At 39.7% G+C, this 72,089-nt stretch overlaps 1 protein-coding gene across 1 annotated transcript; it reads right to left on the reverse strand.

The window, feature by feature from the left end:
• Window positions 1-18,189: 18,189 nt before the first annotated feature.
• On the reverse strand, window positions 18,190-38,257 carry MLYCD (malonyl-CoA decarboxylase). Its single transcript, XM_015874164.2, has 5 exons — window positions 37,380-38,257; window positions 31,596-31,708; window positions 29,745-29,901; window positions 29,091-29,240; window positions 18,190-19,063 (listed from the first exon to the last, which is right to left on the reverse strand). The coding sequence occupies exons 1-5, from the start codon at window positions 37,911-37,913 to the stop codon at window positions 18,530-18,532; spliced, it is 1,488 nt and encodes a 495-aa protein (XP_015729650.1). The 5' UTR covers window positions 37,914-38,257; the 3' UTR covers window positions 18,190-18,529.
• Between the last annotated feature and the right edge of the window lie 33,832 nt (window positions 38,258-72,089).

Raw genomic sequence — 72,089 nt, forward strand, 5'->3', positions numbered from 1 at the left:
TTCAGCCCCAAGGATCTGGTTAAGCAATCTTATCTTGTAAATATATGGCAGGAGATGCTAGCTTAGCACCTGCAAGTAAATCTTGTTTACTGGACGGAACAAGGACTGATACAGGATACAAAGATAGTTCTAGTTGGGCAAAACAACAAACTCTGAATCCAGATTACAAAGTATGTATAAACAAAGGAAACAAGGGGTGAGCTGTGGTAGGTGAACTGAGAAGAATATGAACCTATGTCAGCCTATGGGGGAAGGGGAAAGGGCTCACTAGCATTGGGGTACAGGGATAAAAGAGGGGCTGTGTCCCCCAGTACTTTGAGAGGCCCCACAGGGTTATCCCTCAATGGACTCTTCCTTTGCTTCCCTCTGTTTCTTTTTGGTATAAAGATGATTGAGCAAGCTTATGGTAGCCAACATTTTCCTAACAGTGAGATGATCTCCATCCATGTCCTGACTCTGACCTGCTACTGAAATAGGACTTTTGTGCCATTTCCAGCCATCACTCTTTGCTGGGCTGTCTGTATGAAGAGCCCAGAGGAACTAGTGCTGATTCCTGGCTTAGAGCTGCCTTCCACGTGCCGTCAGTGAGACACTTTGGGAGCCGTTTAATATGTGCAACACCGATTTTGTATAGCGATAATTGTTTTTAATCAGAATGTTGTGCACTACGAAGTCAAACACATTACAGAAGTCTAAATATATTATGTCAACACAACTACTTTAAATTAAGCAGAGCTAGGCCCAACTCAAGAGCTGTTCATTAGGAAGTAGTGTTGATTTAGGAGGTAACTATCTTGCCCCAGAAGAACGGTTATCCTAATAATTTTTCCTAGGATGGAGCTGCTGGGAGGGAAAGAGGTGCACTACAGTACTGTGGTCCCTCTACTCACTGCATGATGTGAGCTATGTGCAGCAAAGGATGTGGCAGCATTTGTTGCATATTATAGTGACATTCAGTCCTGCTGATGCTATCATTGCTGTTATCTTTTCCATAGCGTAAGTGCTGCAGACCTCCCTGTTGTCTGCAGTAATTAAATATCAAGATGCCTATCCTACGTGTGACCGTGTTATTGTGAGAGGGTAAAAACCTTGAAAGCTGTCCAGGGGTTAATTTGGAGATGTATTGCTTTTTAAAAATGGTTCATAGAACCATTTTGTATAGACAGTAATGGACTCATTTTTCAAAGGTGCTGATCAATGAAGGTAGAATATGAGCAGCAGGCTACGCAAGCTTAAAAGAAAGGATGACCAAGATGCTCTCTGTGCTCTTCTCCTGGCATGAAACAGAATCCCCTGTTTATGCATTCCTCTGACACTTATTTGAAACCAATTTAAATTGGGCATTGAAAGTTGTAGATAGCGTTCAGCATGCAGAAAACAGACAAGGGATAATGAAAAAGGGGCATGGCCTGAGTAAACAGGCTGCTGGCTCCTGCCCTTCCTTCTTGGCAATGCCTTTTGTGAAAAGGAAGGAAAGGAAAGGGAAAAGGAAAGGGAAATGAGAAATGGGAAGGAGCAAGGGGAAAGGGGAAAGCGGGAGAGGGGAAGAAGGGGAAAGGGGAACGGGAGAGGGAATAGGGAAAGGAAAGGGAAAGGGAAAGGGGAAAAGGGAAAGGGAAGGGAAGGGAAAGGGAATAAGGGAAAAGGGAAGGAAAGGCGGAACAAGGGGAAACCTTTTGCTTCAGCTGGCAGAGTGACATCAGATACAAAATTGTCTTTAAACTGTGCTCTAAGTGAGTTAAAGTAACTAACCAACCTCAATGATTGTTCTGGTGGAAGGGCAATCTTGCAGTATTTTTTCTTTTATTCTAAAGAGAAGAACATCTGCTTGTCTTCACTTTTGGCCTCTTAGCTCTTTAGACCCCAACTCTAACAAGGCTGTATTTTAGCTTCTATCCCCATGTTGATGTGTGTAGCACGTATACACCATCACAGTCTGTTCATATTAAAGGCATTATTTTGATTCCTAAGCATTTTGTGGGCTTCATATTTTCCAGTGGCTGTATTTTTCTCAGGAAAAGAAAATTAGAGGTGCAAAGCAGTATAGAAGAAGCTCTCATTCTCAGTCACGTTTACTGTAGGCAGAGAAGATTTATATGAATGGGAGACAAGAGACTGTGTACCCACCAGAACTGATGTCTCAAACCACTCCTACACAGTGATGATTTCTGCTTTAGCCTCTTCCACAGGTCCTGTCACAGTGAGGGCTATGGTTCAGCAGATAGAAAGTGCTCTGTGAGCCCAGCATTTTCTGTATCCTCATACAGAGCTGTTCACAAACCATGTTTTCCTTTAGCCAGACCTTCCAGAAGCAGAAAGGGACACAACGTTCACCTGTTAATGTGATCACTGTTTGTTGACCATGCGAAGTGCAGGCTTTTATCTGCACCCATTAAAGCCAGCTCATGGGTACATCATTTGGGAACGTATACAGTCTCTCTCTCAGAGGCTGATGTTCTTGGCCACATCCCAAGTTGCACCATGTGTGTATTTTGAACAGTGGAGGAGAACCACCCACCACCCTGGCTAAAATTCAGGTTAAATAGGACCCCCTCCTGTCTCTGTTTCCTGATGATTAAAGGCTAGAGATCACCTGTAGAGATGACACCTGTCAGCACGAGTTAGCAAAACACATTAATCTATCCCTTAGTGTTGCGTTGGTTTGTATTTTAACTAAAGGAAGCCTTCTGTTTAATTCAAGTAGTTTTAACTACCATCAGATATTCCACATAAGGAGTGATTGCAAAGCTATAACCCAATCTGAGAAAGGAAGACAGCAAGGCCAAATTAAACCAGCAGGTTTGGAAATCTAAATTCAGTGTCAGTTCAAGTTATACACTACTCTTAGGTTAAAAAAAAAACCCTCCCTAATTCTATTTTAAAGACTCATTTTCCACAAATGGCTGAGCTGTTTAAGTTAAAGTGAATAAATAGCTAATGAGCCATTAAAGTCTATAAGACTGTATGGCCTCCGGGCAGTGGTACCTGGATTCAGCCAATTATAGTTCCCTACGATAAGATGAAGACATCAGGTTGTTATTGGAATATATAAAGGTTGAAGACACTGTTAATAAGTCACTACAGGATGTGATAAAATTGTTTAAACTGTTTAAAAACTCTCAATGTGTTTTGCTAGACACATTTTTACTGCTAGGTTTTTCCCCCATAAAGTCTAATCCTTTCTTTGCACAGCCTTGAGAACCACGCTCTGCAATATTGCATTAATACCAAAATGTGATTTGTTTCTATATTTCCACGTTTTTAGCACGTACTCTGGAGGTTATGAAATATTAATAGCGGCAATTCTTCAAGCGTGGCATAGAGAGAACAACAAGGAAAAGAAAGAAATTAAGGAAATACCAAAAAAGTGTTTTTAAAAACCAAAGCAACTGTCCAAGAAAGGAGCCATAAATCGTGAGAGCTCTATTTGCCTTTAAGCAACCCCAACCTCATGGAAATCATTCACACCTAGCTGCTGTATATCTATCCCTACGTCTTTTCTAGCTGGAGAACTCTACCTATTCATAATGAGAATTTTCCGCGTTGAATCTGTTTATTAATCTTTAATTATTTTACCCCATGGAGCCAAGCATATAAGATTTGACTATACAACCCAAATACATAATGAGAAACATGAGAAATCACCCTGAGCACATAGACACTAGACTTACAAAGGTTTGTATATGTGCATAATTTTCATCCCTTGGGTTTATGTTTTCTAAGGGGAGCACTGATTTGTCCTCTCTGTGACTCGCATCTTCCTGAAAACTCCTGCACAACTTCTCTGTTTTCTTTTAAACCCTTCAGTGTCATTAAGCCCACCTAAAGTCAGGCCTGGCTAACCCAGACACACCGCAACTCAAGATTTTGCTGCTTTCTTTTCTCTGAGCTTGCTTCTCTTCTATTTGTTTTCTGCTGACTTTACATGACAGGCTTTTCGAGCAGTCTTTTTTATTGTGTCTGCACAGCATTTAGTGCAGTAGCATCTTGATCTCTCTCCAGGGCTACTTGCTGTGGCTCTAGGCAGCTTAACTAACTAATGTAAAGGCAGTGCATCAGGGGGCGGCTAATGGGACAATTCACAGGGCCTAAGGTTAAGCATATGAATAAATACGCACCCAGTGAAAGGCTGCCTGATAAGAGGCTGAAACATTCCATTTGTTAAAGTCACCAAGCCTTTTAGCAGGAGAAAATTCTCAGTGCCATTTTCTTTATGACTTGCTCTCCTATGACTTAAGTAGCAGTTATTTAAAGAATTGTGATTCTGTCTTAAGAACTGCCGTATAAAAGCCATAGACCACACTATATTTTTACAAGCATATTACAAACCTCCCTGACTGATCAAGGTTTTTGACAGGCACATTTACACATTTTCATTCCCTCTGCTTTCTCACATAAATGTACCGAAGGTTAAAAGCACACAGAGTCACTGGCATAGCTTTATTTCCCAGCAGCATAACTTGCAGAAAGACTTATGTTTGAGCCTTGAACTGAGAGCATCTCGCCTTATCCCCTCCTGTGCCTGGAGCAGATCTTTGGGCCACAGTGCTGCTGAATTATCACCGATGACTAATTCAGTTTTTCCCACTGTCACAGTTCTATTCTGTTTTGGCTCAAAGTCACCAAAGGGGAATCATCTTTCTACTAACTTACGGGACCAGAACCTCAGCTTGAGTAAGACATCGTAATTCAAATGACATCAACAGAAATAAGATGGTATTGTGTCAGTTTATTTCCTATGTACAATTGTTGCTCCAAAACGTCTATCCTTGCCTCAGTGTTGCAGTATGAAATACTATGCTCCGTGTACATGCAATCCTTCTCAGTTGTGCAAAGATGACCAATTCCAAACTTAGTCAAGATGGGAAGATCTGGAATATCATAGTACCATAGAATCGCTGGGTCCTTATGAGAATGCCTTACTGCTCAGAGCTGCACCTTCCCAATGAATATAAGCAGTGATGCTACAGGAGGGAATTTACTGAGCATGTGGCTCTCTGTGGCTGTGCAAATGAAGGGCTTGAAAACACTTTCTTGGAAAATACAGTGCCAATCTTCATCCTACGAAATGGCTTCATTGATTTGAATCCCCTGATTTCACACCTACCTCCCTCATTAATGGCTTGTGATTGGGTCCCTGACTTTGCAGCGGTTTATTTATGACGCTGCAGGCTCAGTGGCAACACACCGAGCTTAATTTCTTATAGACCCAAGGAAAGGAAGGAGGATGAGAGATGATATAGTTAAAGTCACATAGCAAAGCAAATAAGGAATGTGACTACGTGATAAATACATTCCAAAGGAGAGCAATATAATCTCAGACAATAAGGAGAGGCTGAAAGTTGGGGCATTTGACTACTTGCAAATTACATTTACATCAGCCCTGCCTTTTTGTGTGTTAAAGATTGCTCACAGCTACAAATCAAATTCTCCAGGTATAATAGATAATGAAGGGCTAACTTCCTAGCAGCACTTCCAGTCATGACTATGTACTGCAATCTCCTCTTTATTAAGGGATATTATTTTCTTGATTACATTCTTCAGGGCTTTTTTTGTGGTTTTGTTTTGTTGGGTTGGAGGTTGTTGGTTTTTTTTTGCATTTCTTTCCTATCACTATTATGAACATCTGTGCTTGTTGGTCTCAAACTGTTTCAGAAGTCCCAAGGTACAATGAACACGTATAGGTGACAGGAAAAGAACGCAGCTTGGCTTCAGAAGTGAGTACTTCCGAGATGCGTAAGTTTTTCAAACATTATTACAAACACATTTTGTAATTTAAAGGACGGATTACCTTTGGGTTGGATGCAAGAGTGAGCACGTTTTTATTGTTATTATTTTTTAATGGGCCCATTCTTTGCTTTGAGGAAGTAGAAGAAAGTAAGTGGCATACAAAACAGTAACACGTGTTTAATTTTCTCCAAGAAAAAGAAAGCCAGCCTTTATTTTTGTTTGCAGCCCCGAGAATAAATGTAGAAATGAAAAGATTATGAAGTATAATAGTAATTTCATACAATGTAAACTGTAATTGCACTACAATCTGCAGCCATCAAAAGAATGTAATGTGAGAACTACCTGAAAAGACAAAATAAGCCGGCTAGGTAAACTTCCCATCTGATTTATTCTTAGTAAACACTGTGCTGCAGCTGAACACCTCAGGTTCCCCTGCTTGTACTGCTGCCCTGCTTGTTGGGCATCCCCTTAGAGGAAGCACTGGAGTACTGTCAGTTTAGGAGCAATATATTAAGAGCCTGACATGTCACCTAGATTTTGAATACCAGAGAAAAAATTCTTCATATTTTTAAAGTCTCCAGCTTTGTATCTGGGTCTGTGCTTCATTAGGCTGCTCCACTTCTTGTTCAACCATGTTTTGAAGTTAGAGAGCAGCTTTCGCTCAGTGTTCCTTCTAACAGCATCTATGCAAGCAAGAATAAAATGCTAAAGAAGCCAAGAGAGATTAAATTATTTCTGAAAAATCATTCAGCAAACATTAACCAGAAAGAACTGAGGGAACAGGCACCCCCATGCCAAACCTGCTCTGTAAGCCAGAAATCCAGCAGTTCTCATTATCACATTGCTTTCCTGTCCATGGAATGGAAGCTCTGCTATGCTGGATGAAGTGCTCATGCAGTGGTTTGGTGTTTATAGTGATTCCATAGAACCAAACTTGCAAGGAAGAGAGGAAGGTCTTCAGTTGTTTGCAGCATCATCAAGATCTTCTGCTCCAATTATAGTTTCCTTCCTGAACTTGTTTTTTGCTTATTTCTGTTTTTAAACATACATAATTTTTTTTTTCTCTGTGTTTTTGTGTTTGCCAGACTGAGAAACAGGTGAGCTCAGCTCTCTGTCACACAACAGAATGCTTGGATAACTACAGGGTAGAAAGGCCAGAGAAGTGCTTCCTCTGCTATTGACACAGAAAGCACAGAAGTATCAGCCACACAACTGAGTGCCACTTGAATGAGGATGAATGGTGTTCTGAGACTGCATTGCTCAGCTGGAATGACCACATAAGCACTGGGCAGCACCGGCTGCTCTGCCTGGTCCCTCCATCCCAGAGCACAGAAACCATCTGCACAGAGCAGTTCCCAGCTAGTCTGGACCAGATGGTGCCAACCAAGCTTCTCCAGTCTCCATTTTCCCACCCTTGCTTGTCAAAACGATGAAGCTACGGACTGAAAATGAACACTGTTGTTAGCGATTCCATTTATAATGCAAACATCTCTATTTCTAACTGTGAATTAATGAAGAAAATAGGGTCACAAAGATATTAATGAGGAAGTCTTTCTGTCTTTGGATTTACTGAGTTTGCTCAGATATAAAAAGAGAATCTGCCCACCCAGCCGCTTTTTCCTAATCTGTTCTGAGCAGAGCAATAGCACAATGACAGGAAATAATATTGTCATTTAACTTAACACAAATCAAATGCAATCCAGTCGGAGCCGTGCAATGTTTCACAAGCCTTAAATAGACTGAGCGCTCCTTCTTTGGGAATTAGATATTGCAACCATTGTACAAAAAGGTAAATTGAGATGTACAGGGATTAAGAGCAGCAAGACTGATTTCTGTGGCTCAGCTGGTCTTCTTTTCAGAGACACCAAGAAAACATCTCTCTTCTTCTGTCAGTTTAAGCTGTAGGCTCTGACTGATATTGGTTTGCAGTTGGATTATTAAGCTGGACACCTATAAGTTGTCATTGGTGATTGCTTGAGAAAAAGGGGAACTGTTGAAGTGAATCCAGAAAGGAAGCAGGTGAGATTTGAGACCCAAATCTTAATTTCCACATATAACTACGAAGCCAATCTGGTTCCTACAGTGATATTAGCAACAGGTTTGGAAAGCCCTCTGCACTTAGAAAGAAAACAGATAAGCCAAGGAGGAAAATTAATACGCTTAAATTAAATACGGCAACAATAAATAAAACACCAGACTGTTTGTTATATACCAGAGACTCTGCAGGAAAGCACTGCACCCATTATTTCTTATTATTGCTCCAGGAGAGAAATTCACAGGAAAGGCAAAAAAAAATGAAGTTAGCAATGATTTTTTCACTATGAACATTTCTCCAGGGATGACTTATAAAGGAAAAAAAAATGTAGCCTGGGAGAAGAGAGCTAGAAAGAAAGGATTATCTACATTTATGTATTTAGTGAGACACTTGCACCCACACTAATGCTGTTATAGGGAAACCATTAAACAGCACTTTTACACCCCTTTTTATTTTGTCTTAATGCATGGAAGAAGCGTTTAGTCAAGAAGTAGTAAATTGAATGATGCATTATGGCTAAAGCTGCAGTAGGAAGGAAGAGAGAATCCAGTGTGATGCAGACTCCTTCCAGTTAGGATGAATCTCTGTTGTATGGGCTAATGACTGGAGTAGCTGCATGCACTGACTGAGGGACTCTCTTCACACAACTGCCATACCCAGTTTTAAGTAAGATAACCATGCAACCTGATCTCATGTTGCTGGCATCTTATCTGAGGAAAGCTGAATGCCAAGGCGCCCTAAGCATCCACTGCATCACTGAGGACAATGACACTAACAGATACTCTGCAAATAAAAATGTATACACAACAGACTGATGTCTGAAGGAAAAGTGGGCAGATGGGATGGCAGACAGCAATGAGGAGGTGCAGCGTAACAAGAAAATGAGAAGTTTTCAAACACGGGGTGGTGGCAGGGGGAAATCAGTTAGAAAGGGCTGCAAATTGTTGATCTTAAAAGTGATCCAGAAACATCACAGAGTGAGAAGTCAAGAAGGATGACAGCATTTGGGTCAATAGCAGGCTTTAGATGAAAGGTAATACTACATGAAGCAATGCATCTAACATCATACAGAGCAGTAGGTACTGAAATGCAGATAAGTAAATAGAACAAAGGCTAGTGGAAGTATAGAAGAAAGAAAGTATATTGAGTAAACATGCCATACAGAGGGTGGAATAGCTAAAAATCCAACAAAAGTTAGTACAGAATGAGGTTGCCTTTTAATAAGTTAGCACCAGCTGTTCAGTGGAGGATGGAGGGATTATGTTCATTATTTTAGAAGTTCAGTTGCCAAATCAAACCTTAGAATCATTGGCCAGAATTGTCAACTGCAAACAAGGATTAGGGTGAATCTTTTGCAGAGGCACTGAGATGAAGCAGAAATGCATTTCCTGCCTCTCAAAATACCCTAAAAAGTGATGGATCAGAAACCCCAGTGCCTACCGATCTAGAGCCTTCCCACTTCAACATCAGTCTAAAGCTGTATTATAATGACTACTGTCAGTGTATCTCCAGCGTCTGCAAGGGATATGCCACAAACTCCAGTTCTTGGCCTGGTGGTGCTGGCAGAGGAGATCTGGCAGATCCCTGGCTCTCCTTCCTACACACCAACCCTGGCTTCATTGCTTGTCCCCTCTGATCATCTCCCCTTGGAAGTGGTGAGGGGATGGCAAACATGGATTGCTTGTGTTGTAGCTGGTAGGATGTCAGCCTGCTCAAACACATGGGTCCAGACTCATGCCCAAGTTAGCTTATCAACAAAGCTTATGAGCTCCAAACAATCCCTTCATTAATATACATGTACAGTTTCCAATATGGAGCTAGCCCACATCTGCCTAGCTTAGAGTACAGACAGTGGAGGCTGGATTTGTATGATATAATTGGATACAATGCTGATAGAACCTGCAGCCCTAAGTCATCAGGGTACATCAGTAAGTCAAAGAAAGGCTTAAGACTTGGCACATGCTTGCTGCACCAGAGCTGGAAAAAAGTAAAGACCGAAAGATCCCTCGACTCTGTGTTCATTGACCTCATAGGCATCCTTAAGGGGTTTGTTGGGGAAATATTACATACTAAATTATTGATCATCTGTCTAAGCAGAGATGGAAGAAACTGATCTGCTGCTGAAATGAAAATGAAGAATAGGGGAAGAAAAGGAAGTGGTAAAGTATAGAAAAGTTGATGTGTAGACCACAAACACTACCTATATTAAAGGATATTCATGTTATTCTATGATAGAATAACAACATTATCCCTTCTGGCTCATGTTAATACTTTGACTAAATCCCTTAAGTAGATTAGAAAGAATTACGGGACCTTACTAGAGGAAAAAACCTATAAACAGGTAGTGTGCATGCTTTCGGATAAATGGCTTCCAACAAAGTGCTGCCCTGGAACAAAAAGAAGGGGACAGCCAGACGTTGGATTCTTGAGGGGGTAATTAGTGAGAAAAAGTAAGGTTTGAAATTCTCTTTTGGTTTACATTTTGTGCTTCTCATAATTTCCCTGCTCAGCTGTTCCCTGTCACTCTGGACAAATTTCAAGACAAATTCCTTCACTTGTAAAAAAAAAAACAACCCCAAGCACTTAAGGAAGGATTGCAAAAACAAGCTTCATGCTGCTTAACTTCATCTCTTTATGTGGCTTAATGTGTTTTTTTACACTTATTGGGTTATATTCTAGCCAGGCTAAGCTGCTGAAGTCCCACTGAATCAATGAGGTGGTGCTAAATCCTCTGAAGGTTCCTCTGATTTTCACCCTCTAGCTGGTATTCTGACAAGCTAAACATATTACATTCCTCCACGCTTCTCTATTCATAAGAAAAGCTCCAAAATATAACTCAGATCACTCCTATAATAACCTGAAATAAGCCTACAGCATCTGAATGTATACACACATCCTCAAGTTATTATTACTTCTGATGGGCTTTGTTTTGGCCCCTGATTTTCTTTTGTTTTCCTCTTCAAGCCTTACTTCTCAGGCCACATGCTTTTCTAATTGGAGTGACTGCCCGCCCTGAATGCACAGCAAAACTCTCCTCACAGAACAACACACCCAGACAAAACACCACAGTGTTTAAAAATACATAAGTGCATTCCTTGTTTGAGCACACACATGCACAGAACAACATCTGTGATTTCAAATTCATCAAGAAGAACTTCAAGGACATCCAGAGCAGACCGACACTGACCCAGCAGAAGTGAGGCCTGCGATAACTTTCCCTTTAATTTGGTTTTCTCCTGCAGTCACCTTTTGCTTCCTCTTCTTTATTGATACTGTTGTTGTTATTCTGAAGCGTTCCCTGGACCTCTCTGCTACGTCCTGAAGCTTCTGTACTCGTCAAGAAGCAGAAAAGCACCTCCACCCCAAGGCACGAAAAACAGCTGAAAGAGCACAGACCATCAGCACATCACACGGAGGTGTGCATATATCCATAAAGCTGATTGAACACAATAACTTTACAGAACTGTTCATTACCACTGTGCAGAGAAGGTTCACTCTCTGCTGTACTGCTTATTTGATTATTCTTAGTTATTTTCCATCTCCCGCATTCTTGTGTGAGTATTTGCTTTATTTTTCATACCATTTCCCAACACCTTTTTCTCCAGTTATTATAAAAGCTGGGTTAGGGCCTTAATCCCTTTACTGATTGGGACTGTTTTCAGATTTACTTGGATTAGTCATTCTGCAGATTTTCCTGCAAAAACATGCCAAGCCTCTTATTGCTACAAGCACGTGTGACCACACTACAGCAGCCTGCCTCTCATAGGACAAGCTTACAAAAGGCACTTGCTGTGTACCTGCAGACCCAGGTGAGAGAAGCCAAATATCAATATTCATTTTTCTTTTTTTCTCCTGAAAAAGGGCAGTTCCCTGGAAATTTGCAGCAGTGTGCCACAGTTTCACATGAAGAGCTGAGACTGTGATATAAGTGTCAGTCACTTGATTGACAGCATGTGAGGAAGTGTTATTTTTCTGTTCCTCACCTTAATGAAATTCTGATGACAAAATGGTGCTTATGAAGCCAGGCACTCTGGTATAAGTGCTCAGTAACAAAATATATTGAGGTCATATGCTGACACCTCACTTAAAGAAAACTAACTGAAGGTAAATTGGAGATACACCTCTGTAATGCCCAGTAAACATACAGGCCTTTACTTTTTTCACCCAGTGGTTAGCATGGAGCTGCCATTAAGTTCATTAGTTGGTAATTCCCCCAGGCCTAAGGAACTGGATGGATGTATATTTTAGAAATCCCACCTGTAAATCAACTGTAGGTAGCAAAGACCTGGGACCAAACAGCAATAGAGCCACACTGGGAGGAATCCATCAGGCAAGGCAAACTTGGAATTCAGTCGCACATACTTGAAGCTCAACTTCATTAAGTTCCCTATAGATATAAACCCTCTTTCAGCCCTGTGTGAAGGCAGGGCTTGATCCACATGGTCAGCACGTTTAATGGATGAGAAGGACTTGTTCACTCAGTTTGTTCCCATGGTATTGTCTTGCTGGAGCCCACATCCCATCTGACATGGTTCCTTTTCTGCTCTGGGAGATGCTTCTCTCACAGTGAGCAGGTTTGGCTCGAATTATTCAAATGCCAAGGAGTTCTTTGGAGCACTGCCATATATTAGGGGATATATTAGTTATTTTACTCCTTACAGCCATTGAGCTGGAAGAACTAAGGGGGGGTAATGGCCTGAAAGGTTGAGGAGCAGTGTGGGTGGGTAGCAGGTGAAGGGAAGAGAGTGGGCAAGCAAGTTTTCAGGGCATATGGCATCCCACACCCATAAACTTAAGTAAAGGTTTAAGGCAACATCTTTACACCCAGCTGAAAATGCCCTTCTAACACGATACTCCAGTGTTGCCATTTCAGTTTTACAGCTCACCTGTACGATCCTAAGAGCGCGTGGGAAGCAACATACAGATGGGAATAGAAATTAATTACTCCGTTAACGTAAGTGGATGAAATGCAGGCCCTATTGAAATTAATATCAAAGCACTTTCACCAAGGGCAGGACTTCACTTACGGGATGTACTCTGGCACAAAGCCAGTGTCGGGGGCAGCTCCAAGCGGCTGTGCTGGCAGTGATGGAGTATGGGCACGGTCTGTTTTTTTCAGCTTCCTTATTCCTATTAACACATGCAAATGATGTGCATTTCTTTGTTCTTTTCGCTCTGGCAGCCTCAGTTAACTTGTTGTTAACACAGATTTTATTTCATCTTTTGAATTGGAGAGAGAAAAATAAAAGAAAAATAAGCAGTGATGGAGGGATATGAAGAATAGCAAAGTAACAAAGCACAAATACTGAACCTACCTTATTCTTACAGTAAGAACCTAAGTAAGAAGTATTGGACTAAAATGTACAGCATGAAAGCATCCAAATAGCAGAGGGGTTTGTAAACTCATGAATAAGTTTGTCAGATAACTCTCTGCTGTGTTGCATTTTTAGCTGTATCCTTGTAAGTGTTCCAGAACAGTGGCCTTTGCCATATTCCACAGCTACGTTGTGAACATGTTTATCAGACATATGCCATTCAGTGGTGGTTGTTAAATGCTCTATCCGTAAACCATTATGCTCTCCTATATTGAAGTTTCACTGCAACAGGCAGCTGTTTGACAGAGAATAAACTCCTGGGGACAGCAGCAAATCAAATTAAATATATCTCTACAGAGCTATCATAGGGGGTTGCATGGCTTGATAGGCTGCATCAAGAGCAATAAGTACACAAAGGAAGAGCAAACCTGAGATAAATCAAGATAGACCAAATGAGCAAGCAGACAGACAAATCATTATGGGCTCCCTGAAAGTCATTAGGAGTTCTAGCATTCATTTCAATAGGAGCTGTATTTCAGCTGTCTGTCTGCACAGGAAGTTTTTAATCCTATAAGAGTCAGAGAGATTATCTAATTGCTGCCCTCTTCCCTCTCACTTTTATAAGCTTAGCTGAGGGAAATGATACTGCTAATAATTAAGTGTGCTGAGAAAAATACTTGTGCAACAACACAATAATGAAGATTTGGTTCACTTCCTTTTGTAACATTTGTTTTCCTCGTGTAAACCTTTAAAACACCTTAGAGTTTAGTGGGGGCACTTCAAGAAGCACCAAATCCTTACATCCTTCAATACATTGAAGCTTTCTTCAACGTATTTTCTACCCCAAACCTGTTCTCTCAATACTCCCTTTCTCAGCCACTCCTTTCAACTTGGCCATACTCAAATCCTCAGCATCATTTCCTTCTGAAAAAGTAATGATAGAAGTTAGAACAACCTTGTTCTGCTTTTAAAGCACACAAGCCTACATTATTCATGCTGTTGTTAATATTCCTTCTCACCTTACAGTTCACAGGTTCCTGATTAAACTGTGTAACCATGGCCTGACACAACAGCTTGTTTTGTTTTTACTGTTTTTCTGAGTAACCTTATTTTAATCGGGTTCGTAACGAAATCCACGGAGAAATACAGTTATGCTGCTCTGACTCACAAAGTAATTTCTTATATTCAAATATTACCTTTGTTTTTCACAGTCGCTTTGCCAAGCATCTCTCCAAAGGCTGCCTGGGAAAAGGTAGGAGAGAAACAGTGGCCAGCTGTTCACTGGTAACAACTTCTGTGCAAGAAAGGGCTCTGTAGCAGTTGTCCTACTTCCCCCACAGCAAGCCTAACACCCAGTGATACACAGTCCACAGTCTGCCACTGTCAAATTAAAAACAGGCTTTATGTTATGCCATAAACGAAGCACAGAGCTTCAGATTTTCAAAATGGGATTAAAGACCTCCAGTATAATACACATTTGGGACACAGAGCTGTTTGAACTTTGGTCAGAACTCAAAAGGTGTTTGTTCCAATTAAAAGTTTATCCTTTCTCTTAAGCTGATCTGTTAACATAATTTTCATGAACATGATTCCTCGTTCCTTTCCTTCTAGAGAAAATAATATAAAATCAAGTAACTGTTCCAGGGAAGTTTCCTCATCAAGAGGCTGAAGAATCAAACTACCGTTCCCTTAGTCCATTTATTCTACTAAACCTTTGTGCTTATTTCCACAGAAGCAACAGGAGGTGTATTTTGTAGGTTGTGAAAGTTTAAAGTAAAAGCCTGCAGTGAAATACAGAGAAAGTTTGTCTGATGCAAGAAGCACTTATTGCTTTCCTCTAACAGGGCTATGTGATAGCTCAGCATGAGCAAATGATCTGAATATCCTCAGCTGGGGCATTATTTGGTCTCTCATTACCTCTCCAGGATGCAGTAGAACACAGTTCCTGTGGAACTCCATACAAGTTGTACCAATAGACACCTCCGTCTGGTGAGAAGAAAAATTGTCTAAGTTGATCATAAAACAAGCATAAGTGACAAAGTAACAGCATTTCTATTGATTTGCTTTCAAAAGGGGGATGCAGCTGTGAAACTGTCGTGCTTTTATATGCTGCACCTAGCACCATATCAGTTGTCACGGCTTATTGAGGATGTGAGCCACCCAACACAGGCACTGCATTCCTCCTCCTTGTGCTTTGAAGGGCTTAAAGAACCTCTGATTGAAAGTCAAGTCCTACAGGCAGCACCATGTAACAGTCCAGATAACACAGGTGTTGTGCTGCTGGTTACAGCACACTGTGACCCACAGTGACATCCATTTCAACAGTACTGGTTAAAAACCTGCACTCAAAATCACTGCCTCCTCCTGCCCTGTGCTGAAACACACAGGTTGCCCTGTTCCACAGGGAGAATACGATTAACAGTGGGAGGGCAGCTGAAAGGGCAGCATGTAAGCCAGTAGCAGAAAGCTGCAACATTACCAAGCTTTTTCTCTTTTTTAAATGTCTCATTTCAGAACTAAGCAATGGAAGAAGAGATGGTTTTTAAGCTCTTACCCTTTTATTCATGCCATTTCCCCCCCTCTCCTAAGACTTATCTTTGGGTGCTATGTGACAGCTATCAATACCATTGCTCACAGCTTAAGCACCTTTGATACCAATTAGAAAAACAGAGAAATCAGGAAAAGGCAAATGCATTTGTTAGCTTTTTATCCAAAAAGCGATTTACAGAAGGGAAAATTCACTAATGATTTCAGCCGTGACACTTCAAAGTGAAACATTGTGCAGCGTAACATACTCTGATTTGTCTTAAAATGTATTGAAGTATGTGGCTATAGCACCAGGAAGAATGACTTAGGGACTGTGGTGCTTCAGCTCCTAAAAGGACAGACAGTTACCTCACCATTACGAGCGTGCTTTTAAAAATTGGAGTAACACTTCTTGCATGTTGTGTGGGGAGAAGAAATTGGCCACCTCGTTTCTTCCTGAGCTGTGAAGGTTCACTTTGTACAATCAAATCCTTCCCTAATGATTTGCTTATTACCCTAAGAAGTAGTACAGATGGCATGTATCTTCTCTTCAACACTGTTCGTGCTAAGATCACTCTTTAGAAGCTGGAAAATGCAAGCACTGTTAGACTCTCAATAGCCAATGACCAATGAAAGCAAACTAACAGCAATTAACAGCTGGTGGCTTTTATGAGCAGGCACTGTCCCACCTTCACCCTCAACTGATATTTTTGCATTTGAAGTTGTACTACGAACTCAGTATAGAAGTCACGGTAGGACTTCAGCCTCCCATTGCTAGCTTATCAATGTAACAGATGAAGTGACCTAAGAAAGCAAAACGCATCCAATAACCAAATCCATACCCACAGCTGAGGAGGAAATAACTCTGCAGGTGCTACAGTTCTGATGGAGAACAGATGCCATACAATAAATGTGCCCATCTGTAATAGCTCCTGTAAGATGCCAGTCATCTTGGTCTGTAACCTGCTGCTTGGCCCCACATCTCCAACAACTTCAAACAGCTCCTGACTAAATCAAGCTGACGGCTAAAGCACAAAGTTGACCATTAAGTCAGAGAAAAGTGGCATACAGATAAGGTAAGGTAGAGAGGTAGACTTGTTCACAACACGTCAACCAAGCGGCATCGGTAAGCTGCTGAGCAGTCAGCCCTGCAACCACAGGGTAAAAAACACCAGTAGAATTTGAGAGGAACTTATGGTTGCTTTCACATAACAAAACAACAGGATCTATTTTTCTGATTTTAAAAGTGATAGGAAGGAGTTATGCAGGCTTCCCTTAAGCTGAGATACGTGCATAATGCAAGTGGTAACACAGTGCTAGCAAGCTTTGGTTTTCTTCCTGGTAAGAGGAAGTTCACTGCAAGTTACTGAATGTTTAATCCTTAGGCCTGAGTCCTCCAGCTCTGAAAACAACAGTGAAGACAATTTTGCATAGGACAGCTGATGATCAGCTGTTGTATTAAAATGCTTCATTCTTGTGGCAACAAAAGGTGTGATCAGACAGAGAGAAAACTGGGCATTAGAGAACAGCATTAATCTCTGCTGAGATGATGGTCTTACTTCTCTGGTGATACTGCTACGAAGAAAGGCTGCCAAGTGAAGCAGGGTACATACTGAAATACACCAGACATGATTTAATGAGGAAGTTTATTTTGTTGGTTTACAGATCACACCTACCTCTTCATTAAAACAGCTCTTTTATTTCAGCATTTCCTTCCTGCTCATTATACTTTAGCAGAAAAAAAGTGCAGTTATAACACGATGTACCTGCTTCCCTGCAAAACCCTGATTTCCAAGAACATTTATGTAAGGCTTTTCAATGCTCCAACAAAGCAAAAGATTCAGCATGAATTTTAGTGGCTTTACCTTAAATTGACTGGGGGAGAAAAAGACAAAGGCATTGCTGAAATAAAATTGTACACTTCAGTTTTGCTCATATAATTGACCAAAAAAAATTTACCTTCACACAGTGCTTCTTTCCAGATTCTTCAGTCCTAATCTCTCTATGGTGGCAGTGTGACAGAGAAGCGCGGCACCTTCTGAAGACACAGTTTATTGCTGTGGTTTAATCCCAAAGGCAGCTCAGCAGCACACAGTCACTCAACTCACTCTGCCCAGGTGGAATCAGGGAAGGGAATCAGAACAGTAAAGGCACAAGACCTGGTGGGTTCTCACCATGCAAACTAAAACAATGATTTAATTTGCTACATTCTGTTGGTAGAAAGGCAGTGCAGCGACTCCCAGGAAAGCAGGGCACACTCTAAGGCCAGCACTCCCAGCATCCCCCCCCCCTTCCTCCTTCTTTACCACAGCTTTTATTGCTGGGTGTACACCATACAATAAGGACTATTCCTCTGGCTGGTTTGGGTCAGCTGTTCTGCTTCTGTCCTTTCCCAGCTTCTTGCACATCTGCAGCCTGCTTGCTGGCAGGGCAGCACAAGAAGCAGAAATGCTCTTGGCTCCATGTAAGCACTGCTCAGCAGTGACTACAATCACAGTCCTATCGATACTATTGTACAAAATCCAACACACACCATTATAGAAGCTTCTATGAAGAAAATCAACTCTATCCCAGCCAAAACCATGTCATTTATACACGTTTATTACCAACAGAATAATAGTATGGAAATTACTTCAGCCATACAAGTTACCATTGGATTGTAATTGTTTGAGAGAATTTGCTCGCTCCTTAATACATACCTCCAATTCATTTGTACACAACAGATGTCTAGTACTTCAAGTGATTCAACTGCAACAAATCAGGCTTTGAATATATGGCAATGCAAGCAAGACAGTTGATAATTTAGATAATTTTGTACCCTGCCGTGCTGAGTAAATTTGTTTTATAAGGGATGATCGCACTTAAATACAGACACTGCAAAATATGACAGCTCTTTATAAGTGAAAAACACTCGTCCTTAGTTTTAAAGTTTGCTATTCTGCTGGAACTGTGACACCAAGGAAAGAACCTGCTCTGAGGCTTTAATGGCTTTTGTCCCCAAATAGGCTGCACTGTTACTGGCCGTATCCTCCAAGAAATACCGGTAGTTCACCATCATGCCACAGGCAGCAGCAATGCCCCGAGGGCTCGTGTCTGCCATCCAGTTTATCCGCCATAACATGGAGCCATTCTGAAGGTGAAAGTTTGCTACTGGGTTCAGTGCATAGCCACGGTGTTTCTCCCCGTACAAATACCAGGCACACAGTCTCATAAGCGGCAAATGGAGCGTGTTGACTAGTTTTTCTGATCGCACCCATTCGTTGTTATTTAAGAGCTTCTTTAGTGTTTCGGTTGTACGGTCTCCTGTGATCTGAGACAGTTCTTGGCGTTCTGATTCTGTAAAAAGTTCGTTCTTTTCCAGTTCTTTTGTCTGCGAGGAGAGGAGACCAACGAGCCATTTTGTGAACCCGGGGATAGGCGACAGAGTAGAAAAAGTTTTTATCTGAGGAAGTTCTTTCTGCAGACAAAAGGAAAGCAAAAAAAAAACCCTCATGAGTTCTGTCATGACTGACAATGAGAAGCTTGAGTGAAGACGAATGGTTCTGAAAATGAACCAACCAAACCCCAAGAAACACAGAATCACTGAACCACCAAAGTTGGAAAAGATCTCCAAGATCATCCAGTCCAACCATCCACCTACCACCAATATTCTCCACTCAACCACATCCTTTAGTACCACATCTAAACATTTCTTGAACACCTTCAGGGTCAGCAACAGGGAAATCCCCCCCGACAGTGACAGGTCAGCATCTGAAAGGTGCTTGGAGCACTAGGAAATCTACAACAGCAACTGAATCACAGTCCACAAACACACAACCTATTTTAAAGTACTTATATAGCACTTAACAGCCCTGTGTGCTGGCGTATCATTTTATAGACAGAAATAAATGTTATCATGTGCCGTAAAAACGATATTTAGAGAAATAAGATTTCAAAATATAAATCAATCGACGTATGTTTTCAAAGCCTTTTGGATTATTTATTTCTTATATTTAACTAATGAAAGAGAGTTAACGATTTCAGCCTACAGAAAAATTAGCAGAGCCACAACTTCCAGTTTTTCAGGGAAAAAAGTAATTCTTGAAGTTCTTAAGGAGGTGTTTTGTACTTCTCATGAGAATCAGAAACTGTAAACTACGGGGATAACACAGCAAGTTAAGAAATATATAGTGAATAATAAAAACCCCAATAATTACAAAGTTAATACTTGAACACAACAAAGCTTCTGCTCTATTCCTATCAATGAGTCAGAACTATTAATTACATAATCTTGTAAAGCAAAACATACTGAATGAAAACTATATGTTAGTTTTGGGGCACATCAACATGAAGAATAGAGAAGGTTGTTCAACTTACTCTCACTTGGAATTAACAAAACTGACACCAAAAGTTGGCCCTGCTGAGTGGGAAGAAAGACAAGGAGCAGAATGGAGCCACTGCCGTAACAAAACAATCACTGTGTTTTAATTACTGATCATAAAGGAAAGTGTGCTAAGAATAGACATTTATCAGCATTACAGAAGCATCTGAATGTCAACAGCAAATTGTCTTTAAATGACTACAAAACACATTTTCTTCTACTTTAAGCACTTCCCAGATAACCATTAAAAAGTCATCATCACCGAGATGCTATCTCACACAGGCAAATGTTAATGGAATGCGTGCTGCTGGGGTGTTCAGACTGCACCTGCACTGCTGCATCTTCAGGTACTGCTGTGCTCCACACCACGCTGCTGTCTGCATCCTGTTTCATGAGGACACAGTAGCCAGGGAAAGCAGACCTGTGGCATATCCCCATTGCAAATGGGAACACTAAGACGCAACATTATAATAGCCTCAACAACTGAACTAATACCCTGATGGTTATTTACCATATTTTATATTTTTCCTACTTACACAAGGCTTCCCAAACAGCTCGCTGCTTTTCTGCAGGTTTCTGGTGCTATGATACATCCAGACCAGTTCAGTTTGGTGAGTTATGGGTGCATAAATGAACTAACCTTGCTCCCCTTACCTGAAGTTCATTAAATAGTACACAAATATGCAAGTCACAGTTCTTTTGGGACCAGGCAGAAGAAAGACAGATAGACAGAAGACACAAAGAAACATCCCTTTTCATCTCTTTGGAAGACTGGATAGAGCAATAAGCAAATTATTTAAGAAAAACACTCATTTCAGTACCATATTGAACAAAATGGCCATTTCTGTAACCAAGCAAGCCAATGAGTTCCTGACCAGGTCATAGTCTCAATTACTTCAGCTACCATAGTCCGACAGTGCAATACTACTGATGCATTGATCTCCTGCAACATTTTCAAGTCTCCCACTCAAGGACATAATATTTTATTTTTAAGAGTCGCTCTGAAGCATAAGTGTGCAGAGAATACAGCATTTGTAAAACAGAACAGTTTATTATGGCTATGCTCTTACTGCAGATGGTGGCCACAGAGGGTATGGATATAACAAATAACTTTTAATTCAAGAAAATATTCCTTCAGTATTTTCTCCTACATCTTCAGAAAGATTCCTCTCTGCTTTTGAGAAAAGGAGCAATGGTCACACTGACCTTAAAAAAACAAATTGGGGGGCAGGAAGAGGGCAAAAGAAAACAGAACAAAGCAACTCCACAACATTAAAAAACCTTCCCTTCCCAGCCCCAAGCTAAATATTTCCCCAGGGTTATAAAGACACTTTCATCCATAAATCAGTTCATTATAACTTTAAAGAAATTCGTACATAGAATCAAATGAATCTTCTTTTAATCTCCTTTTATCCATCTCCATGCAGTGTATCTCAATTAAGGAGTATGCCTAATCACATCCAGGATCCACTGTTCTCTATAGCAGCAGGATCTTAATTAGTATGGTAAAGGAGAATTATGTTCAGGTGCTCCCTTATCAGCTGCACTTCCTTTGGTTTAACACTTGCTCCCACCCCGAGGACAACACTGCTAGCACAAAAATGCTGCTGTAGAGGATGCACAGAAAGATGTCCCAGAACCACATTTTTAAGTGCTACTGGAAAAATACATCGAGCTATTTGTCCCTGGAGAAGGGAGCCAATAGCTTTCAGTTTTGTCAAGATGCTAATGAGCAGCACTACTCGTTACCTTCATTTATTCACACACAGCTGAAAGCTGACCACTGGTAAGTGGCTTTTCTGTGCCTGGCCCACAGCATAACTGCTGATCAGGACACTGCTGGCAAGTAACCAGACCTTCTGTATGTCAGCACTTTGCAGCTGGACAGATTTCTGCCCAGAAGGGAGGGTTATGTATCCCTTCTGAAGATTCAGTGGCCCAATGCCCACCTGCCTGTCCATGCAGTAGTGATGGATGACAACTCAGCAACTGTCTGCACCTGCAAATGAATCTGAAGGCACTGAAACAAAAAAACTAAAACTCGTGAAGTGAGATACCCATCTTACATAAGCATCTTTAAGCAGCAGCAAGGTTTCCGCACAATAAGTACTGGACTTCAAAAATGGAGGTTTTTCTTTTTCAATGTTTTCATTTTCTGCTGGGATTTGAAGTTCATCTTTCCTCCACAGCACTGAGAACACCACAAGAGATGGGGATAAAGAGGTAGAAGTGTTCAAATTAATGAACTACCAAAGGGAAATCTGAGATGTGCTGCCAGAGGGAGTACAGATGTCACTCTTGTGCAGCAGGGAGTGGGAAAAGGAAAATCAAAACAGTTCTTAGAGGCTATTTTCCTCTAGATAGGAATTCAAGGAATACACAATGTCTTTCTTTTTGACCCAAAGATGGGATTATATTCCTTATAAGGTTCACCATTTTTTTTCCTGATGATGCTACCTCATCCTATCAAAGTGCCTTTGGGAACACACTGCTTAGGTCTCATTCGTGAATTCTGCACAGATGTTTAGGGTTAAAACCTGACAGGGGAAGATGGAAGGTACTGTTGAAATTCAGGAAGCAGAAACTGTTCTTTCAGGTACAAGGAAAAGCTGATTGGTCCAAGAGAAAATGGTGCTGACCAGAAAGCAAAGTCCAGAAGTCTTCTGCACTGTATCTGCTGAAAATATGCACTATTTGAAATCACAGTTTCCCTGCTGAACACAGCTAGCAGCTTCTCACACAGATGCTGAGCCATTCTCATTCTCCTATAAGGTAACAGTGCTGATCTCACCTCCCAGCACGCAGAGCTGAGGGAGGAACAACACACCATCCACAGTGACTAAAGAACAAACAATTCCTTCCCATTACTGTGTATTAATAGTAACCACTGCAAAGTTGCTAATTAAATACAGTCATTTTGCTTTCTTGTGATGTTGGCAGCTCTTTGTTTATCACTCACTTCCAGGAACGACTTCCTCACCAAGTACAACCCAAAATATTCATCGCAAATTTAGTAATTTCTATTCTATTAATAAATACCAAATGGGAAATAATGCTTGTTTTTTTCTTTTTACACTTCCTACGATAGATAAGGCATCAGAAAGTGACCCCATTTTGAAGCTGAGTACAGACTGCTACATATCTGATAATTGCTTGAGTTCAGGAGCTTATCTGAAGCAGCCACTTCTTGTAGAAAAATAAATAGATGCAATGAAATGTGCACATTTATGTTGTAGCTAAATTGATGTGCTAGTTTCTAAGGCTATTGATGGAGATCCATCAATGTTTATTTTCTTGTCAGTAGCCCACATGCTATTAAGAAGCAGCTGCTCATTTTGTTTTGGGGTAGATTTTTGGGATCTGTTGTCTTTAACTTGTGTTGTTTCCCAATTTATCTGTATCTGTGTCTTGCACTCCAAAAGCTCTAAGTCCAAGGTCACATTCTTCATCAGTGAAAGTAAAGCCTGTTTTGGAAATTATTATCTCCCCAGGTCACCTAGATCAAATTAAGGTAGCAATTATCAATGGCCCAACCAGAAAGCTAAAACCTCTCACCAATTGTTAAGTGTTCCAGCAAGTCACACAGTAGCTATCAGTTTTCTCCCCCAAATGCCACAGGCTGTAAAATTGAGAGCAGTTTTCTCAAAGGCTTCACCAGTTATCTGTGTTTGTCATCTGCAGTCTGAATTGCTACGATGTGCCTTCAGTTGAGCAACAGACCACTTAGAGAAGCAACAAACACATTCAGAATTAAATGCCTATCTAATGAGAAATCTCTGTCTCTCTCTACGTTCACCAGCACCTATCAGCTTGCTAGAAAGGCATCTGCCTGTTTTCCAGCACCCACTTTTTTTCTCAGCTAGTCTTTGGAATTGCTTCAGAACCCAGATCATTTCCAGGAACATGCTTAAATTTAAAGTCCTTCACTCCCAGCTTTATACAAGTTAAGATGACCCAGACTGCATAGGTAGCCTATTCTCACATCTGTAGAACTGGGACCATGAAAGAACTAAGGAGCTCAGCTTGCTGAGTAATCCAAAAGGGCATACTTAGGCAACAGAAGCAGGTTTACAAAACCCTTCCAAGTTATTTGTGTAGCAGACTTTTGTTGACAGTTGCCCTTTGTCCATCACCCAAGCTCCCTCTGTGAGGTCCTACTGTCCTGTTCTACCCATCCCCTTTAAACAGTTCTACTACAATTTCTGTGGCAAATACCAAATCATAACAAACAGGCAGAGATTAAAGATTCAAACTGCCATCTCTGAGCACCGTAAGAGACAAAACCAAGGACCCATTTCTGTGACTGAACTTCACACAGTTCTCCATCTGCTTAAATTAGTGCAAGACTCAGAGCAGTGGCCATTAACTTCTACAGAGAGTCTCAAACTAACTGTGCTTAACACTGAGGGCTGTAACCATCATCAGAGCCTCAACTGCAGCAGTTTTCCTAATGGTCCTAATAAAAACATACAATAAATATTCTCAGTAGGGAATCTATAGCTGATGCTCCTTGACAGTGAGAAGTGCTACCCTACACGTGTAGCATGTATGCAACCAGTTCAGAAGAATCAGCAAGATTTATTAAATTAACTTCTAAGTTGCCCATTAATGAGACTTTCTTTTCAAAAACCTGGTCATGACTGAATTTATAGGCATAACTTCATAGGGTAGATACTGTCCAGTTCCATATTTCAGTACAGTTTTTAAAAGTCTTCCCAAATAAATGCTTCAGTGGGGAGGGGGGTGGTTATTAGCATATTTCTTCCTTAGTGTGTGTCTTTAGATTGGAAAAAGACAGGGCCAATTTGGAGCTTTCCTTATGAATAAGGACAGCCGAGAATTCACTTTTGAGGTTACAACAGCAGTACAAGTCAAAGTGTCAGAGCAGGTTAAGCTAAGGCAAAGTCACATAAAAAGTTTTACTGGAGGATAAAAAAATGTTCTGTTTGTAGTGCCTTGGGAAAGCATGAATCAAACACCATCCTGCAGGCCAAGAGGATGTTAACAAAAGTTAACTCAAACAAATGGCGTGTTATAAAAGTGCATTAAGCAGTAACACTCAAATGCATATAACGAACAACAGAATCCTCAACTCCTTCAAATGCTCTCCTGTGTATTTTAGTATCAGTTTAATTTAAGATGGCCTCTGGAACACTCAGCCATTTAGCAGTGCCTTGAACAGGGAGTTTACTGCAAAATAACACAAAGGTTATATGAAAAAATGTTCTTACTGGAATCCTCAGCTCTGTTTTTGACAAAGGCAGGTGGCAGCTTAATGAAATTAAATTTCTGATACTATCAAGATCCTCTTGCTAAGACTACACTGTTTTCAGCTGCTGCCACCAAGTCAACTCAGCACCACTGTTACACCATTTATCCCCTTTCAAGTGACTACAACGCTGCTCCAAAGAATTACATCTCATCTGAATGTATGCAACCTTGCAAAGCCCTTTATTTACACCTGACCAGAGAGAAAGAGTGCACATTTGTGCAGTTTAAGGCAGTGATGAGGACTTTCAGAATGCTGGGAGAAGGGCTCAAACAGGCTGCCAAGAGCAGTACTGAGGAGAGCAAGAAGTGGGAAGAAGAGAAAAAGATTCTGGCACGAAAACACATCACGGAGCCACATTCTTCATGGAGAAACAGCCCAGGATTATCTTTCATTTCTCTGACTCATCACAGACCCACAATGGTACCCCAACAAAATCTGTTATCAGATGAAAAAAAGAATGTTTTAGAGAAAAAACATGGAGGTTGTTATAGTTTTAAAACAGCCTTAACATGGCTGTTTGATAAAATGACTATTTCTAAGAGATTGGGGCATTAAGCCCATTTTACCTCACAAGTTACAGCACCAAAATAATCATGCCTTCGTGTGCTTGTAAGTGGTGCTTAAAGTGGTTTTGGATTAAATTTCATCTTTTCACTCCAGCTCTCACAGAAATGATATGACTTGCTATCTACCTAGGAGAAAGGCTTTATTTTGCTGTCCGAGCTTTACAAGATTGTCATAAAGTATGATCAAATGAAAAGATCTCTGGAAAAAGAAATGAAATATATTATAACTTCAGATTTCTGTATATGCTGTGTTTGTATCCATTCAGCAGAGAAACAGATCTGCAGTGGGTGCGAGGTGAAGCTACCCGTCCCCCCCACCCCAACAAAGCAAACCAAAGCCATGCTTTGATTTTGGATCAGAAATGTGCTGAAGAGTAAATAAATAATCCTTTCTTGTACTACATTCCCATCAATGCTATTATTAGAACAGCCCCTGTAACTGGGTGGGCTTTGGATTTCATATGACTGCAAGACCACAGATCTGCTCAATTAAAAAAATATAAATAAAAATCAATTATCTCAATTTCCCAGGAGCACGTTAGAAAGATGACTGTATGAAGCTGTTCAGAAGGCAAAAAGTGACTGATGAGCAACATACATCACAGAACAAAACCTTGACATAGAATAATACCTTATTTTGTTCATTGCTATTTAAAATAAATGTGGCTGAATAAGTTAATACCGCATCACAAATGATGGACCTTATCACCACAGCGTTTAATATATTAACTCATCTTAGGTTTCAGATTTCTTAAACTTAAAAATATAATTCCTTTGCATTTCCAATTACACATGCCTTGTACACACTGCTAATAGACACAACAAATTACTGACTCTGGTTTTCCAAATTCAGTGTCAAAACTCATCTTCTTTATTTTCTTCACTTACTACAAGGAATGGTTTTTCCTTATGAAATCTGACTCAAGAGTAACAAGCAAAAGCCTAGAAATCCCAATCAAATAATGGGAGACAACAGTGCTAGATGATCATGTATGCCTCAAAAAGATTCAGAAGAGAAGGGCTGGAGGTGCAGAGTGAAGGTGTACAACATGCATGAAAAGTCAAAGTGTCAGTGCAGTGTAAATATGTTTGATAACAAACAGAAAACACATGGAAGCATTATTTATTACAACGTCAATATTACGATTTTCCTTTTGTAAGTCCTGTGATAAACAAGAAGGTAACAAAAAGTCATTGAAATCTTTGTCTTTCAGATGTATCTTGAAAAACAGACAACTATTGTGCTGACTGAAAATTCTGTCTTAAGTGATTAAAAAAACCCATGAAATCTGGAGGAAAATATTTCTACACACTCCCTCTTGAGCATTAGCTTCATTCTTACAACTGTTCCTGCTTTTTAAGTAGATTGATGGCTATTAAGTGTACTGGGTGAGAAAATAATGGCAGTGGTGACTTACTGCCTGGATGTGAAGTCTGCAAGGCAATTAACATTTTCAGATGTAAGACAATTAGGAAAGTGAAATTTAACTTTAAAAGGTCTGATCTAAAGGGAAAAATCTGACCTGTAAATAAAAGCTGGTTTTCACAGATTATTAAAGCTCAAGTCAGACTGCACAAACAGATCACGTCTTTAACTCCCTGAAATAGTGCACTCTGCTCCACCTCATAAATTCTCACCTGCAGTCAGCTTAATCATTTCAGACTGACTGAAGGATGTCTATAAGAAGAATATCTGGCCTCGTTCTGAAGAGATGAGGAGATTCAGAATTCCAGCAACACATGACCAACTGTTACTTTCTGTATCCACATCTAAACTATATTCATGCAGTATGAAATACAGTTCCAGCAAAAGGGATAAGAAATAAGAGTAAGGAAAATGATAGCTGTTCCTGAATCACAAGACAGTAGCCTGTTTCAGATGTTAAGGGCACCTCAGCCAAACTGCTTTTTATTCATTATATATTTGATGAACACTGGAAGAGGGTTGCATTTCATAATGCTGAAACGTAGAAATTTTGTCTTAATTATAAATAAGAAAGCAATTATTCTGTTGGGCACATTGAATTTCTGAACTTGCACCTATCTTATCTAAGTATGATATGTCTATTTTCCTTTGTAACTCACTCATAATTTTTCCAGTGTTGTAAGCAATTTAGCGATGGACAAATGCATTGTCAATGGGGTTATTTTATGAGAGCAACTCAATTATCCAGAAATAATTTCAGATTTGAAAGCAGATAACTGCATGAATTTATCCCAATTTCCCCTCAGTCAAGATCAGGCAGATGGCACAGCCTAATTACACCTGGACTAACTGCACGTTAGACAATTAATCTAAAAGCTGTTTTGAAAGCAAGAAGCAACAAAATTCAGCCAAAATAGCCATTAAAATAAAAAAACCCAACACAACAAAATCTTCAGGGCAGCCAGCTCTGATCCAGTACTTGACTAGCCCATCATTCTGTAGTAGCAGAAATTTGATGCATCCAATTTTGAGTTATTTTTAATCAATAGAACTGAAGTTGTAAATCACAGACAATTTTCCAAACGTTCTTACTAATCCACATGTTGGAACAATTAATAAAAACATATGCACTGATCATTACTTTGAAGTAGTAACTTTGTTAGTAATTTCAATATTAAAGGCTCTTTAATGAAATAATGTACTTAACACAGAAAACTGACTTTCTCTTTCACAGCTCTCTGTGTAAGTTAATTCCTTTCTCCTGTTGCTGGGAAGAAGGCTCCAGTAGAAATTAGTAGTCCTAAAGCTGCTAACAATAACCTTACAGCATGCCACGATGTTATATAAATTCCTAGAACTGATTTGCATAAATTAATTTATTTCTAGTACTTGCAAGTGCTAAAGACATTTTCCTTCCTATACTGTAAGAAATGTCTATGCAGAGACATACATATATGTATAGGGCTTGGAAGGGAATATTACTCCATTGACTTCACTGATGGACAGCAGTGAATCATAGAATACATTACATGTCAAAATAAAGCTAAATTATATCTATGCTCAACAAAGAGTGCAGTTGGGATTCTTAAGTAACCCATGCATATGGTGTGACAGACCGAATAATTCAACCAGCACATGTCAACTATGTGGCAGTAACTACACCCAACAGCCATTAATCAACAGAAGAAAGTGTTCTTCCAACTCTTAGCAGATTTTCAAAGGCTGATCTGGTAAGTTAAAAGCATAGCAGAAGACCTAGCAGACCCTACCTTAAAAAATGAGACAAAATGGAAACTAAAACAGCAATGTGATGTGAGCACATTGGCCAAGCAGTACCTTACATGCACCCTGCACACCTACCTGTAATTCCTTTACCACACGTTTGATGAGGTAAGTCCCAAGTTCCACCCCCTGCAGTCCTTGCTGAGTCAAACTGATTGAGTAGAAAATTGCTGTTGTAATTTTGTCTGCATCTTCTGCTTCTAGAGGTTCCACTTCTTTCACAATGGCCTGGGAACATAAGAACAAAACACAATGTTAGTGTTAATTACTATTTTAATAAAGCAGAAAGGGGCCTTTCTTCTTAAGTTTCAAATATGTTAACATGTTTCTCACAGAGAATAATGAATAAAGCAGTGGGAAAACAAAAAAAATCCAATCAAGACACAAAGGCTGTTTATTCATTAGCAAGTGTGTGGGTAATAATTGCAACGGGATTAACATTTTTAGAAACAAGTGTTAACTACTGCTTGTAGGTGTTAATTTTGCTTACTGTATTTTCTTTATGTCTTACCTTTACTTACTGCTTTCGAATTTGAACAAAGATTCCAAATTTTTGTTTACATAACAGGAATAATACTCAGAAAATCCCTATATTAAAGAGGAAAGCCATCTCATCTCTTTACAAATGAAACAAAACCACATATTCCCAGACTGTTAGAAATTAGAGGTTTTAGAAGGTACACACTGCAATTTAAGCACTTTCCTGTGAATTGAATATATCAGTGACTGTACCTGGATGCTGCTGGAGATATCACTGGTTAAGGCAACATGCAAAACTATCAATGGTTCTCCTGGGATTGCACAGTGAGAAAAAAAGTAGCATCTTCTATATGACCCCACACGACGCTTCATATCAACCCAGTTTCTAACAGGATGCACAGCTTCAGAACTAGATGAAGAAAAAGAAACATTTGTTGTTTCATTTAAAGAATGCAATTGCCAGTCCTACAAACTCAGTACTTTTGGCACTGATATCAGTAACAAAGCCCTCAGATTAAAAAAGGAGAAACAGGCTGTGATTTGAAAAAGTAAAATCCATCATCAAATTGTGACAAAGTCAATTGTAAAGGTCTACTGCATACCAGTCCTGTAGTTTTCTTTGGGATATACTCATGAGATCTCACACCTTCTGCTTACTGCAGGAGACCCAACTCAGGTAACTAAACCATTGAATGAGTCTTTACATGCCTCTAAGGAATTCATTTTCCCAAATTTCAAAGTAGAGGTAACATGATCATCTTCATAAAATACCTCAAAATTTTCATAGGAAATTGAGAAAGGGATTTCCAATCTTAACATTGTCTGCTAAACACCATTAAGCATTTAGGCTGATGTACACCTTAAAGCATTTCTGCTTTTCTACTTCAGCTCATTCTAAAATATATTTGCCATCAACGTACCACCCATGCACTAACAGTGTCACTTGTTTTTAAAGTAGTCAAATAATAGTCTAGAGGCTTTTGTACCCTGTTATTTCACAGGTCTGTGTTGTGTACTACATAGATACAAGGATGTGACATCTTGTACTTAAATAACTTTCACTAACCTAGCCAAACACTTTAGTATATCATCATCAACAATACCTATGCTTAGTTGAAATTAAATTCCTGCTAGCACCCCCACAATCACGTCCTCAAGCAATCACTCAGAATAATCTTTCCCTATTGCATCTGAAAGTCTGGAAAGTTTGCCAAAACACCCTAAAGATTAAATATTACCAATTCTTTTTATTTTAAAGCTCACCTTGCGTAAGATCTCTTTTCTTCGCCTCATCCACATTTAAGTCATGTACTTTCACAACTTTCTTTAGAGATTCATTTTTCAAGCTTTCCATATAACAGAGCGCCTCACAATTTAATTTTTATTCAACAACCTTCAACTTCATCACTATAATTTTGAGCATTTTACAGAAAGTCAAAAAAATAAACGTCGTAGATTTAAAGGAATGCTTATTAAAAAAAAACCACTGTGCTTTCTTCACTGAGTTTACACGATTTCTGCACACCTCACCAGCTCCAACCATGAAAGGGAGCCTCACTACCTGAGAAGTAAAACATGTTCTTGACTATTGTCACTCCATCACACTTAAATACTTATTCTCCTCCAACACTGCTATGACTGCTGGGGCAGACTGAGGGGAGAAGGTAGCAGTGGTGCTGGAGGTAGCAGTGGCAGCAGCACCTGTGGGAAGAAAGGGAGTGCAAGAAGGAAGTGTAGTGGGAGTCTGGGTGTGCAGGAAAAGTAGCAGCACCTCTAGTAATGTGCTGGGGAAAAAGTGAGAAGATGCATGGAAACTCATTTGCTAGAAAAGACAGCAGTTTATCCATGTAGTATGTGAGCAAAATGTGGGGCAACAATCCCCTTTCCTTTACTTAAAAACTGTAGTATATTTTTGCACATATTATTGTATACGTATTGTATATACGTGCATTCTTAACTGACTTAAATGCAACTGTTCCTTAACTACACCTAACCTGAGATTAAGGATTGGAAAAGTGCTCATCTTGAGAATGGTGGATCTGTGTAACCACAAGCATTTCATTGCCCTTACTCCAATGAGAATTAGGAAGTTTTAACACTTACTCACTGATTTTCTGGAGCACTTCACAAGGTGATTGCCACGTCACACGCTCCAAATTTAGGAATCCCGTTGAAAACCACTCTGAGAGCATGTTCTTTAGAACACCACTCATCTCCTGCAAACAGGAAATAAAAACAAAAGGAAAAATAAGCCAGGGAAGAACACAGAAACATGAGAAAAAACAACCCTGATCATTAGGAACTACAGCACTGGGAAGCCCAAGGAAAACAATGCACGTACTCAAGATAAAAGGCCTAGCAGCTCAGCTTTCCACACACAGGACTAAAACAATGAAAACATTTACAGGGAAAATGAATTTTCTGTCAGTACTAAACTGCAAACAGGGAAACCAATGTTAATGCAAAACACCATAGGGAGAAAGCAGACAATAAGAAGCATTTGAGAAGTCTTGACAGTAAAGCATCAGTTGCATAGATGCTCAGATACATTCAATTAAATAGCAAGAAACAAATCATGGGAAACTTGATGAAAATAAGGATTTGAAATTCAATCTAACTTTCTACCTCTGTATCCTGAGTATTCAAGATGTCCATGCCTTGAAGATTACTGTAGTAGATTCAATAGCAGTGGAGTGGGACGTGCCCACTCGGGATAATGAAATGGGAAACGCACACCTTGGAACACAATGCAATATCACCATAGGCTTTACAGAACTCTTTTAACTTTTGTATAAATGTGACCATTTTTCAGCAAGAGAAACAAAAGCAGCAGCATACGACTGCAAAGCTCAAAAAATGGCAGCAGACTTGGAACAGTATGATACCAAAATTAAAGTCAACTATAATAGCAAATACTTTCAGAAGCATTCATCATCATAATGAATTTTATATTCCACACTAATTTCCTGCTGCCTATTTTATTAAAGATTTTCCTAACTGAAATTCTTTATTTGAGTTTGCAAAGTATTCTTTAACTCGGCACAGCATGAATATCCCTTAAAGAGATTGTGAAGTTATTTTTCTTTCTTATATTTGCTCTGCATATAGGACACAGCATGATGTCAGCACCAACTTATCAACAGCCTGAAAAGAACTGTAGGCTTACCTGAAACTAACTTCATAACCATTCATTTAAAAACCAAAAGCTGCTCACTTTCTATTCAACCCTTTATCAAATAGGCGCTGCTGAAGATACAAAACACATAGACATAAAATTATGCTCCGATGCACGTTAGCTTGCTACATCTAGCTAAAATAACAGGAAAAAAGTAGAAATCCATCTAGAAATTAACGCTTCCTACTTCAAACATTTTTAGCAGATCTTAGCTGTAGCCTCACTACTTTCCGATGGAAGCAAAACTACTCTTGAAAACTGAAACAGAGCGTAAATAACATCAGCTTTTATTGGCCAAAGCTGGTTTCAGTGAGGTACTAGAAGAACTAACATTGCCGAACCCAGACTATGCTTGCAGCCAACTGAGATTAAATATCTTAATTTACCCCAAGTCCTCCTGCTAGAATTAAATGTACTCTTCCCACCAAAACTCATAAAGCAAAGTTGGTGCTATTGACCACAGTTGGGAATTTTGCAAGGTAAACTCATCACAAATCCTGGCTCTACTCCACATAGAAAATAGTCAAATGTTCTTAACAGAAGAGTTTTGGTTTTTCCTTTTCAGTCCATCTCATTTTAGATTTACTAATTTGTGTTGGTGAATTACAGAGGCTTCTGTTTGGCACATATTTTCATCCATGAAGGTGAACCTGGAAGAAAACTACTATTCATCTGCACAGAACAATTCTGTTGCACACAAATTTAATGCTGTCTTTCTATGTTATTTTTCAGTTACATCCTCGAAGATATAAGAAAAGAAGAGCTTGCTTACTGAATCATAAATTGATGCGTACTGCAAATACTGAAAATGTCAATTGTGTTGTTCCAAACACAGGGAATATCCATAAACTCTTCCATAAGGTCACATCTGCAAATCTGTGTAAATTATTTCTTTACTGGTCTTTCTCAGCAGAGCAGCCTTTATGTTATAAAATGTTGCTGGATGAGCTGAAAGCTGTTTGCCAAAGTGTTCTTCCACCTGCACTTGTACCACAAGGCTGTATATGCTAGTAAAAAGCGAGCAGGAAACTGAAATAACGTACTTCAAATTCAACTTCATGTTCATTTGTAAGGTAAGCAAAACTGGAAGACATAATGCAAGTCCCCAGTATGTAGATAAAACATATGAGGATGCCTGCAACACATCCCTCTGAAGACTTGAGAGAACAGAGCACCACATTAAACAAAACCCATCCTGCTAACAGACACATCTAATCTACACCAGCAAAACTGTTTGGACAATTCTTCTATGCCACCAAATTAAACAGACAGCAGTGGGTAGAGCAGGCAGCAGAGCCCCAAAACAGCCTGAGCAGCTGCAGGAACTGAGCAGTGCAGCAGTGTGGGTACCAGCCCACAGCCCCCACAAAGACAGCGAATCAACAACAGTTTTAATGGGAGAAGTTGAATTCCCTTCTTTTTTTACAGTATGTTTTTTCACATGATGGTGCGAGTGCCCTCAACAAGTGCACTCTGACTCTTGTTCCTTCTGACTCTAAGGATTCCCTTGTGAATCCTTGTTTCTGCCCAGCTCTGAAGTTTATAAAAAAAAAAAACAGTATATCATTTTAGTCAAACATCCTTCATTGTAGCAATGACCTCCCCATATATCTCAAGATTGTTTTGTTTTCTTTCGTAAAGGCACAACACAAGCCTGTAAATTAAGCCAGAGTTGTCAGAGTCAACACGAACAGAATCCTATAGCTCTCTTGTCACCCACCTGCTTTTTGGACAGCCAGTACCATTTCAAGCTGCAGTCTAGTAGCTAGGAGGAAAAACGCTGATGCTGCACCCTGCTGTCATTGAGTCCCCCACAGGTGTGGGAGAAAGGCAGCTATGCTATGTGGAAACTCACAAGTTGAAAACACAGAATGAGATGCATTTCGCCTCTTGAAGCAGCTACGGGTTTAGCAAGCAACTCTTTGGATGGACTATGAAAAATTACCAGCTATACTTTGGCTTCTGTTGGCTGTGTATGATAAACTGTGATTTTGCTAAAAGACAGAAAAATAGAGGCTTTCTGATCTTCATATCAGGCCTGTTACTGTGTTGTAACAGATGGGAAAACCCTTATGAAAAGGGTATTAAGAGAACCTGCCTGTGATGAGGAAATTACTTCAACGAGGAAACAACTTCCCCACCTCTACATGTTATTTACCATAACATATTGAAGGAACACTAAATATCAACACTTTATAAACCAATATCTAACAGTCCAAGCTGTTTGTGTGCAGATCCATTTGGAGGAAATACAAATAGTTTATATTCACACCACACAGCAGTGGGTAATCCTTGTTTTAATAGGACTTTCAACATGCAAAGTAAAATCTAAGGACTGTCTTAAGAAATATTTCAGACCAGGCAGAACCCAAAAGCCAGTAGGCAGCGTTCTATCATTCTCTTCCATCATAACCATCTATTTCATTTTATTCCCATATTTTGTTTTCAGTGCAGACACAAACAGCAATTATAAAATTCTTTTACCAGTTTTATGTATGGCAGAACTTAAATCCACAGTAACTAGAGGTGTCTACAGGGGCCTTCAGACAGGTAAACACCAAACACTTCTTTCTTCCTTAGGAAAACTTTTCACTTCCAGTTATTTCTCCAGATACGGGCCTCTTAGATCTTTAAGGGAAACTGTTTCAATATTTAGAGTGCCAAAAGAGCAACTGTTTCATACAAGTGAGCAGATAACCTGATCCATTGGGAGCCCTTGTCAATGAGGCTGCTGCTATTTCATGGATACAGCCAACTTCAGATCCTTGCACAGGTTGCTGTGAGAGGAAAGAACACTCAATTACAGAGAATTCTTTTATTTCCAGCAGACCAATATAAGGGCAACAAGTCGGCAGATATGCCTCAACTACTGCTTAATTGGGGAACCAGGTTTGCTTATAAATCAATTTGACAAAAATTCTTCCTTTTTCACTATTCTTTTTTGTCAGCAACTTGTACTTTCAACTTTCTTTTTCCTAAATCATATGGAAAGGTGAATATCTTAAACACAGTAAGTCAATTATTTGCTACCTGGAATAGTACTATGAATTCTTCACTTATACCTGTATTTCAAACGTTGGGACTGGGAAAACAAGCAAAATATGATTCACAGGAAGGAGGAGCTGAGGTTGAAAAAGAAGTAAAACAGCTGAGGGTGTTCTGTGCTGTAATGAAAAGAGCTGAACAAAAAACCCCCAAAAACAGGATTTCAGCAAATTTCACTCTGTGTGCTACAATGGAGCTCATCAGAAAACAAACTCAGTTATAAAATTACCACAAAACTTCACATAAACCTTCATTTGGTAGAAGGAAGGGCACGAGAAGGACATGAGAAAGGAAAAGAAATCAAACAGCATCACAAAAGATAACTGTGCCCAACTACACCCTATCTTTCCAGACTATGACTTCTGAGCCAGTACTGGCTTTTAGACATGGTCATCATAGCATTGTCCACAAGGCTTATGAAAATAACAGCTGAGTCATATGTAATGGAGAAGATCCACCTCTGGGATAAGCAACAAAGAAACGCTTTCATTCACAATATGCCCTGCAGCTTTTTTGGAGGACTTTTAGGGGAAAAGGTTGTATAGCTTCAGCTGAAGATGATGGTGCACCAGCATGAGGCACTTCATCTATTTTGCTAATGATTATGGAACAATGAAACCAAAACAAATAGATTTAAAATGCTGAGCAAGACACTCAGTTCAAACCCAAAACAACCTTTCCCTGATACACCAGGAAGAAGGAAATAACAGAGTTCAGTCCTCACTGCTGTAGAAAACAGATTAGAATGACCTATAATGTAACTCCAAATTGAAAAGAAACAGCATCCAGAGTAAATTCTCACAGACAAAATGGTCACACACACAGAGAAAGCCAAGGCAAACCAGGGCTGCTTCAAGCTTCCCTATCATGCGTGCTATTTAGTGCTAGCTCTCGTTTTAGAACGCATTACATTTGAACAACAGAACTGCTGAACAACTGCAAAAAAGACCATAAGAACAGTCAGACCTGAGCACACGATGAAACCCAACGTTTCAAAAAGCGTTTTGAGAAGACAGAATGCTTATGAGAGCCTTTTTATTGAAGCTTCTGTTCCATAGATACCATTTTCCTACTTTCAAGTGGGTTTTTTTTGACATCACACTGTATTTTTTGATGTGTTTTACAAAATTCTGTTGTGCTAATGTTGCAGATTTGGTCTGTTGTTACTTAAGATGATCCAACTAGAGGTAGAGGGTTATGAACTGTCACCACATTGGCCATACGCGATGACCATGTTTAATAAACAGCTTTTCTAGCAAATTTAGCACTGACATTAAGTCATCCTGTTTTTAATCAAACTTAATTTGGATCTGAACAGTGAGAGGTTTTAAAATCACAGAATGATTTAGGTCAGAAAGGACCTCAAAGTTCACCAAGCCACCATCTCCTGCAGCACGCAGGGTTGCCAAGCATTAAATCAGGCACCCGCTCAGGCTGCCCATAGCCCTATCCAACATGGTTTTGAGTTGCCTAACTCACTGTCCTTCTTTCAAACAGAATCTTTGCATTATGGCCTGACTGTTGCTGTCACAGGCAGGAGTTGTGCCTCTATGCATCACTTCTGCAAGATTCTGACAGCCACATCTTCAGCTGTGCTGTGTTACTGTGTTAGTGCCACCCCATCACAGACACCCAGCAGTGACTGCCCTGGAGGCCCACACCCTCACCTTGACATGAGGCCCATCCACCGCCTTGCTCGCCAGCCCTTCCACCAGGTCTCCTCTCAGCTCCACCAAGAAGCGCAGCCCACCCTCCAGGCGTCCCAGGTGCTGGAACAACCCCCGGTACCGCGGGTTCAGGTAGTACCGCAGCCTGTCCTCGGCCTGCAGCAGGGCTCCCAACTCCCTCTGTTGCTCTCGGGCCTGCAATACTTTAGCACTAAACTCCGCCACCCGCCCGTGGTCCACACCGAAGTCGCGGGCCAAGAGGGTGAGGAGCTCAGCGCGGCTCGGCCCGGCCAGGCCGCGGTAATACCGCATAAACTCCGCGCTGCGCAGCTCCAACGGGGGCGGCGCCTTCTCTTTGGTCTCGTAGGGAGGCAGAGGCGGCACGGAGCGGCTCAGCAGCTCCTCCATGCTTAAATCGGTGGTGCCACCGCAGCTCGCCGTGCCACGACACGGACCGGCCGCCAGCGAGACACGGAGCAGCCCTAAATCGATGTGGAGGAGCCGTGAACGCAAACACGGAACAAGGCGACTCATTTCGCTTCCAGCCGGGTCAGGCCGCAGCGCCGCCCTCAGAGAGGCAGCTCTGAACGGCTGACACCGCGGAGCCGCCAATCAGAAGCGAAACTGTTCCTTCACAGGCGCTGTTTGCCGTCCTTCCGCTTTTATCTTATTATTATCTTATTATTCCTGGATCTTTCTCACCTGTCACTACCATTCCCTACTCCCTATTCCTACTCCTGAGGTACAGGCTGTGAGCCGGTACTCACTCAGCTCCATGCTGAGCCCTTGGCCCTGATACAGTGGCAATGTGAGTAAAGATGTTATTTCTCAGTCCTGACAAGGTGAAACCAGGCCTTGTGACATCGGCTCAGTCTGCAATTAAGTCCAGGAAGTTGCACAAATATGATGGTGTAATCTGATGACGTGGTCCTGCAAGCAATGTGCACTTTGGAGCCTGTAGGAACACTCCAGTGATGGGTCTGAAGTCCTCTGCATGCTGCAGGGCTATAGGTGAACAAAGCTGAACATCTCTGGTTGCTACAGATCCAGACTTACAAAGATGGATTCTTTTTGACACCCCACATACTCTATGCGTACTGTTGTTACGTGCCCATTACACCAAGCAAAGTACACAGAGATGGCAGCGAGATGAACATGGAGCAGCAGTTGTCTCTGCTTTGGGAATCACAAGGAGTTATCGATTCTCTGCAGCTGAAGTAAGAACTGAGAACAGAACCAGGCCATCACCGCCACCGAATAGAGCAACGTGGAAACAGCACTACTGCTGCTGTGTTATCATCTAATTAAAAATTTCTAGAACAATGTTAGAGCTCCTGGGGACAAAATAAAACCAAACCAATAATAATAAAAAAAAAAACAGCAATGTCAGCAGTGCAGCACTGGGAACTGTGGGTCATAAGATAAGCTTGGAAACCCTGAAGGGAGGGAAACATGACTCAGAAGCATTAGAATATATGAAAAATAGCTTTAAAAAAAATTAAATTCCACAGGCAATGAATTACATTTCCAAAGTTCCCTTAACAACTTTGGAACTTGGTTTGCAGCAAAAGTAAAAACTCAAAAGTTGGCTGGTTAGTCCCGCTCCACCTCTGAAGCCTGTTGAAGCCGGCTTCTGTGTCAGGTCCACATACTAACATGGGTGATGAGTTTCACCAAGAAACATGATAACATGTGAATGTGCAGTGTTAGAAACAGCAGTGCTGCAGTTTTAAATGGCTGTTAATTAAACAAGACTGTTTTCTGTCTGAAAAAAACAAAGCTTTATTCAGCAGTGCTCCATAATGATGTGAGCAAGTTTATTTTTTAATGTTGAATAGCTAGAAATGGAACTTTTTCCTTCTATATCCTTAACAGTTTTCTTTAAGCTGATGCATTTCTTAGATACATGTTCGCGTAATGAATCACTTTACAAGCCATGATGCAGATTTGGTCAATGAAAGCCTAAAATCTGTGTCAGAAGCCTACATGAGCCTAGATGGTCTATCTGATAAATGCACATCAGCTCTGAAAGCAGCATTATAAAATGGTTGCTTCTGACTCAGCCAGAAAACCTAAAGCTTTATGAACATAGCAAGACTTCTCTCCTAAGGGTCTTGGGAGCTTGTGTAACTGTGAATAAATGAAATTAAATCAAAGCATTAAGGAGCTTACAAAAATGTAAGGAAGCCTTACGCACCTGTTCAATTTCTGCATGATTCAGTGATTGCTGGAAGCTTCAAGAAGCTCAAGAACAAAATGCAGGAGGGGATGGAAGCTGAAGGCTTAGTACCTTCCAGGAAACAGACAGCATTTCTCAGATCAAGAACAGTGTTTCTGGTTTTTAGAAGTCCTACACAGAAATGCTTTTTATTCTTTTCGTTTTGACAGTCCTCTCAGATTGGCTTTGGTTATTATTCTTAAAATAACACAGTTGTCTTGCGTAAGCCACAGGCCATAAAAACTAGTTACCTACGTTGTTCACCTACAAGAAAAAATAAGCATTGTGATGTAAGTTATAAGGCTCTCAGAAGTGAGAAATTCCTTTTTAAATCCTTTATCACTTCTTCTTGTCCCCTAGGGAAAAAAAAAAAACACATCATCTGCTTCAGCTGCTGCTTCAAAACTGAAAATACCCCTGTTTGTCTTGGGACCTGAGGGCACGAACAGACCTTAATGGTTCTGACCAGCTTCACCCAGGGCCTTGTCTCACAGCCTCCCATGGGCCTGCAAAATGCGTTTTGAGTTAGCCTGGAGTTTTCAGTCCTTTTCTGAGCTATGCTTTAGGAGTGTGGGTCTCCAGTTCGACCAGAGCTCTGCCCATAGGCCTTTCTAATCTGCAGTCCTGCTTCCACCATAGACCTGCTGAGTAATTAATGTTCTGTGCCTGACTACAGCTGCTGTTGTGGTGCCTGATCTTGACTCTCTGGCTTTAGCTTGCTCAGTGGATTTATATGATGATATAAACTATTGACTGAACATGGATGCTAGCAAGGCTTGCCTTCCTTGGTCATGATGAGGCTCTTCTTGTTCTCAGCTCCCTGCCATGTACGGCATGGCCAACACTTACTGCTCTGAGATCTTGCCTTCCTTCAAATAGCAAGGACTTTGCTACTTGGGATGCCTGGAGATGAATTTATGATATTCTTATAAAGAGAAGATGTTTTTCTTTTCAACTTTGTTGAAAATTGAATATTACTATCAGAAAGCTGGAGATTGAAAGAGACTAATTATGCTTCAGTAATTGTAACTTTTGTCTCCAAGCAAAAAGAGAAGCGTATAAAAGATGGTAAGTCAATCTGATCCTTTTTTTTTTCTTTCTTTCTTTCTTTTTAATCAGTTCAAATGTTAAGTAAAAATAAAGAAGATAGCCTGGATTCTCTGCTCAATAATTCCTCTGTAATTAAGATATGTGTGTGCAAGTGTATGTAGGATAGGAGTCTTAAATGAGGAGCAAACTATACTGCTATCAAAAAGAATAGCAGAACTCCCATTAACTTCAAAGGAAGGAAAATGGAAACGTGCATTTCCAACAAAGCCTGTGTTTGTAGCTGTTCATCACAGGGAGGCTGACAAAAAAACAGCCCCACTTTTGCCATAGGAGCATTGTGACTTCTAGTCTTGTGTGTAGTAATAATGCAAATGCACAGGATTTTTTTTTTTTCCCAAGCATAGCTCTCAAATTAATTTTTTTAAGTATCTGCTAGGTCATATTAAAAGCATCTAACTACTTGTTTTATTGAGAAATGGCTATTTTCAGTTTGATATTAAGGAAAAAGCGAAGAGACGATGATAAATGGCCTCTTCCCCTGTTTTTCCTTCAAGGTTGGTGAATTAGCAGTGCTTACAGTGTCATAATGCTGTGGCAAGCTGTGTTGCAAGCTCTAAATGAGTTTGGTAATGGCTTTGGAAAGAGTTTGTAAAATGACTTTAAAGAGTCTTATTTTGAAGATTTCATAAATCTCAGAGGGTATTATTGGAAGAAAATCTGCTGTAGTTACTTAGCAAAAAAAAACCAAAATACACACAAAAAAAAGTCTTTTCAGCTTTTATATTTGGCCTTCAATTATTTAGGCCCTCCAGACAGGCAATTCTATATGGCCGTTCTGGGGTTTGTTTTGTTACAACTCCCAAAACTCTCTGCTTCAAATTAGATAGAAGTGTTCAATTGCCAGAGATATAGCCAGTGTTTAGCTTTAATCTTAATTTTAAATAAGTATGGTATTCCTTTATTGAATTATCTGGCTTTAAACACACGAGGTTTGTACGCAGAGGATACAGACTAAATTCTATGCTCTCAAGTGAACAAATCTGTTGAAGCTTCATTATAAGTCTAGCTGGGTTCGATGTTTTCATTCCTGATTCTCCAGATCTTCAAATGCTTGCTTAATTTGCCTGCAGTGAGCACTTCACTGGTAACGAAATGAAGGACTGAACAGGATAGGTATCTGCCTTTAAGAACTGATCACAGCAATGCTTGTGTCAAGTGATTAATCTGGCTGAAATAATGATAATGAAGTTAAGGATTTTTTATAGCTGTCTGAAGATTCAGATCTCACTAGCTCTACCAGTTTGAAGAATATTTGTAACTGTCAGTAGAAGGTACATTGCTCAAACTCAGGTTTTCCTTTCTTTAAAGATAAGGAAGGAAATACTCTTGATTCTAAGGAATGTCTTCAAGATTTCAGTCTATTAACACATAGCACTTTCATTTTCAGCCATAGACATTAAGTCCACTGTTGGAAGTTGCTAACATACGTACAAACCTTGACTTGCTTTGTTGTTTGATGCTTGGTTTTGCTCCTAGAGAATCTAGCAGATGAGTTTGTGTCAATGACCCCAGAGTCACTGTAATTAGCATGGAAGTTGGCACCATAAAAACTTCAAGCTGTGTTTTTTTCCCCCTTTCTTCTTTTGGTAATTAATTTCTGTTTCAGTACGAAAAATAACTTACAAGAAGTCTTAATTGATTAAGTTTGTAGTACTTGTATTAGTACACCCAGTTTGAGCAGTTCCTTGCTATTAACTCTTGTTGAGGCACAGAAGCCAATGGTCAAGGCAGATGCTCTTGGTTATGTCTGGCTCTCATGAAAGGTGGGCACATGAAGCTGTAGTGTGATGTGCATTAAACTTTTATGCTTAAGAGACATTGTGCGATACACTGGGAAATCCTAATTTCTAAACTGATGTTTATAATTTTTCTTGTTGCATGGCTGGGGCACTAAAAGCAAAGCTTTTCTTCTGTAGTAGAGGCCTAATTTCTTGTACCTGGATTATGTGCTGAATGGTGTGTTGCCTGTGAGTGACTGGCGTTGGATGACCAGCCTCTATCTCTAATGAGAGTGATTTGTTCCTTTATTTTTTCCACTTCCTTCCAATTCACCTTCAGGCATTTGCTCAGCAAAAGGATTTACTAGATCACAGGAAAAACAGTTCTGGATGCAACACAATTATTTACCCTGTACATCTTGCTTCTTTTACAGTTGATGTTTAATGGTGCATGGATGAGTGCAGACTGGCTGTTAAGATCAAATGAAAACTTACGTACTCTCTTCTATGCTAAAAACATTCACCAGTTTTAATAGAATAAAGCAATTATCATGAAATTAAGAGAAGTGGCAATTGCTTTACACAGCATGGAACTTAATATTCAGGAAACAGTTTTTTTTAATCTCTTTTTTTTATACCAATGGCAGTGAAAATAACACTTTCAATATGATTGTCTTCAACAGACTTGGCTTTATGTTGCTGGAGTTTCCTACAAGGAATTATAGTTTGGAAGTTATCTGTTGGAATACTGCAGTGCTTGGACTCACTTTTCTTGTCCCACAGTGATCTGCCATTTCACGTGTGCTCTGGTATCTCATAAAGTTAGCAGGAGTGTAATGAAGTGCTCACAGCATTTAGTATGTGTGTAAAACCAGTAATACTAAACCAGTGAGGATGTCAGTATTCATGGTGTCAGTGTATTAATGCCTTTCATCAACCATACAGGCCTCTTAAAGCTCAGTTCTCAGTGAGGTCTCTCTGCCTTATTTTCATGGCCAACGTGTATATCGTATGTGTGTGCAGTGGATGGGGAAAAGCTTTCACTGAGCTCTGAAGGAGACTGTGTGAAAGCTGGTGAGGTTGCTGAACCTGAGCAGCACAGGAGATCTGGAGCCATAAGCCACAGCCCAGCAGGCACTGAAGTACTTGTAGCTGAACACTGAAATCTTTATTGCCTCGTAAAATGGCTTTTTCTGCCAAAAATTGATTATGTTCTGGTTTATATACTAATACAGTGTATCTAGGGGATTCAGAGTGCTTTGGTGTGCTTACTTCGAAGAGTTGCAAATGAGTTTACTGTCAAGCTCCAACCAGCATTCCCCTATCAAATAGCCCACTATGACTGTCCCAAATGGCAGATATCCGTGGCTTGTCCCATTAGTCATTTTCCTGCAGTCAGAATGTCTTTACCTTAGGATTCGCACACTCTGCTTTGCACTGAGCATTGCTGAGGTGCAGTCTTGTGTTCACTAACACCACAATGTAAGACAAGGTGACGGTTTTGAAGCATAAGGAGGCTTTCAAGTAAATGACGAACATGTTGAATAATGAAGTGATTGCGTAACTGTAAGCCTGAGCAAGTATCTCATGTTAGCACACACTTGAATTTCAAATGAAAGTGCTCATTGTGCTGTCATTAAAAAAGAAATAGTGAAAACCAGACGCTATGTCAATCAGTCCAAGGGCCAAGGCTAAAATGTAATTCATACCGAATGCAGAGAGTTCCTTCAGCATTAAGTTTTGGCTGGGATGTAGTCCTTATTCCAAAGCCTGAATTTTTGAGCCTTGCTTCATGCAGCTGATGCAATTCATGTATAAACATGAGATTTGTGAGCAGAAGCCAAAATGTGAATGTCTGTGTCCAATTTTGGGAGAGAGGGAAGTTTTCTGAATGTTGCACTTGTGTGTGTGTGTGTGAAGGTACTGTTATGCCATTACTTAGAGATCTGAATGCAGCTGGGGTATAGTTCGTAGTTTTCATTTAAACTTGTATTGATTGCTGACCCCAAAGAAATTACCAACAAACTGGAGCGTGACAGTTTGTGCCGTGCGATGGTGTATTTCATTTAATGTGATAGTAAATATAGTTATACAAGGGGGAAAAGAATGTGAGGGAGCCTCGTCTGATGCTGCAGATGGCTTTTTGCAGTACTGCACGGGTGGCTGTTGAATTCTCTGAAGGATAGGAAGGAAAAAAGAAAAAGGAGTCAAGGCCACAACCTCAATTTACAGCATAACAAAATTAGAAATTGAAAGGATTTGGGAAGGAATGCTCCTCTTAGGAGGAAATTACAATTTTATGTCTCTTGATACACCACTGTATGTCTGCCCTCGTAATTGAGTGCCGTACTGAGGATGTGCAGTGTTTCTCATCTTCCTTTCTACAGTGGGTAGGTTGGGACTGATAACTTCTCTGCCTTTGACACTGCAGGACTTGATGTGCGCAGCCATGTGCTTACAGCTGAATGTGGAGCAATGCTGAATGGGAGCTGAGTGAATTCTCAGTAATACTGTGTGTTCAAAGGGCTGGTGTATCCTGGGTATTTGCACTGATAATCAAGAATCAAGTGATTACTGTGTTTTGTGGTGAACTCTGAGGTGGAGATGTGTAAGAGCACACAGATTCAAATGATGTTGGCTTGGCTTGTGGGTCATCATATGAAGACAATGTAGGTAATGGCTTATTTTACCTGTAGGACTTGCTTTGTGTATATGCTACCTATCCAACCCCACTTCCTATTTGACATTAATTTATCTATACAGACTCCATCCCCACATAGATATATAAAAATTAAATATTTAAATTATATTTATAAATTTAAGGTATGTATTTATATGTGCATTCTAGATCTGCATCATACTAAGAGGTGATGGGAGACAGGGGTAGTGAGCTGGTAAACGTGAAAGCCAGTAAATAAATGGACTATTTCAACTTCTGTGTTTTTAATTCATCAATTTGAGTTCTTTTCCTTTAGCTTTGTCATTTTTTTTTCTTTCTGAATGAACTTAAATGCTTCTTCTTTGCTTTGTAATTATGCCACGGATTAATATATTGTAAAAGAGCTCATTTTGGAGCCTGAAATTAAGCCAGTTCTTTTTCAGCTATTTCTTAATTACTCGTGTAAGTAAGAGCCATAAACCCATGGCAGAAAACGAGTGAAAAAAAACTGAAAAACTTAAAAGGTGTGGGGAGAGGTGACAGTGGCATCCATTTGGCTGCTCTAATAATAAATGGCTTCAAATGCTCTGAAACAGCCACAGCACGGGAAATATTAAAGAACTCAACAGTCTGAGTGTAGTTATGGAAAGAACATAAAGTTTTCAGACAATGCTCTCATCAGGGATCCCAGTTGTAAACAGTCTGGAGTGTACCCACTTAATTATATGAAAACCTAGATGATGCTCTGGGGAAGAATTAAAAAATGCGAAACTGCATCCCGCATTAAAGGCGAATATTTAATCAAGTCAAAAGCTTCGTTGTGCTCTATAGCAAGCCAAGTTAAATCTAGGCTGCTAAATATTTTATTAGTGTTGATGTTCACTTTAGCCATATATCAGATCATGGTAACAGCAACAGAAGTATTTCTTCCACTTAGGGAGCATGGGGCTATGATGTGCAACTTTCCTTGGCAGTTATGATGCTTCGTGTGGAAAGTGGCTTCAAGGAAAGCGAATCTGGAGCTGGAAAGTGGCCATGCTGAAGTGAGTTAAGATGGTGGCCATGCCGAGCAGGAGAGAGCAGCTCATGCCTGTGTACCATTCTTTTTACATAGCTGTGCCTCTTCAAATGTATTAACATATATTTTAAAAGGGAGCACAGTAGGAACCTACCAACACAGCTTATTTTTACTCAAGCTTAATGCATCACTAAAGAAGAGAGAAACTAAAAAATTATGGTTTTCCTTTCAACACAAGCTCAAATAGCTGAAAAATACAGGTTTTCTTGTATGGTACTTCTGAAACCAGTCGTATTAAAATTAATTATGTTTTAACCTTTTTTATCACTCTCAGCACTTTGGCAAGTTAACTTTGAGAAAGGGCAGGTTTGTCTTGCATTTTGGGTCAGCACAAACCTCCATTAGCTATAATTTATTTGTTATGTGCTCAGTGCTTTATGATGCCTGCAGTGAAGGGCCACCATAAAAGCAGTTATACACATAGTATGCAAGAAATATGGTTTTCATACTTCTGAAATCCGGGATGCTGTTTAGGGATTAATGCATGACTGCGTGCCATAAAGTAAAAATGATGGCTATCTTCTTCCTTAAATGTTAATTTCCAAATTCACGGAGTTCAGGTCTAAGTATTTCTAGAAACTAATGATAATTACAAACCCAATGTTGTTTTTAGCAGTTTAGTGCAGTTAAGCTCAGAGTGGTAAGTCAAGAGTTTTTAGTAAATATACAGCTTATTAGGAGGACACGTGTTCCAATAGAATAAGTAGATTTCCAGTGATTTTGAGAGATTTTATTTCCTTGACGCCCAGCAAGTAGCAGCACTGCAAAAATGCTGGTTAATGGAAGGTCTGATGCACTTGGAGGCAGCTGGCAGCAAGGCAGAGGTGTGCCCTAGCTCTGCTTTTTTTGCTGGTATCTGATCCCTATTCTCATGTGAGCCCAGCGTAGGTTTGGGGCCACAGATCGACATGGGTGCTATTCCTGCATCCACAGTCATTTAATTTATTAAATAGAGTTCAGCTTGCCTTCTGAAGAAGGAAATCAATAATGTTTTATGACCATCCTATAGCTTGATGCCTTTTGAAACTATCTTCTTGCTCCAGTGTTCTGCAGAAATGAAGCCTCCAGTGTTACTCCTTCACATGGCCGTAACCTTTTTGAACCTCAGATGACTTCTTGTTGTTATGTTCTACAGAATAAGAGCAAATGCAGGAGGAAAGAAATTTCCTTCATTATCCAGATAATTACCAATACTACATTAAATATTCCTCCAACTTTTCACCTTTGGGAGGTGGATGGTTTCCTTTCCTGCTGCCCCTCAGGCACATCCACATGAGCGCAGCTGCTTCCTGGCTTCAGAACTGTTGGGGTTTGCACTCTGAGGGATATCTAAACACAGAGCTCATCTCCCCAGACTGCAGCTTTGCAGTTTACCTCATTAACTGTGGATCTGTTGGCCTTTCTGTCCTCCTGTATTTGTTAATACTGTAATTTTCAAATTGCATCGCACTTCTATTATCTTATTGTCTGTTGGTTTAATTGACTTCTTGTTTGCTTTTTTTCTTGTGTCCGGTTTAAATGACTGCATACAGCGACTATTGTGGAGGATACATGCTGTGACAGCCCCAGCAATTCTATTAGTGTAGGCTGACTCTATCAGATATTTCAGAAGTTACTGTAATTGTATTTAAATTACATACTTTTCATATTAATTCAATCCTTCATACTCTGAAGAATTACTTTGTAGACAGGTTATATTGTTGAAAGGGTAAGAAGTGTCTAAACCAACTAAATACTGAATTGTGTGTGCTTCTGAATGGTGCTGTGTGCTATGTGTTTATAAGTGGAAGTAATGTATTTCTGGAAGCTGTAAGTTAGATAAACAACTTTAAGTTAGAAAGCCCAAGTCGCTCACAAATTCCTTCATTTCAATGTGTTCTGTAGTTTTGTTCTGCAGTCTTTTTGCTATGACCAACTCACCAAGCCCTTAAGCAGAGCTTTTCTCAAGCCGTATTCTGCACTGACTCTGCCATGCTTCTCTTTTCCTCTTGCTTCCTTTCCCACAAGATGCCCATTCAAACACTGACTGCTTCAGAAGTCCCAATGAATCTTTGAATTGATCCTTGATGCTGTTGTACTTCCTTCTTTGTCTTAGGCCTGTGAATATTTAACAAGAATCCACAGAATTCTTTAGGATTTCACAGCTTTCATAAATTATTTCCAATAATTTAACTAACTCTTAATACTCAGCTAGCAATGTCTGCTGTTGGTTGTTGGTTTTTTTTGTTTTGTTTTGTTTTGTTTTGTTGGGTTTTTTTTTGACAGAAATATGGTAGAAAGCAATTACATGAGCAATGCTATCAGCAGATGTGAAGGGACGCTCGCACTTGGCAGGCAGGGAGCAGGCAGTGCTGTGTAGGTCAGCAAACTTGTCACCCAGCTCCGCTGCGGGCAGGAGGGCAATCCTGCTGCTGGCTTCACTCTGTTCCCTTGAGACACCGTTGCTTGAGATCATAGGCTATTTTCAATAGCAGTATGAAGCTGCGTGAGACTTCAGTGTTGTGTTCAGTTGGTCCCGAGGATCAGTAGAGAAAGATTGCATTGAAGGGCTTTTATTTAAAAGATGGATTATTTTAGTCACTGAGAAGTTATTACCATTATGATTACTAGCTTATCTGGGGACATCACTGTATTTCTCAAAACCTTTTGATGTAAATGCTGTGTTGTCTGGTTACTGAGATTCTGTCTTACAGATGTTTTGTTTTGTCTTCAGTTAACTATTGCAGGTGTACCCCTTGAGCAACTGAAGTGTTTCCTGCCTTGGATGTACTGTCAGTGTGTTATGAGAAGAGATACTAAAAGACAGTAAAAAATGGGAATGAAGCTAAGGGAGGTACTTTTAATTAATGTCAGGTCATTGATTATTGGAACTGGAATCTCTAATGCATGAGCAGCTTGCTGCAAGAGGAGGTATTGGAAGATGAAGGCTTTGTATCAATTTCTGTAAGCCGTGCTTGCAGGAGTGAAATTGGATTTCTGCTATGTACTGCAGCTTATTTCTTGCACAGAAACAAATAAGTATCCAAGCCTGAAGGTGGCTATGTTAGACTTCAAATAGTTGTAGTCCTGCAAACATCTGTGTGGGCATGGATGGAATTGCCCTGGATATATTCTTGAAGGGTAAAGCCCTGTGATGCTTTGGAGCAGTTTTTCTCTGTATGTGCAAACAATTCACACTTAATAATTTCACTGCTGTAGATCATTGTAATTCTTCCACTTATGCGGAGAAAATAAGTTCCTGATGCACAGGTTTGTAACTTTTATGAGCAATCACAGTGTTGGATGGATTGGGGGTTTCCCGTGGAACTGTCATTTTGATCTATGAATCTTCCCTGAAATGAGTACAGAGAATAAAGCCACCACAATAAAGAAAACTAATGGAAACAAAATCCAACTGTAATAAGAGACCAGCAAGAAGAACAGTCTTTAGATATCTCTGGCTTCAAAAAGCTGACAGTTTAATTAAAATCATTATTGGGAACACTAGGTAACAAAGCTTTGCGTTTAATAGGAACCCTTTGTGAAATAAGTGTGTGGTTCTATTTCAAAATACAAATTAATTGGTTACTGGCTAGAAAATGACTGATACTGGTAGACATTTGTGCCATCATCTTGCACTGCTTGGTGTCCAGCTGTGTTACAGGTATCATAAGATGGACAGAAAATATACCATAAGATGGACTGAAACAAGACTGTTGAAGCAAAGCACACATATAGTTAAGTACAGAACCTTATGTCTTGAAAAGAAAAAAAAAAACATATTAAGAAATATGAAGTAATGAATGATGTTTTTTTTCCCTCACATTAGCACTAATCAAAAATGTGCACACCATTTTGAATGATTTTAATAAAACCTGAGTTTTTAGGTTTTATTCTGAGGTGGGTTTCATTTGGGATGTAAGGTGAAAGCCCTTTTGAATAAGAATATTGAGATGTTCCCATCAAACCTCATAGACAGTTGTTTCTAAGCTTATCTTTTCAAAGTTCATGCAAAGCATAGTGTATGTCTTGCTTATCTCTGGCATGTTGTAGTGCTTCAGAATACTGTATGACAATCATTTACTTTACACCACTGAGAGCAAGTAAGAATTAATCCAGCTTTACAGCTGGGCTGAAAGAACAGGGGCTAAGCGATTTCCTCAAGGTCATCCAGAAGATTATTGGCAGAGCCAGGATTAAAATTTACTTCTAAAATCCTAAAATATGAGAACTTTTACCAGGGTCTGAAAAGGGGGGAGCTGAGGGGTGGGAGGATAAGAGTCTCTTATGAATTTAATAAGCAAATTGAAACACTTTCCTGCAAGTTTGCTTCTGTCCACTGCAAACCACATAGGCATACAAGAAAAGAATTGTAATTTTTCTTCCTTTCTGGCTTTCCTCTTTAATTTGTGGTGTTTAAGATTAACTGCTGGGGCCAAAGTCTTCAAAGCTTCCTTTCTTATACCCTCGGTAGGTAGGTCCCCTTGGGATTAATGTTCACACAAATGGAGAATGAGAAGAGTTGAGTCTGACTGAGAAGAGATATTTGCATGTTCTTTAACCTTTGTATATATTGGGACTGTAAGAAGATTAGAGTCAATCTGGGAATTTCAGTTTTTTGTCGTGTTTAGGGTTGGTTTTTGTTGTTTTTTAAAGTCTGCATATACCTCTGTTATAATGCTTTACTTGGCTCTCTGGCAAATATAATTCAATTGATTGTGATGTTACTACAGGGTGTAGTAGGATCTATTTATGCTAAGAAGCATATTCAAAGATCAGGAAGCTACATGAAGGAAGAGTCTTCATTGGTGCTCATTACCCCATTATACCCCTGGTCATCTGTGCAGGCAGCATAAATAGCTCTAAAACTCATCCCAAAATCAAGTCACCAGTTGGCAGCTCTCATTGTTGGTCAAAGTCAGCGCTGGGAACTTTTCAACAATATGTAGCTACTTCTTGCAACACTATGAAATAGCTTGATAGTGTTGCTGCCTGTTGGAGCCAGAGTTCAACCCAGACATCAAAACATCTGTTTGTTCACGAAACTGGCAGATCACAGTTGCCTTAAGGTTATGCAATAATTCAGAAACCACTCCTGAAAGGAAAATATTCCTGTGCATGTGGAAAAAAAAAAGCTGCATGAAACATCTGCTTGTCAATTGCTTGAATTTACTCTGATCAAATACTTAAGAATTTAGATGAAATTACCACCCAGGAGAAACTATTCATCTTCAGAGTGGTCTTTTAGTTGTAATTTTGTGTGTATAGAAACTCTGTAGGTTCACAAATGTAATTGAATCTGCAAAGCATGATGATACCGATAACTTCCTGGGGATTCCACTGCAATGATCTAATTAATGGGGGGAGAGGGGGGTGGTTTGACTCATGAAAATGCTGTGGTGCACAGTAAGAGGAATCTGTAAGGTTTTGAACAATGTGTTATTGCAGATTGCTGGACTTGGGCACTCTGTTTTTTACAGCACATCTGGCATCACCTGATCCTTGTGCTCTTCCTGATGACACAGCATGGTTTGAGGCCTTATTGTGAGTGACAGTGAATACACACCTGTTGAAATTCCAGTCTAGATTGCCACTCATTATGCTGATACCAGTGCATCCTGCTGAGATTTGCATGTGCTTAACATGGCAGAACTTCGTAGCTATACAGTATGATTGATTCCTGCTGTATATGTTCTCAGTTGCCACAATCTGTAGAAAGGGTTTCATGTTAAGGAAATATTTCTTGAGGTTTGGAAATGAAAGTCTTGAGGAGCCAGCAATAAAGCTCACATCTCAACAGTTCTTTAATTTGTAATTTGTTTGAGTTCTACTTGGAACAGAAGTACTTGATAGTGTTAGAAAAAAATGGGCTAAAAAGGACATCAATCTACTAAAAACTATTTGCAGGGAGAACAGCATTTATTGGCATATTGCATTTAATGTGTATTGCTTATATAATATTTTCTTCATTTGCAAATACATTTGTAAGCAGCTTTTTCCTCACTTTTTAAGAGAAACATAACCTCCTTGCATTTGTGGGTCTGTAATATCTAGTCACTACATTTACGATGTGTCTTTGAAAGTGTGATGGAGGACAAAAGAGGAAAGAACAGGCAGAGGAAAAAAGACTAAAAAGTAAAAATGTTCTTAAATCAAGGAACTGTCAATAGCATCACACAAACTAAATTTAACAGCTAATTTACTGGTGACAGAAATATAATCCATGTAATTCATGCATCTAATATAATCTGTCATTTGTATTTAAGGAGGAGAGGAGAGCAAGGCAGCATCTAATAACAGGTAGAAGAAAGATGAATTTGTAAGGTAACTGACAGAAATGTCCATTACCTCATTTTGTTCCTGTGGTGTTCCTCCCTTTTTCTGACAGGAATCTTAAGAGTTTGATCCTTATGAAATATAGAATTATTACATTAAAGGATGTCTTTCTTTTTTTTTCCCTTTTCTTATCAAAACTTCAAATTGTTCAATTTTAAAACCAACCAAATGAGAGTCAGAAGATTCTGACTTCAGCCCTATCGAAACAAAGGAAAGAAGCCGTGTAGTGCTTGAGATGAAAGATGTAGGGTTTGATTTCAAATCTCCATCAGTCCTTCCAGATCACATTCAGGCTATGTACTGGGTACATAGAGAATAGCAATCTGTTCTGTAGTCTGTGGCAGTTGAAGAAATCCAAATGCTGTAGAAGAAAAGTGTAAGTATGCACTGATACAGAATTAATTTTAGAATAATAGTGGAGTTGAAGCTGAAAATAGAAAATGGGAGTAAAAAAGTTGTGGGAAAAATGAAAATACTTGAAGCAAAACCAAAGTGAGTTCCTGGTTGATTTTTTCCATCACTTTTGTCCATGGCATGTGATGGTTAGTGATGCCAAACAGAGGAAAATCCCATCTGTTGTAGCAGCATGAGCCATTGTAGATTCATCAAACTAAACCCAGTATAGATAGGTCAAAGGTCTTGATAATCAAGACATTGACCTCAGGATATTGACTGTAGCCAAGCTCATAAAACAACTGCTGTAACTCATACTGACTAATGTTTTGCGGTGCACTGTGGTTTGTTTTTCCATCCCTTTGTAGGCTTTTGAATGAGTAGCAAAGTGGAACGTGCAACAGCCTCACAAAGCTGGGTCTGTAGCTAGGGAAGAATTGTGAGCGACTGTTAATGTCGTGGCTGAGGGAAGATGTGACTCTTCCAATTAAGTGCATCTTCATAACAATATCAAAGAAGCTTCTCTACAAAATTGCGTGGAAAGAACTTTCTGAAAAATATAAATCTAGTGTAAAATCCTTCTTGCTGTGGCAGACATTGTTTCCTGTAAAAATGTTTTCTCTTTATTACATGTTGTCATTTGGGAGTGCAGAGACACCATAACACTCTGCAGACAATGATATTTATATGATGTGATAAACACATTCATCCACAGACATTTTTCTATTGGCTTACGAGATTCTGTTGATCTAAAAATGGGAAAATGTGTTTGTAGACTTGTCAATGGAAGCAGCAACTTATTACCTCTGGCTTTTTGTTTATTTATATTGCAATCTTATGTTCTTTTGTTTAAGCAAAAAGCCAGCTCTCCTCTGAATTGTATCTATGGCATTTATCAGCAGAGTGTAATGAAGACAGCATACTGTCTATAAGCTGTTCTTCTGCAGACATAGAAACACTGAATTTTCTTAGAGGTTTTTAAACCAATACTTATAATTAAGTACTTTTTAGGTTTAAGTGATGCTAACACTCAAATATTCAAGCTTGAATAAGAAATTCTAGCTTTAATCTCTTATTTGTAATATAAGGATGAAACTGGAGATGCGCTGTTTCAGGAAAATTACGAAAGTATTTATTATTTTATCCTATTTTACTTCAGATGCTACCACGGGGAAAGAGCTCATTATTATAGGTCTGCATAATAATATTTTTTCATGATCATAATCTGATTTTTTTAATTGGATCTTAGCATAAATACCTGTAACAGCGTCACTTCTGAACTAATTTAATGCACATTTTTCTAACCTTTAAATTCTTTAATGGTCATTTATTTATCAGTATGGCATATGGGATCCTCAGTGGGTGTTGGGGCTGTTCAATTACAAAGGCAAGCTGTAGTTTCTTCTGAGCTGGCAATCCAAGCTTGTGGCTGAAGGAGCTGGGGATGGTACGTGTGCTGTGTGCTTATCATTGCTTGAAACTTCTCCAGTGGAATATGTTCTCATGAGAAGACAGTTTTGCTAAGAAGGAAACTTTCTACAAGTACATACGAACTTCAGAAGGATCCAGCTGAGACAGAAAAGTCAAAATGAGTAATTTCAATAAATGTCAAAACACGCCATTTCTGGAAGAGATCTTCTCGGATTGTGTTAATTTTTATTCTACGTATTTTAAAATGTAATAATGTTTTTCCTGACTTAAAATGCCTCAACTACTAATTTCATAGGAAACTCAAAGTGTCAAATTTGGAAAATTATAAAGAAAATTGGTTTCAATTCTTAGTGGTTTTGACCAAGGCTAAAAATCAGAATACATTACACTCCCATACTGGCTTCTCAGGTGTTTATGCTATTCCTTACATGTATGTGAGGACAAAGGCAGAAGAAAAAGTCAAGCAGGAAGAGATGAAGTGACACACTGCTAATCAGGATAAGGTTGAAAGGATCAAGCAAGGTGTGCAGAGCAATGCGGGTAAGGCCAGAGTCAAAGTGACAAGCTGTCATGGGTGGCTGGAACAGCAGGTAATGGGAGATAAAGCCCACTTAGGAAATCAGTCTGACATCAGCTTCAGAAAGCCATTGCTTTCTCAGCTTCAATCTTATCTCCCGTTTGGAGTCTTTCTCATTTCTAACCCTCCCCTGGTCTGATCATTTTATCGTGGTGTTGGAAACTAATTAATATTGTAAAATCACTGAACCCAAAGCTGGTACTAAACCATACCTTTTAATTTTGAAAGTCTTTGCAGAATGTATTTTTTCTTGACCTAATAAAAAGGATGAGCTCATATCTTGCTGTGTCATCAGGTTAAACCTTTAAAGATAGATTGCCAGGTCTGTCACAATGGTTGCCAGTGAACATTCAGTACGTCTGGAGTGAATTAAATACATGTGACAATAAGACATTAAGCTTTGTGAAAGCAAACCAGGCTAGGTGAACTGAGAACACTCCTGTACCCTTTTTGCATATGAGTGCCAAGGCTTGTCTATGTGCTTGCTGTAATCCTTGCCATAAATACAGCACTGATCACAGCACTTAGGTAAGTACTCTTATGTGGCCAAGTGTGTTAGCAACAAAAGCAGCTCCAATGCTTTCAGGTTTACTTTCAGTCTGAGGTTGGTGATAGATCCTGAAAGAGACTGTAGAGTAATCTAACCTAACCCTCAGGTTAGGTTTTCTCAGAATCAATGAAGCCAAATACAGCATAGGAAATGGTAGTGAGGTGTCTTTCTGGGGAACTGGTTTTCAGTTTCTTTATGTCACAGGTTAGATCTTCACTGCAAAGTGTTCACTGTTAGTGAAGATGAAGAAGAAACATGAAGGGCTGTATTCAGTTCTATTATGGACTGTTGGTTCAGCCTAAAAGTGGCTGCACAAAAATATGATTGACAATTGGACTAGATGATCTTGTAGTTCCCTTTCAACCTTGTGATTCTATGATTCTGTCATCTCCAGTTCCTGATTTCTAGGAGAAAAGCATAGCTGAGGGAACCCCTTTCAACAGAATCACTGCCATGGAAAAATGAGGCTTTTTCTTTTTCTTTTTGTTGTCAAAAGGCTAATGTCAAAGTTAAGCTGTGATTTGTTTGTGAGTCAAAAGATGCTCATATATCCAGAAGTGTCACTTGAATCTGTTTCAATGACCGTGAACTGTTTATTCTCAGTTCTTTCTTTTTGTACCTGTAAACTTTCTGAACAGTTACATCAGGCAGTGGTGAAATTGCAATAGATGATGGCTGTTCCACTGGGCTTTGGGTCTATTTCTGCTTTGGGGGGGGGTGAGGGAACACTGAGTAAAGTCCATGTGTGTAAAACACAGGTGTTTCCAGGTGAAGTTTAAGAAATCTGTCTGGGGAAAAGCAATGTTTTCTTCACCATGTCTACTCCAGTTATAAAACAGTGTTTCCACTACTGGTGTCAGACCCGTAGGGTTGTAAAACTTGCAAGCAGGTATTTGAAATCCATGTACAGTTTGCTTTCTTATTGAGGTTTGGAATTTGAAGGAATAAACTGTCTCTTAATTTAGCACCAATTGTGACGTTCAAGAGGAGGCCTTCCCCCAAAGGGGCTGATTTAACTACAAGTTTAGGGGAGCATCTGCCTCAGTGTTTGTGCTCAGGGAATTAAAAACCAAATATGAATACTATCCTTAAGAAGGGAAGCCAAGTGAGTTACAAATGCCTTGCTTTGTGATTGCTCTAATTTTGCAGAAAGTGCTAAAGCTAATGTAAAAGCCGCCTTGTATTCAATTTATATCAAGTGATTTAGGACCAGACCAAGAAAGGTATAATTTCCTCCTTCAAAGGATAGTAATCTCACAACAAGAAAGTCATAATGGGTAGAAGCAGAGCTAGGAAAATAAATGCATAAATGGTGTCACCGAAGCACGACAAGAAAAGAAACTACTGTTACAGAACTCACATGGAAAAAGTAGCTCCCAGTCTTACCGCCTCCAAGCAGAGAGAAGTGCAGAAGCTGGACTGCATTGCCTCCCCTGAACCAACGCTCAGAACTGTTTGGAGGAATTGCTGAGAGCTGTGCTGTTTGCAAAGCTTGTTGTTCCTCCATACTGGGAGCAGGTGGTGGTCCTGGTTCTGGTTCCTTCTCCCTTACAAAAGTGAGGCCTTTTCTGAGTTTAGCTTTACACATTGAACGTTTCATGTTGGAGAATCCCGTAATAAAGCAGAATCTTTCAATTTGTCCTAATGCATCGAGGCTGCAAACAGAACGAGGTAGCAAAAAATTCCACTTGTTTTTACAGCTCCTAGTTATTCTCCGCTGTTACTTTAGAAAGCAGAGCTGCATTTATTGCCTTTTAGAGCAATAGATTTCATGGTTATGTGACAGATGACTTCAGGCAGCACAACACATTTTCCTTTCCTGAGGTTTTCTTGTATGTGTGTGCATGTCTGTAGTTAAATGGAAGATGGAATTATCAAAAGGAGTAAAAAAGGGAACTAAGGGAGGAGTGGAGAATGGTTCTGTCTCCACATTGAAGTGAGAAAGTAACAAAAGAAATGGTAAGTACATGTTAGAATTTACATTTTGCTTTAACAGTAAAGCACCCAAATGAGGAACATCTAGCCTGAGATTCTTAAGCGTTCTAGGTAAACATATGCAAACTGCCATTTAAAAGACTCGGAAATCTTTTGTTGACGATATAATCTCTTTAATTGACAATCATGCTACACTTCAACTGAACAAACAGCACCCAAACGCTTGAGTACCCTTACCTCTCTTCAGATGTATCACTGATTAAAGCTATAAAAACAACTGCTGAGTAATATTTAGCACTTCATTTCTAATTCTATATACAGATATAAATTGTTTCCTAACTAGAAATAATACTGTCTTCTGAGTTTTGGTGTTTTTCTTTTCCAAACAGTCCTGGGAGTCCCTTTAACACCTTGGGCTTCTACCACTTCGTATTAGAATCAGATTCAGTGTAACACAAACTCCTGAAGTTTAATAACAAAATGAGACCAAAACCATAAACCAGATCTAACTTAGGCCCAAAGAAGAGCACAATCATTAGAGAGAGAATTGACAGTATTTTGTAGGCTTGTAGGTATCGCTTTCAGCTGTGGTTGTATATAGATAACTAGAGCTTAATGTTTAAATATAGAGAAAGCTTAATTTTTTAAGTTAAACGAGCAAGGATTGAAAATAATCTTGACTCAGAATGAAAAATGATGGTCTTGCATGTTAATGGGTGGCAGATGGAAGTGTTGCATTGAAAAGTGTTGATTCTGAAGCATAAAGAAATCAAATGATGCTTATGGGAGACAAAAAGAAAGTATGCATACTTGGCTTCTTTTTTGACCAGGAGGTCACAGGTTGTTTCTTCATTAGTTTACATTCGTGGGGAAGTGCTCTGTTGGTGTCTGATCATTTGGTTGACAACAGTGAAGCACCCACGAAGTGATCACCTTAAAAAATGTTTTGCTACTTCTACATTTTGCAGTTTTGATTAGTAATTGTATGTTTCCACTGCCCTGGTTGTTAGTTTGCAGATAAATGGTTCACTTCCTGTGTCTGTGCTCAGATTGATGTCAGGACTGAAATGCTGATAGCAATGAGGAAGTTGCAAGGCAGTTCTAATGGCTGATGTATAGAAATAAATGTTTTGTGACTCAACTCATATAAAAAATCAAAAGATTGAGCAGAATTAATTCTTTCACTTCTGAATTTGTAGTTGTGAGTTCATCGCTTGTTGCATGGAGGGAGATGATAGTCTCTTACATGTAATAGTGTTTCATTAACTTCCCTATTCATTCAAATTATGCTTTTACTGTTAAAGAATGGTTATGTTTACATTTACATTTTATGGTCTTATGTTTACTTAAGAGAATAACTTGAAAACGTTCCACAGATGTAGCAGCCCTGAAAGTCTGCAAAAATCCAGCGAGGAAATTGCTTAGTTAGTAAATGTCATTTAATGAAAACAATCCACACTGAGGCAGAAGAAAACCCACCACTTTTATGATGGTCACATTGGAATAAAGGAAATACTGCTGTTGTTTGATCAGTGGGCAGCTGGTTCCATTTTCCTACTGAGTGAGACAGCATCTCCAAATGGCTAATGCATCTGAAACAGTATTTTGCTTAGTATAGTTTTATTAAGTATAGCATATGATATCCCCAATATAATATTTCCGTGCCAGCTTTCTGCAGTGTGAGCTTCTAGGCAACTTCTGGCTGTTGTAACCAATCTATAAAATGGCAGTTTGTGAGTGAGTTGTCTGTACAATGCTTGTACTGATCTGACTTTTGTTTGTACTATTCAGAGCTCTAGGGGAAGTCTGGGGTTCTCTTCTGCTTCCTACTGTTTTAGTATGACAGCTAATTGAAGATTTGTGTCTTGCTCATCAACTCCCAGAAGCTAGAATTCATTTCATAGATGTCTGCAAATGTAAGCAAAGGAGAAACAGGACCAAAATTTATAGTCAAACATAACTCTGAATATTATTGAATAGATAAACTAGTGATTATGTGCAGCAGACAAACAGCGAGCTTCACATCTGAAAGTGCAGTTCTCTAGGTTTGTTTTTAGCAAGTAGTCGCTTGAGTGAAACATTCAAGTTTAGAATGAATTTCCATTAAAGATTAAATGGCCGCAAAAAGCAAACATCATTCCTCATTCCGCACAGCGTTCCTCAATACTTCCATGTATTTAAGCAGATTTGTTGGTAGCCCATTTTTCCCAATGTCTGCTCCAGTAGCAGCAGTGACAGGTAAATGACAGTACATTGGGAAAACAGATGGCTCCACTGGCACTGAATGGGAAAATACAATACTCACAGGTGAGACTGAGCAAATCTACTGTGTTCAAAGAATCTCTAATGCTAGTTTAGGAAGAAGGGGAATGAGCTTTGGGAGCCCTCCTACCTGGCTTTAGGATTACACCTTTCTGATGCTGGGAGCATTATGTTCATGGTCATTTCAGGACAAGGTGCTATAATTCCCTATGTTACCTCCTCAGTTCAAACATCTTTCTTCAGTCAGTGAGAGGGTAAAAGCAGTGAATTCTCTGAAATGACTCCTAGGGGTTGTCTCTCTGCTACAGTAAGATGAGTAAAGATCACGTTGCATAATTAATTATGAATTTAGTCACTTATCTTTCAAACCCCACATGTCTTCATTCATAAGGAGGGGAAACTCCAGAAGTATTACTTGATATTCCTAGTCGACAACATTTGCAGATAAATTCCAAGCTATGAATTTGGGCCCAGCTACCCATTTGGGGTGTCAGTTTTATGTGATTTGTGACTGAATTCAAAAGGTCTCTGTTTTGCATTTTGGCACGCTGGCTGAGTCTTCTTAAAGAAAAGTGAAAGTTGAAAAGTGCACTTCTAGAACATATTTTCAAGTGAAATATCATTCTAGCGGCTTCTGGGTTCATAAATATTTTCAGACAACCCAGTATCTACCAGAAAATATTAAACAAGCATTACAAACCTAACAATACAAAGAATTAATTTGCAATGCTTTATCATAAAGGCATTTGCAAATAGATTCCTGCATTACTCCACTAGTTGTAGTTATTTGTTCTTTTTACACTGGAGCGGACGAAAACTCTTCTTTCAAGCTATTTGCTGCTGTTATCTTTTCATATGAATTGTGTTCCCCATACAGCACCCACGATCGATGCAAATATGCTTTGATTATTTTTTTTCTTCCACAAAGCAATTACCCATAAATATCAGAGTTCATTGCTGGGTTAGTACATATTGTACTACTGATTTTAAATTGGAGGACTCGCTTGTAAACACTTTCTTTCTGCATTATCATTTAGCAGTAGAATGATGTGATGCTCCATTGTCGGTTTATTTCCAAACACAGTTAAACGCTTGACTTCATCACCTGTAGATAAGAATCTTCTTTCTCACTTCTTTAGAACCCTTCCTTTTGTGTGTTGGATTGTGATGTAAAAGAGAATGGAAAGGTTTTGCACTTTTTTTGATTAAACCAAAGCCATTCAGAAATTCTGCTAAGAATTTTATCTAAATAGAATAGCATGGAGGTGTATCTTGGGCTAAACTCTAAAGAGGTTTATTTAAAAAGGGCTAACTGTAATTCAGCTGTAATAATCCCAAACTGTATTTGAGATGTCCTCTGTCTCAAAAGGAAGAGTGCATAGCAAAGACAAGATCGTATTTGTTAAGCTGCTGATTTTCCAGCAAATATAAAAATATGTATTTCATGACACAAGTGGCTGTTTTCTGGTGTTTTTTTTTTCTAATTTCATTTTTATAAGACATTTGCATAGTGTCAGTAGCTGGGGAGGTAAAACCCATCACGTTGAACTTCTCTGAGCACCACACTTTGGAGACATCACTCAGTGAATGGGAAGGGGAAGAAGGAAAGGTTTCCTTATCTCAGTGGAGGATCTTGGCTGTTTTCTTATTTGTTAGTGCTGTTCAAGTGAAAAGTTGCCCCTCTCCCAGATGAGAGCTTGTCTCTCCCAGCCTCTAACTTTACTGGGGCCCAAGGAACTACTCTGTAGGCTCTTCATCACACATGTGCTCTTCACATACTTGCATCTGTTTCATAATGTTCCTCCTTCTGATCTGTGCTATTTTCAAATAATATCTGGGTTTATCCCCAGTTTGCTTGTTATTTGTTTTTGCCTTCTGCTGTGAATAAAGTCCTCTTGTATTTATTTGCTTTGTATTTCTTTCCTGGAGCAAGTCAGTATTCGTTAGGTATTCAGTCTCAGGCTCCAGTCTCAGATAAGACAGGATAAAGTTTTTCCCTTTTGATATCCCATATTTATTGTTTCAGAGTTGTAAAGGGACTGTCTTTGCTACACTTCTGATTGAAATAAAGGTTATTCTACTAAATCAATATCAAGTCTGACAGAGCTGAAGCAAATGAGCTCTTGGAGACAATATGGTGAAAGTTCTGACTTCAGATTTGGCTTTATCAACCCAGAATTACAGTGAGGAATATAAGTGGATGTTTTAATTCCCAGATTGTCTTCATATCGACAACTTGTTAAAGCTGCTTATGGCTGGAAGAATTCCCGACTCCCATGACAACACCTGAAGTACACAGTCATAAATGTCTCACTCTGGATTCCAATAGCCTGCTGGTGGTGCTTAACTATTTTGTTAACTATTTGAAAAGTCTTCAGAAGGTCGTGTCTATAGACTCAGTGAGGCTAGGAAGTGGCCAGCTGTCCACTTTTATTTACCCCTAAATTTCTCTCTCTTGTGCTGTAGATCTGACAGTAAATGAAGGTTAAGGCTCCGTTGCACAGGTAAGAAGCAAGCTTGGTCTAATGTTTGCCCTTGACTGATGCAAGTAACAGTTCCAGGTCTCTACTTGGAGACCTTACCTGAGGCACACATCTCCCTGGAAGCAGATATCACTCAGCCTCTAATGAAAGCTTTTCCAAGGATTTAGGTCTGTATGAAACCTTGTGATTGGGGTTTGGTCCCAGATGCTTTGACATTCCCAGCGTTTGACTCTGAAGGTAATTTGGCTTTTTCCTCCCTTTGCAAAATGACTTTTCCTTTATCTTCATATGTAGTCTTACCTTCTTTGACTCCACATTCCAAATTTTGGGGCTGTGTTGAGGGAGGTTTGATTCTGTCGAACTGGAGAGCTGAGTTCTGTGGTGTGAGTTTGAATGCTGGAGGAAACAACAGGAGACAGAACTGATAGAGCAACTCTGTGCTTTCCAATTCAGTGACCGTGTCCCCATCCATCCCAAGAAGAAAGGCAGCTCTTATTTTAAAAGCTGACGGCTTCTTTTGTTCCTAATCTCCCTGCTAAACTTTTATACATTTAAGATAGAAGCAGTTTTCTGCTTTTTTTTTTTTTTTTTTTTGTCCTATCTCCCCTCAGATGTGATGAGGTTTTCCATCTGCCCTCACCTAAGCACTCCTCTGCCTTATTTATGCCAACAATAATCTCTGCTCTGCACTGAAGCACCACTTAGCACTTACTGCCTCGGGGAATGGGAAAACCTTTGGGATGATTTAGCCCCTGTGGATTATCAAGCCTTATTCTATCCATATTCCTACTGTCTGATAGGAAGGAGCATCAGACTGCAGTGTACAGATGTTTAGAGCCTCACATTATAGCAGTGATGAGATTTCCATTTGGCTGTATAGTACTATCCTGCCAGTTGAATTCTGGGTTTTTTTGGTACACATTTTGCATTTGTGTATTGTTCTTCTGCATAAAGGAGGAAAAATTAAATCCCATTCTTTATCTGCAATCTTCCTCTGTGTCACTGTCTTCACTTTTCATCCAGAGGTCCCAAATCATGTTTCAGTTTAACAACTGCATGCACGGGGAATGCGTGTAAATAAATCTATGGTTACTTTCTTAGTTCTTAACAGATGAAAAAGCTGAACTTCCTCAAGTGAGCATATGGAGGAGGATCATATAAATGAATTGCAACTTGCAAACTCAATTCCGTATTTTCTGAAATTAGATTACTACTTGAAATGTAGATTATTGTCAAAATTGGATTTGGTGTGTAGCTGGGGCTGAATCTCAGCTGTTTGTAAAGTAATATCAGACTCTACATTCACTATAGTTGAGTGGGCAGCTCAGCCTGAGGGCTTCTCATCTCCTACACACAGTGAAGCATCCCTGTAGGAGATGCAGCATGAACAGCTTCGAGATAGAAACCCCACCTTGCTACTGTGCCACCTCCTGTTTGAGGGAGTAAAGGCATCAAATGATGCCATATTTATAAGGTGACCATTGTCAAGATAATTTTTCTTCCCTGTCTGTCCGATGATGAAATGTTTGAGGATAACATCACAAACTTTCATCCAGACAATGCAACATTATGGAGTTCAACCATCCGCTGTGATTTAGCAGAAGCATCAGGTTGAGAATATTATGTATTAAAGACTAATGACACATTCCCTCTTGTGGGTTTTCTGAGCTTTTCTGCATACATAAGGACAAAGCTTTAATCAAAGCATCACAGGTGTTTTTTTGTTTGCTAGTTTCTAACACCCAAACCTTCACACTCAGTGCTACATTCCTGGCAACTGCCTTGCTTAAAATCAGTTGTATGTCTTCATTTGCTCGCTTTCTGCTACACACAGAACATGTTTCAGAGGAAAAGTTTTTCTTTAGTGCTGCTGGCACAATAACAATCTGCATTTCAGGCCTAAAGGAGCAGTGTGTACTTCCAGGGGATGGTTCCAGTTCAATGTTTTGCTCACGTGTATTTTGTCCTTTGCCTGGTAGCAGCAACAGCTGCCAAAGTCACAGCAGTGCCAAATCACAGGCAGGCTGTTATTAGTGAGAAGCTACTGAATTTGATTGCGTTAATTTGCAAAGATATTATTTGGTGGTCTGAGAATGATCTTAAAAGCAGTTTGGGTAATTAGAGCTCTGTATTATGGCACTGACTGAAAATACTCCACCTTCTGTAAAATGAGGGCACTTTCTCACTACCTGCTTTGCTGAGAGGGAATATTGGGCTTTTAGAGGGGAAAAGTTTGTCAAGTTTTTTACCAAGCATTGCATAACAACAACCAGAATCATCATTTCACATTTTATGAGAACAATGTCCTTTGATAACAGAGTTAACTGGGGTAATATGTGAACATGACAGATGTCTCTCCGGCTTTGTCCTCTTCTGAGTGATAAACAGAGGAATTCTCAGACAGCCAGGATGGCATTTTACTGCTACTGTTCTGAGGATTTGCCTTTCTGGGAGTTAGGATCACATCAAATTCTTGCCGGTGGTAATAAGGTGAGCAAAGGATTCAGTTATTCAGCCCCTAGAAATGTATTTGTCTTGTTAACAGCTCCCAGCAGGAGCCTGCAGAAAGTTTATCTCCTCTGTTATGAGTTGCAGGTGGGAGGAGAAGAAATATGAAGGTGGGATTAAGTGGAAATTTCTAGAAAAATGGGGTCTGTTGTTTGCAGCAGCCTCTGGCCCACTGCCTGGAGATGTAAAGTTTTTATGATGGTAATCGCCTACTTGATGAGGTTATTGATCAATGGGCCTTAATGTCTTGTGTAATGAGCTCATGAGCGCTAATTGTTTCAGTATGGATTTTTATTTGGTATCAAGGTAGCCACTGAAACAAGTTTGGTAGTTTATATAATTGATCTGTTCCATGAGATCCAAATGCTGAATCAACTAACAGTAGTGTATAAAAACAAAAGAAAAATTAATCTCAACTCTGCTAAGTGGTTTGCATTTGGCTGTGATCATTAATAAGAGAGCTATGAGTTAGATCCGTAATAGGAAAATACATTGTTAAATGTTTTTGAAACTATCTTTTGTCTGCCTTCATTTCATTAATTGTCTTTTAAAAATAGAAGTGCTCGTTCATTAAATAAGACTGTGCATATACTACTCTGATCCAAAGGCCATCAAATTAATTGAAACCTACCTATGGCCTTTGTGGGCTCTCAGTTTGACCTATGCAATAGGGGTGGCCCTTTGCATGGAGGGAGGCAGGTCGAGGTCAGAGAGGGGAACCTGAGCATTTCAGTAGAGAAACATCTTTGTAGTGGTGTGCAATGACATCCTTGTATGGAGTGGCAAAGAATGAATGCATGCAATGCTATCTCAGATGTCAATCCCTGACAAAGTTCACTCTGAATCTGCCCTAGAGCATTTCTCCTTGCTTCTCAACATGTGAAATGTGAAGGTATTGTTTACAGATGGTTTTCATACAGAATTGTTTCCAATTTGCTGTTTCTGTATGTGTGCGCTTGGTTTCTCCCCACATAAAAGCTTTGAGTGTCAGTATAACTGCACAGCCATTGAGTTTGCATGAATTCAGCGATTGATTCAAAGTTAAACAAAAGATGATACGTGTGGAGAGAGGAAATTAAAATTTTATTAGGTTCAGCAGCGTCAATCTTGATATATTTTCCACTTTATCTTTTGACCTGAATTACAAAACGCTGCTGTTATTGACTAATTTTATTCTTTTATAACTCACTTGAAAATGTATATAAACTTCAGATGCTCAGCAGTTCTTGCAAATGTTGACCCATGGCTGGTCAATTTAAATTGTGACAAGGTCAGACCTACCATTAGTAATTCATGTAATGAAATGCCTCATAAAACCTGAAAAATAATATGCTAGAAGGTGGAGAGAGGACAGGACCTTTCTCAGCTGTTGAAAAAGCAATAAAATGTTATGATATTTCTCTGCATAGGAGCAATAACAAAAACATTTCTAACCAATAATTTGACTTGATTGTAAAGAACATTCAGCTTGATTTATAGTGAAGGCATCTTATGAATATATTATGCACATAACGCAGAACTGGGTGTCAACCTGGATAAATAATGTGGTGGCTGCTCTGATTTTGTGTGAAGGAATCTCTGCTTGGCTTGTATTTCCACATCTGACAGTAAACAGTGATTGGAACTAAAAGCAAAAATACGTTCTGGGAAAGCCAAGGCTCCCAAACCTACTTTGTGCTATCTCCAGAATAACAGTAACATTTGTTTTATTAATACCGCTACACTCTGGTGCCTTTTCTGAACATGCCAGAATCATCTTAAACCGCTGTTCTTCCAATTCTATCCAAAAGCGTGTTTTAAGAACAGATACTTTTTCAAACCTCTTTTTCAGTCAAAAATTATCTTGGAGTTTCATTATAATCTGAGCTTAAGACGGAATGTTGCAACTTGTATTAATGCATTACCTGTATTAAAATGCCCAAATGCCACTTCCACTTCCAGCCTGGATTCATTGGGGTTCCTCTGAATTGCTGCCAGTGTAATTGAAATCAGCCGGGGCTCCTGTTTGCTCCCTGAGGATAAGTGCAGTTAGCTGAAGGTACCAATATTAATAATTTTTTCTCTTTGCATAGATCTTGATCTGACAAAGCAGGTAAGTTCCATATTGATCAGCAGGGCTGAAAGATGTGTTAACTCTTCTGCAGCCTGGAGTTGAGCAGCAGTGAGACATAAGTCACTATTATGAGTGATAAAATAAGAACTTTGCATTACTTCTTTCAGTTTATCCAATGCTTGGAATTATTTACATTTCAAAGTAAAATGGATTGCTCGTATGTAAGTGAAATGGGATTATTTTGCTTTGCTTGACAACTGAGCAGGTTATCATACAGCCCTGCAGCCTTGGACAAAGGCTAAAACTCAAGAGGGAAGAGCATAAATGGCACATTAAAGTGGTGTGTCATAAAACCTATGATAGGTTTAAAAATGGATCTATGTTAAGTTAAAAAAAAGAAGATGAAAGGGCAATTGACAGAACGGCATTACTGTAGTAACAGTCACAGTATAGCTGAATGAGGAAGGATAGTGGAATGATTCAATGATTCTACAGCTTCAGCAGAAAAATGCTCCCTAACTTAACACCCTGATTAGAAAACACACACTTGCTGCAGCTTCAAAGCTTTAGGATTAAGAAAATCAAATGCTGCTAATATAGTCTAGAACTCAACTTCTAAACACAAGTCACTATGAAAGGCCCTTTGATAAGTACCAAAGTTGCAATAACCCCCTTTGTACAAGAAGTGTGTGACAAACTGCTACATGGCCATGGCACATTGTTCTTGCACACTCACTCGGAGTCGTGGCACCGCTGCTGTAAATACATGCAACATGTTCACTGCATTACATGTTCAGCTGAATAACAGTAATCAATCAGCTTGCTCCCTGTGTATTTTCTTCCCTCCATCCCTTGCTTTTCTCTCGGGCAGCAACAACTGTGGATGGCAGGACTAGAGTAAAGCTCTGTCTTCCCTCAGAGCCATATTTAGCTTGGCAGCTTTATTTGAGCAGATCTGTCCGCTCTGCTGAGGCTGAAATGTCATCCCACATCTCTGCTCTTCCAGCCTTCATCTGATGTGCCAACAGCCAGTGTTGGGTGTGGAGCAGAGAGGTGACAGAGGGCATTGCAGAGAGGAGAAGATGAGACTTCATGGCTGCTAGAGCCTTCCAGCTTTAAAGCAGATATCAGGAGCCCAAAGATAAATCCAATTCCCCTGATTGTCAGCTTTTAAAAATAGATCTAGCCCCACAATTGTGCGATTTTCTGTGCTTCTTGTATAGATTTGAGTGCGAAGTAATTTATTTATTTTTCAAATGGGCGTGATTTTCATTAATAAACTGTTGAATTTATTTAATCCAGTTCTGGTGCATTTTCAAAGGCCTTATAATTGCTCAGCAAACACCTACCTCAAGCTTATAAAATCCACCATTTGGATATATTGTAATGAAGTCTTTACACTGAGGTTATTGGGTTTTGTGTTTGTGTATCACCTTTCAGTTAAATCTACATAAGGAGGATAATTCTGCAAGGAAGTTTTAGAGGCTCTTTCCAAACAGTTCTTTTCTAATAGAATTCACAGGTTGCATGTTTCAAGCCTTTAGTGCAATTCAGTGCTGTTAGCTTTGTTACTTGCCAGGCAGCCGGTCTCTGATATTTGGGCTGAGCTGACTGATGTCTGATTAATTACTTTACTACTTTGTGCCTTGATGCAGCTCTCTGAGAAATGAGTATTAAAAGAAAAAATAAAAGGCTTGAGAGTAGAAGAGGAACTGGCTTATGCTGAGCAATTAGAGAGCTTGTTGAGTGTGCTTAGATGAAAGCAGCTGAGTGCTGTAGTATCTCTTGGCACTACCTCCTGGTTGATGCGTGGTTCATTTTGTAAGGTATTTTCATTTTAAGCAAAAAAGGTTTTTATAAAGATAGAGAAGTAGTCTGCTGCAACTCTTGTACAATACAAATAGTCTGCGTTCATCATAATACCCTTCTGGGGGTGTTATTCACAGTGAGGTTTCAGTTCTTGGTATTTCGGGGCCTGAAGTGGGGCTCATTTGCTGAGGTCATGTTCTGAGGCTCCCCTGGGTACATGGGATGTGTCATGGAGAAGGCCTTGAAACAGTGATGCATGGGGCACCAGCGCTGCAGCAGGACCTGGAGTCCCCAAATAGTTATCCAGCCTTGATTTGCTGCTTCTGCTGTTTGAGAGCCAATCCTTAGTAGGCATTTCAGTAACGGTGTATAAGATCCACAATCCCTTCAGGCCTTCGGTACAGCCATACAAATTGCCTAGTGTCAGTCCGCTCATTCCGCTCATATGGCAATAGCTCAACGTCTGCCAGGCATCTGCAGATTTCCGGCTAATCTTTGTGGCAGCACAGTTCTCCTCAAGCAGGAATGCTTTTGCAAGCCCTGAGGTTGCTGTCTAACAGCCCTGTGAAGTGCTTTTACAGAAATGGAATGGCTTGCAGCAGCGCACACATAACCTTTGGAGCACATCCAGACCGGCTCTGCGCCACCGCCAGTCGCAGGTGACAGCGTGATGTTCCCTTTTTGTGACATTTCATAAAGAGACAAAGACAGAGCATTACCTATTGATGGCAGCCGTCCCTGCGCTGCTCGTGTCAGTGTCCTCTGGCAATGTGGAACGCTATGTGTGACAGGGATTTGGTTACCTAGAAACAGGGCTGTAAGGAAACCGCCCTTGCAGGGGCCTGAGCTGAGGTGTAACACCGACATGCTTCGTTTGGCAGCTGCAGGTGTCACAGGTCTGAGTGAGATCCTCTGCCCTTTCCCAAGCACTCCGCAGCTCGCCATGCTTTTCATTCTCTTTAGAAATCCAACCATTTCCAACACAGATTTTGACATTAGATGCCATTGGAGGAATGCGTAAGAGTGAGGGCAAAGCTTGCAGTCTGTTGCTGGTAGAAGTGCCTGGTTCTGCTGTCCACGTGTCTCTGAAATGCTGAGAGTTGTTCCATGTTTGCCTTTATTCTTTTTATTTTTTTCCTTTTTGCTATTCTTCCTAAATATTAATTCTGTTTAAGAAGAGCTTTGCTTGTTTCCTACCTGAGATGCCCCACAGAAAAAAGAAATGTTTTCCTTCAAGGCCTGGTTACATCAGTGCAATTAAATGAACTGGAATTATTGTACATATTTTTAAAGACTAATGTCTGTGTTCCTTCTAGGTGAGTGCGCTCATTTCCCACCATTTTCTCCCACCTGAGAGCTGTTTTCTTTTCAGGCTATTAAAGGGTACAAGAGAGAGCAAGAGCACTTATTCTGCCAAAGGTGTCAGACAGACTGGCACCTGCTTCTTGGTCTAATAGCACTTTGATTTTGAAAAGGAAAAAAAGAAAGGCATCAGCTGCCGTGTGAAATCAATCTTCCAATCTGTTGTAGAAGAATTTGCTTTGTGAAGAGGAAGAGGGAAAAAGCTCTCATGAAAGATAGATGCTTCATCTGTGTGTTTGCTCGCTGCCTTCAGCGTCCTTCCGTGCACTTTTCTTCCAACACTGCATCAGATACTTAATAGACTACAAAATATTGGATGTAATTAGGAGCCTGCTGCTACCAGGATACTAATGAAGGAGTTATTGCTAAGTTAGTCATACCCATTTTGAGGTGCCATTTCAGCTTGATACATCTCTAATTAACTGCAGGAAGTATTTCTGAACGGCTGCAGGCTCATGCTTATTTCAAGAGAAAGATGCTCGAGAGGTGGAAGGTTCTGGAACACATGAGATCTTCTACAGGACATCCACTTCCATTTCATACCCTTATTAATCTCTGTGGAGGAATATACCATCTTCATCAATATCATAATGAATCTCAGGTAACAAAGCTAATCTACGCTCAGCACTTCTGAGCTAGGCACTTAATTTGAGTAAACTGGAGCCCTCCCTGGTTAGTCTGAGCATCAGAAGGCTGCCTGTATCCTGAGGTACAGTCCCATTAATGCAGCTGCTTAAAATAATTAGGTATCTTTCTTTCCGTCAGTTATGCTGGGGAACGTTTGGCTGGGATGAAACCCTCTGTCTTGAGCATAATCCATGAGACCTAAGTAATGTGAGATCTTAGCGGGGGAAGATGGGAGAACAGGGGAAGGCAGAGAGAGAGATTAGTGATGACTAAATTTAGTAGTATATATTAGAAGCTTAGAGAAATTAATCTCTTCATATGATAAATAGACAGCAGGACTCTGAAATTAAGCTTATGATCTGAAATGCTTAATATAGGGATCACAGAATCATAGAATGGCTAGAGTTGGAATGGGCCTTAAAGATCATCTAGCAACCTCTTTTCTAGGGAAGCGGAATCTGAGCTTGGGAGCTTGAGGTGGCTGGCTTGGGTTTCTCTCTATTGCCCCCGTTAGAAGGGCATTGTACTGATTTGCTCAGAGTTTGAAGAAATGAACATTAAGTTTGAACTGGACATTGAACAAGGTAAAACTCACTGTGTGGTTTCAGTGTCATGAGATGGACATTTCTATTTCTCTGGCGTAGAGTACCAGATTGCTGCTGAGGCTGATCCTAATCTTCCAAGGAGCACTCCTATGAGGCTTACTATTGCTTGCCCTATTTCTGGATGAAGTAGGCTTAGTTGTCAAAAAGCAATAATAAAAATCAGTCCAAACTGCAAAATAAAATGCTGTTTTGATGGTCAGAAGACACCTGAGTAAGTTCTTTTCTCTTGTAAATTTTCCATGCTGCTTTTAGTTTCTCTGGATCAAATTATCTTTAGTTTGGATCTCAGCTTTGTTAGAATGCTGGTCTTGCAGCTAAATGGGAAAAACTGATCGCAGTAGAGTGATTTTTTCCTGCTAGCTGTTGCATGTAGTAAAATATCGTGCACCTCACATTGGCAAATCTAAGAGAAATGAACTTGAAATTCCATTATTTATTAAAAGAAATAAAAAGTAGCTAGATTGGTTCTTTAGATATCATCATTTGAGGCCCAGTGGGTGGTATTCATTTATGGACTTTATTCATCTCAATTCCTGACACTTATATATTTAAGCAAAAAAAAAATAGAAAAGATAAACATAAACTTGATTGTTTTTTTTTCTCATATTCATTTCTGAGAAGAAGGCATTTTATAGGGCTCAAAATTTCATGTCTCTGCTGGAAAGATCTTAAAAAGGAGATCAGAACAAAAAGGCCTCATCGCTCTGCTGGTTTTGCCCAGCATCATTATGTTTTTCCTTTAAAGGTAGCATCCATCTCACAACCTACTGTTGTAAAATTTCCAGACTTTCAATAATCTCTGTATTAATTTCCTAATACTGAAAATAAGTAATTACTCACATTTTTCAAAATGTGCTCCAAATTAAGAGGCTAGACTGCATTTTCTTTCGCTAATTATTTCAGGAGAGCTCATCTACAATGTGTGTGACCTTTTCTGAATTTGGGCCCATCTGGCATTTTCAAATGGAATTGAGTATTGATCTTCACACTGTTAATTTATTGTTTAATTAAAAAATC

Source organism: Coturnix japonica, chromosome 11 (genome assembly GCF_001577835.2).
Source record: "Coturnix japonica isolate 7356 chromosome 11, Coturnix japonica 2.1, whole genome shotgun sequence".
Classification (NCBI taxonomy): domain Eukaryota; kingdom Metazoa; phylum Chordata; class Aves; order Galliformes; family Phasianidae; genus Coturnix; species Coturnix japonica.

Bases quoted from the DNA above. Each gene is read 5' to 3' on its own strand.
- MLYCD (XM_015874164.2), bottom strand. From the start codon at position 37,913: ATGAGTCGCCTTGTTCCGTGTTTGCGTTCACGGCTCCTCCACATCGAT. The intron at 31,709-37,379 runs GTGAGGGTGTGG...TCCTGTTTGCAG, and splicing joins TGGATGGGCCTCATGTCAAG to GAGATGAGTGGTGTTCTAAA. The intron at 19,064-29,090 runs GTAGGTGTGCAG...TTTTGTCTGCAG, and splicing joins GTGTGGTAAAGGAATTACAG to AAAGAACTTCCTCAGATAAA.